Source organism: Peromyscus eremicus, chromosome 8a (genome assembly GCF_949786415.1).
Source record: "Peromyscus eremicus chromosome 8a, PerEre_H2_v1, whole genome shotgun sequence".
NCBI classification, from domain to species: domain Eukaryota; kingdom Metazoa; phylum Chordata; class Mammalia; order Rodentia; family Cricetidae; genus Peromyscus; species Peromyscus eremicus.
This window is the reverse complement of record NC_081423.1, coordinates 1706103-1778191: the sequence shown is the minus strand read 5'-3', so window position 1 is coordinate 1778191 and position 72089 is coordinate 1706103. Positions and strand designations below refer to the sequence as shown.

At 44.0% G+C, this 72089-nt stretch overlaps 1 protein-coding gene across 1 annotated transcript; it reads left to right on the top strand.

The window, feature by feature from the left end:
* The first annotated feature begins 41085 nt into the window (after positions 1-41085).
* On the top strand, positions 41086-69874 carry Ercc4 (ERCC excision repair 4, endonuclease catalytic subunit). The gene is made up of 11 exons (XM_059269967.1): positions 41086-41310; positions 42712-42892; positions 49081-49276; positions 50102-50309; positions 52277-52457; positions 53400-53528; positions 54330-54440; positions 56586-57183; positions 59115-59207; positions 65057-65169; positions 68130-69874. Exons 1-11 carry the CDS (start codon positions 41104-41106, stop codon positions 68861-68863), a joined length of 2751 nt encoding a protein of 916 aa, XP_059125950.1. The 5' UTR covers positions 41086-41103; the 3' UTR covers positions 68864-69874.
* The last annotated feature ends 2215 nt before the right edge of the window (positions 69875-72089 follow it).

Here is a 72089-nt window from a genome sequence, read left to right as displayed (position 1 = left end):
ATACATGAAAGAGCAGTGACCATCTGCATTCACCCCTCTCTGCTTTCTGACTGTAGGTGCAATGTGACCAGCCATCTGACCCTTTGGTTGCCATGGTTACCATGCCTTCCCCACCACAATGAACAGTATCTCTTTTTAAACTGTAAGCCAAAATAAACCTTTCAGTTGCTTTTTTTCAGGCATTTTATCATGGCAAAGAGAAAGGTAAATAATATAGATACAAAAATAAATACTAGCATTGATATTTTTGTTAGCCTTGTTACTAATGGCTAACAATATGAAAGATGAATTCTTAGAGTAGCCACATCCTGTCCTTCCCCTTACATATGGCTGTGACCTTCAACTTGCTTCAACCAGAAGAATGTGGCAAGATGACAGCATGCACATGACTGACTGATGGTTACATTACACAAGACTGTGGCAGTGGTTTTGCTGACATCTGTCTGCCCTTCATTTGCATTTGCTTTGAAGATGAAAAAGATGTACTAGAAATCCTTTGTTGGAAGGAGACGTGAGCGGGTAGAGTGTGAGTCTGGAGCTGAAAACACAGCTCAGCAGTTAAGAGGCCTTGCTACATGAACATGGGGACCAGAGTTCAAACCTCAGCACTCTAGAGCAAGCCCAGAGTCCCACAAACAGCTGCAGGGATCTGACTCCCTCTTCTGGCCACTGCGGGCATGTGCACTCATGTGCACATTCTCACATACTTTTAATTAAAAATAAAAGACTTCTTTTTTTAAGGGAAGAACACAAAAAGGGGACTTGTCCTTACTTCTTTTTGTTTTTTAGACAGAGTCTCCCAGAACTCCACCTGCCCATGCTTCTCACGCCCTCCCCACTTTGTCTTTTATTTTTTATTAAGCATTAGAAATTAGTTGTCCAGCCAAAACCATAGAATAAGCCATTTCCCCATTCTTCAAGGGCGATTCGCCTTCTTGATGTTCCCACCACAAATGCTACTTCCGATTACTAAGGAGAAGTTTTGTCCTAACTAGATCCCAACTAGCAAAGATGGTTGATGAAGAGGCTGCAAAAGAAATCTTGCTCAGTGGATCCTAACCTCAGTGGATCCTAACCTCAGTGGATCCTAATCCCAGTGGATCTGGTGCTAGATCATGAAACCAGCACCAAAGCCTAATTTGCTGAGACCCGAGGGGGTGAGTCTCTGGAAAAATGCAGGAGAGGGAGCGCCCATCTGGCAGCTGCTGCGGAGCCGTGCACAGCCGTAACTGCAGAGATTAATAGCTTCTCACAGCCATAAATACATTTTTTTCTCTTCAGTGAGCCCTGGGGGATGAAGATCTGGTTATAATTGGATGTGTTGCAATATTGCTTTTCATTTACAATTACAGCACCAAGGAAATGAAAAGGAATGGTGTAAGGTTTGAGTGCAGTGGTGATTAGGGACAGTGCGTGTCAATAGGGCAGCTCCTTCCTTGCAGCCTCCCTCTTCTGCTTGGCACCTGCAATGCGGGAAATGGCTACCCAGGAAAGGGTGAGAGCACTGTGACATTGGTACTACGGTCCTTCCTCTGGCAGACTTTCAAAGTAGGGCAGTCATTCAGCTCCTGGCTGGGCTGTTACCCATCTCCAACAGTTTGTGACATAATTACCCACATTCTGGAATGGAGAGGGAAAAGGAAACTGAGGTGCTAGAGCACTTGCCCAGCATGCGCAAAGCCCTGAGTTTGATCCCCAGTGCTGCATAAAACCAGGCATGGTGGTGCATACCTGTAATCCCACACTCAGGAATTAGAGGAAGGGTACTCTGGAGTCATTCTCTACTACTTACGAGCTCTAGCCAGCCAGGCTGGTGGGAGCCTGTCTCAAAACAAAACTTTAACACAAACAAGTGTGGTAGGTAGCACAGGGGTGGTTGAGGCAGGAAACTGGTTTGTTCAATTCCAGCTTGAGCTCCACAGCAAGAACTTGTCTCAATATATGTACTGCACATAAAATTATGTACAGCACATAATGTTTAAAAGATACTGTAGCTTACTGTCCTGCTGGCTTCTGTGTGCTGAGTTCATTTTATGAGGTTCTAATCCTGTGGGCTTATGGGTCACTCTGACTCCTCAGGGCTCAAACTCAAAGCTGACAAGCTAAGGACACTGGCCTGCTGTGTAAAAACCCCAATTAGCTCCTTGATATGAAAGCCACCAGAAGAGAACTGTTTCCGTGTTCACGGTTCTGTCTTTCATGGTCACTGTTGGTCTCCATGCCATCCTTCCTTCCTCCTGTGACTTTACCCTGTTGTTACCAGCTGGAAGTCACAGCTACTGCAATGACAAATTTAACTTAGACTTTCCCTTCATGTTACAATTGTCTTTAGAAGGGAATTCAAAATCAATATATTACATTCTTGTGCTTTATTGGTTAAGACTGAAGTAAATGTATTCATCTGGCTCCTCACTGATTGCATTTTCAAATGTAACATATTTAAATGATAGTTTTATTTTTGCACACAAAATATTTTAAGGCCATAAAGTGTTGTGACAGATAGTAGCTCCTGTAATGGGCCAATGCACCAGACATCCCATGCAAGAACCACTAGAAGCTGACATCAGCAATGTCAGGATGTAGCTTCAGCAACTGACAGAAAGATGCTTTGTCACACTGAGCCAGGTCTCTGGACAGGTGCACACACTTGGACACACACTAAGAGTTCTGGTGAACGAGTGGACTTCCACTTGACATTCTGCTCACATTAAGAAAAACAAAGAAACTAAACCAGGCCTGGAAGCACGTGTTTGCAAACCCCAGCTGCTCAGGAAGCACGTGTTTGCAAACCCCAGCTGCTCAGGGCTGAGGCAGGAGGATCTCAACTTCAGACTAGCCTGGGCAATCATCTCCAAGCAAAAACTAAAGAGGGAGCTGTCTTGGGCTGGGGAGATGGCTTAGCCAGTAAAGCCCTTGCTGTGCATACACGAGAACCAGAGTTCAGATTCCAAGCACCCGTGTTAAAATCTGGCACAGAATTTACCTGTAATACCAGCTTTGAAAGAGGCAGAGACAGTGAGGCCCCAGAGCTAGCTGGCCAGCCAGACTAGTTACAATGAGCTCTGGTTTAGCAAGGAACAGTGCCACAATATTTAATCATTCTCAACCTTGGGCCTCTACACCCTGGGGACAAATGCAAGGAGCCCTGTGCACACATATACATGTGAATATGCATGCACACCCCCCACAACACACACACACATATACATACACAGATATACACACATACACACACATACACACATATACAAACACATATGCACACACATATACACACACATACACATACATACACAGATACACATACACACACACATACACACATACACATATATACACACATACAAACATACAGACACACACATACACACACATACACATACACACACATACACACACACACACACACACACACACACACACACACACATCTCCATGCCATCCTTCCTTCCCTCTGTGACTCCACACTGCTGTCACCAGGACAGAACCTGCTCTACGTCCCATCTAGGTGGTGTGGTCTCTGAACACCTGCAGCTGCCACCAAGACCCTGGGCAGCTGAAAGTGTCATACCTTACCAGGGCGGTGACAGTGTGCAGCTCTCCTTACTGCACACAGCAAACGCCTGGCATTGATATCACAATCCTAATGCTGCTGTTTAATTGGCCCTTGATAAAACCCCCGCAGCTTTCCACATTAATTACAATAGCGATTAGCGACCATTTGCCTACAGTTTAAATGGTCAAAAACAAAGTTTCTGCATTAATTAAGTCTTACACTCAGCAACAAATGACAAATCTCTGAAAGATAACACAGACTTAAATGAACTGGCTGTGTTTCAAGTCTCTCAGCAAGATAGGCCAAGGCAGGTGGGTAAATCCCATCAGTCTGCAGTACTTTCTTAATATACAGCGTCCATCTTCAGTCCCTCCTGATGACAGAATGGCTGCTGGAGACCCGGTGGCACATCCATGTGCCAGGCCGGGTAAAGGGGTGTACTTCTCTCACAAATATAACTCACGTGACTTTAATATTATTTGTGGGTGTTATGTTGACACCATGTTGTTATTTTGGCACAACAGCCAAAGCTATGTTGTGTGTTGTCAAAGTTATGTGTCTCACCATCCCATCACTAATCACACATATGGTCCGTGTGTCTGTCCACTCTGAAACACTCTCTTCCCCTCCTCAGTCCCCCACCACAAAGCAGGCAGGTACTGCACCGTCTCAGTGTTTCTTGAACTGGGTCGGCTGCAGAACACTTGCTATGAGAGAGAAGAGTCTGCACATCCTTCTGGGAGGGATCTCCTTCTAGCTGGGACAGGAAGTCATTAGAGACACCAACTCATTACAAGTAGCAAAATCTTTTATGGCCACCTTCCTCGCTCTCAGTTGGTGTCCTGGGTGGTTATTGTCTACTTGAAACAAACTAGAGTCATCTGGGATGAAGAATGTCAATTGAAAAAAATGCCTCCCTCAGATTACCTATAGGTGAATCTTGATGTGATAGATGTGGGATAGTCCTTCCCACTGTGGTGCCAGTCCTGGGCAGGTGAGGGGTGTATATAGAACAAGCTAAGCAAGCCATGACGAGCCAACCAGTAAGCAGGACCCTCCACGGCTGCTATTTCAGTTCCTGCTGTGGGTTCCTGCCCTGACTTCCCTCAATGACAGAGTGTGACCTGGGAGTTGTAAGCCAAAGTAAACGCTTTCCTCCCCAACTTGCTTTGAGTCATGCTGTTTGTCACAGCAACAGAAACTCTAATGAAGACTCACTCACACTTGCTCCAGTCTCAAATCTGTGTCTAGAATCTTGCCATCTCAGAAGGGGGACAGGTGACATATCTTCTTAAAAGGATTGATGGCCACTCCCAGAATGTGTCTCATCTGCCCCCAATAATAAAGCCCTTTGGCAGTCACTTGGCAATGACAACAAAGACTCCTGGGCACCCACTAATCTTTGCATCCTCTGTCCTCAGCTGAAAGAGCTCCCATCGGGAACTGTGGGGAATGTGCTTGCCATGCATGAGAGTCTGAGTTCGATTCCCAGCACCCATGTGAAACAGCTGGCAACTGTAGTGCATCCTTGTCATTCCAGCGCTATGGGAGGAGACAGGGGATCCCTAGGATCACTGGCCAGCCTAGCCTGTTCAATAACCTCTGGGCCAATGAGAGAGTCAATCTCAGAAGACAAGGCAAACAGTTGCTAAGGAGCAACACCTGAGATTGTCTCAGGCCTTCTCACAAATGTACACAAGCACCAATGAAACACACACACTCATACACACACCCTCAATTTTATTTCATGGTTCTGATTACTGTTCTTGGTTATCAATTGACTACATCTGAAATTAACTAAAACCTAAGTGATGGGTAACCTGTGAGGGTTTTTTTTCTTAATTAAATCATTTGAAGTGGTAATACTCATTTTTAATCCATACCTTTTAAGGTGGGAAGACCCACCTCTAATCTGGACCACACCTTTTGCTGGCAGCGTATATAAAGACATGGAAGAGGAAAGCTCTCTCTCTTTTTCTGCCTGCTTCCTCCTACCCTTGCAAGTCCATTCCTTCACTGGTACTAGAACCTCCTTCTTCAGGATTTCAGCAGATATTGAAGATCAGCTGAGACATCTAGTCTCATGGACTGAACAACTATTAGATTCTTGGACCTTCCATTGGTAGACATCCATTGTCTAGCTGGATCACAGGCTGTAACTGTTTCAAATAAATCCCCATTTTATCAGTTCTGTTCCTCTGGAGAACCTGACTAATGGGGTAACATAACCAGATGAAGAAGCAGTTCTTGGTCACAGTTAACACAGGAGCCAGTCAATGTAGGGGATTTCTGAAGGGAGCCTGACCCAGCTGAGACATGAAATATTTCCTCCTGTTCCTTAGCTTTCTAATTCCTCCCTGGGGAAGACAGTGTGATAGTGAGAGCTCCAGCAGCCACACTGAACCATGAGGCACTGTGGCTCCAAAAGCCTATATTTTAGAAGGAATAAAAGTAAGAAGCCTGAGTCTTTGATGACCATGAAGTGCTTTACCATTTCTTGCTGTGGGATGTTCTGTATGGCAAATGTGTTGCTCTGATTGGTCAATAAACAAAACAATGATTGGCCATTGGCTAGGCAGGAAGTATAGGTGGGACAAGGAGGAGAATAAAGCTGGGAAGTGGAAGGCTGAGTCAGAGAGACACTGCCAGCCGCCATGATGACAAACAGCATGTGAAGATGCCAGTAAGCCATGAGCCGCGTGGCAAGGTATAGATTAATGGAAATGGATTAATTTGAGCTGTAGGAACAGTTAGCAAGAAGCCTGCCACGGCCATACAGTTTGTAACCAATATAAGTCTCTGTGTTTACTTGGTTGGGTCTGAGTGGCTGTGGGACTGGCAGGTTAGAGAGATTTGTTCTGACTGTGGGCCAGGCAGGAAAACTCTAGCTACAATTTCTAAACTCCTATCTTGGACTTCTGTGAGGTTAAAAAAAAGATTAAAACCATTGTTATTTTAGTTTTCTCTTATACAGGACCGAACCTTATCCTAACCAACAGAATAATCCTTAGCTTAGAGATTCAGTTTTGTATACATACGGATTCACCGACTTGGTGGTTCTCAACCCCAGTAGGAAGACATCACCTGGTAGGCTCTCCACAGTGGATGCCTGAAGGACTTCAGGAGTCCTGACAATTCCTTTGCTTGAGGGAACCTCCCTGGGTATCATCTGCATAGCTTTCTTCTTTGAGTCTGAAGCCAAGGAGCCTCCAGGAACTGAGTCATTTCCAGTTTTCTTTTTTATTATTCCAAAAATTCCACTCCCAAACACCTCTAATATGCCTTTTGCCTGATTTTTCTTGTAGTTTCTTGGCAGTGTGCCTCTCCACATCTGCCACCATAAGAGCCCTTGCTAAGTTACTAGTGTAGACTTTGCATCCTGGCAGCAGTCCACGCAGTGAACACAAACCTGCCATGGTGGGCTATTCATCTTGTCCATGTGCGGTTCCCCTTGATCGTCATTGCCAGGGTTTTCTCAGACAAGAGCTCAAAATAGCACTGTGCAGGTTTGCAGGGGTTAAGACTGTGGTTTTTCTGCATTTGAAGGGAGCTCACAGCTTCTCCCCTACACTGTATCATTTGATTCATTATCTCTCCAGAAGATCAGTTCACACTACGGCCAAGTATCAAGATTTTCCCTTCAATTCCAAGCAGTTCATGTATTTTCCTCTTCTAAAAGACACACAGCAATCTAATGTCACTTGGACAGCAGCTGTTCTTACAGCTGCATCTTTTATACTATGATGTTATTACAGTGAAACACCCGAAATCGTACTTGAAAATGACCTCCCTCAGCTCAACCCCTAGTTGTGCATTTCTCCTGTGCTGTTATCAAAAACCAGATTAAAAACAAGTGTGGGGTGATGTGGGGAACTTGAGTGTTGCTGTGTAGAAGTTTCCTCTAAGTTACACATTCCTTCCTGGAGGGAAGATCATTAAGAGGAAGTTCTAAGAAAGGCTTTTTGAGAAGTTTCAGGAAGTATGTTTACTCACAAGTCTCAGGAAGTCACTGAAAGTGATCACATGGGCAAGGCTCCTTCCTCCACAAGGTTATACAAGCAGTCTGCTGAGAAGAGACTGCAACTGCGGAACTGCCTGCAGGTCCTGCAAAGAGTGCTGGGATTGCAATTTTTGTGAGTCGTCACTCATACTGGAGTGACCTTGAATGATGCAGCGATCTCTGAGGTGTCCCTGCTCCTACAAGAAGCCTGTCACCCATGCTCTTGTAAGTAACCATGATGAACTCATGGGTTCTCCAAACCAGACTCTCGTCTGTCGCTGCTTTTCTACTTGGTGTTTATAATGTATCTCCCCAGAGAGTATCATACAGCAAAGAAACAGTCCACGGTGGAGGCAGGCAGGATGTCAGTGGGCTCCAGGGTATTAGGAGTGTGCACTGGCAACTTCACTTTATGTCATGGTGGGACAGGAAGCAGAGAGTGGACAGAAAGTGGAGCCAGAAAAAAAAAGTGCTCAGGCTCACTGGAGACCAAGTGTTCAAACATACGAGCCAACAGAAAACATCACATTCAAACGGTAACACAGCCCTGGTGGCACACATGACCCAGCCACGGCCAACTCAAGCTACGGTTAATCTCCTCTTTGTGGACTGAATGGTGTTTCTCCAGATTTTTAAGTTCTTGAAGTGCTAACCCAGAGGACTTCAGAAAGTGACCACAGAATAATGATTGAAGATTAATTTGAATATAATGTCTTTAAATAATCAATAAATAGGAAGTCATTAGCCAGGACCCTAGTCCAATAACTGGTGTCTTCATTAAAATAGACCAAATCTTGTCATTTTTTCTTGGTCATACCTGTAATCCCAGGACTTGGGGGGCTGGGGCAGGATGGCATAAATTTGAGGCCAGCATGGGCAACAGAATGAGATCAAACAAAAAAAAAATGAAAAGAAAGAGGGTGGGCAAGCCGCAAATACAAGGAATACATGAAGCCACAGGCAGAAGACAGCACCCTTCCAGTTAGAAGTTAGATGTCCAGGTTTCCAGTCTTCACAACTAGAAAACATAAAAGTCTCTTTATTAAGTGTACTCAGTATGGGACTTTTATGTCATGTTGGCCTCAGATGACTAATACAGACTTAAAGCCCATATGGGGCTAGGGATATAAAACTCAGTGGGTAGAGTGCCTGCCTATCATGCACGAAGCCCTGGGTTCAATCCCCAGCACTGCATAAAGCAGGCACAGTAGCACGTGCAGCACTTAAGAGGTAGAAATACAAGTTTCAGAAGTTCAAGGCCATCCTTTGCCACATAGTGAGTTCAAGGCCAGCACAGGCTCCCTGACAGCGAGTCTCAAAGAAGCAAGCCAAAAGAAAATAAATAAATAAAAAGAGCCCATCTGGTCAGTAAGATCTTGGAATGTTTAAGTGTTTACCCTCCAACTCATTTAGGGAATTTTCATGTAGCCCATTAATAAAATAATTCAACGTGGCTTCCTAGTCTGGATCAAATGGGAAGAAGTACAAAAGAATTTGAGTCTTACAGTATTCAAAATAAAAAACTGGCAATTGTTTACTTCTCAAACAGAATCTTATCCTTCTGTAGTCAATATTAGCAATAGCAGCAGCAGACTTGCCTGCTAAACCTCCGGATGTCATTAGGTGCAGCATGGCCAGCTGAGCTGCCATAGGAATACCAAAATATTAGGGGCTTTGTGTAAATGTATGCCTTGTTCTTGTGAAGATTTCTGTGAGGAAGCAGCTTTCCATGGATGCTGCCCTCAGGGCAGTGGCTACTTCCAGCCTCAACTTTTAACAGACTCTTCTCTATAAGTTGGAGACTCAAAGAGAATCACTGAGCTCCTAAGTGCCTCCACCCAGGAGTAACCAGCGGCCCTTCTACTCTCAGCCCATTGGCCTGAACACATAGTTTTATCAACAGAAGATGCTGGGCGTTAAGAGCCTTTCAGGAGCCCAGGGAGAAAGAAGAGTGACTCTCGTGGTGAGACTTCACATAAGAAGAAAGGCCACTGTGATTTTTGTGAGCCAAGGAGTGGAAGGGAACAGAGACGGGTAGCTTACCACCCCGGAGGAGAGGAGACTGCTCGGGTTAACTGACCTTTCAAAGGTCTATGGGGACCTCCTCCTGCCATGTTGGCCATTATCCTGTGCTTGGAAGGTGGAACACCAGAACAACAAAAGGGTCATGGGAGCCAAATGAATAGCATGGCTCCTTGTTCTGAACCTACAAGAACAAATGGCCATTGACAAGAATCAGTGGCCATCTGTATTTGGGGTGTTATACAAAGTCAACTCTTTTATGAGATGATGATCATAATACATGTTAGTTGTCCCACTAAGAATTTGGCAGCCACTTATAATTTTATCAATTTTTAATTATTGTGTTAAACCACTATAGCTAGTGATTTTGCCTGCACTTTGTCTCAGTTATACAAGGGAACTGACTTTTGTGAGTGCCCCCTTTTCAGTGTTGAACATGCTTTCTCATTCCTTTCCCACAATATAAGAATGGATTTGTCTTAGTTTCTTTCCCTATTGTTGTGGTAAAATACACTGACAAAAGAAACTTGAGGAGCATGGGTCTGGCTGACAGTTCCAGGGGACAGTGGCAATCACAGTGGCAGGAGCATGAGGCCGTTGGTCACATTGCACCCACAGTCAGGAAGCAGAGAGCAATGAGTCCATTTTATTACAATCCAGGATCCCCTACCTAGGGAATGGTCCCACCAATAATTAAGATGTATCTCCCATATCAATTAACATAATCAAGGTAGTCTGTACAGGTGTCCCCAAAGGCCAGTCTCCCAGGCGGTTCTACACATTTAGTATTTACCATCGTATGGTGTTGTGCCTTAGCTACAGAGACCCAGAAGAAACTGTCCTGGTTCTAGTGTCTTTTGTCTCACTTCTCACTGCTTTCCTGTATGGAACTCACATCTAAAATGAACCTGTTAAATTTCCCACCCTGACTCCCCCTCACATCCAACCCCAGCTTAACCTCCCTTGACTCTGCTAAGGACCCTCCATCCCACAGGTGTTTGACCTGGACCAGCAGGTCATTCTTTAATAGCAGGCTCTGGAGGGGAAGGGGGTGGACCAGGGGATCAGAAATCATAAAGAGGACATGGAAGTTGGGATCAAGAGTCTGTGTGAGCTGGTGACTCATGCCAGCAAGTTTATTTAGAAGTACATCTTATATATTATTTGCAGGGGACAAATGGGACAGAGTCAAAACAAAACTGCCACAAAATGAGATGACATCAGCAGGAAGCTAATCAAGCAATGTTACACAAAGGGGACCAGGGAATCTCAGCTGTCACAAGAAAGCACACAGCAGCTTTGGGACTGATTGCCATGGCCCCTTCAAGTGAGAAGAGTTGGGTTCTCAGTCTCCTGAATCAAAGCTTCCCCAAGGCCTGGCCTTAGATAAGGATCCATGTTCCTTCTCCATACACTGGGGACTCAGGGAAAGTCTTGGATTGTCCTGGCTCCCAACAGGTGATCAACCCACAAATCTAAGAATTATTCTTAATTCTCTCTTTTCTTTCTCTCTGACTTCACATCCAAAGCTTTCAGTATACCTATGTTCTTCCTGGACAGTTATCAAATTCATTCCTTTCTCAGTACTTACTGGGTTGCCTTCTTCAAGTTCACCATCATTGTCCAGATGCATTATGCATAAGCTTCCCGTTTGGTCTTGGGGTTTCTATGTTTGCCCCTCTAATTCACTGTCTACCTGAAATCAGAATGACTCTTACAATCACAGCCACATGCCGCATAACTGTGCCTCAGTTAACAATGGACTGCATATACCACAGTGGTCCCAGGAGGGGACACAGCTCAAAAATTCCTATCATGCAGTGTTGTAGCTTGTGATGTTCAGACGTAGGGTTTGCAAAGTGATTGGGCCATGAGGGCTCTGACATCATCGACTAATCCACCTATGAATGCGTGATGGGCTACTGGGAGGTGGTGACAGCTGTGGAAGGTAGAGCCCGATTAGAGGAAGCCAGTCACTGAGAGAATGTCCACAGAATGAAATCTCTGAAACCCTGAGCCAAAATCCTCTCTGCTTTGATTTTCTTGGGTGTGATTGTGAATGTAAATTGTCAGTTTGATGAGACCTAGAATCATCTGAGAGACAGAACTCTGGGCAGGCCTGTCTGGGATTACCTCAACTAAATTGGTGATGATGGGAAGATCTGCCCACTGTGGGTAGCACCATTCCCTGGGCTGGGATCCTGGACTGCAAAAAAAGGAGTGAGATCTGAGCATGATAAATCATCACTCTGTGTTTTGACAGTGGATGAGACGTGACCAGCTGACTTCCCCACCATGGTAGACCTCCAACTGTGAGCCCCTTCCTCCCTTAAATTGCATTTGTCAATGTATTTTATTTACAGCAAAAGACAAATAACTAAGACATCGGGTATTTTCATCATAGTGACAGAATGTGACTAACACAAGCAGCACCACAAAGTGTACTATATCCACTTAGCTACTCTAGAACTATTTTTCCAAAAATTCCCTTCCCTGTGTGGTTCTGAACTAGCTTTGACCAAAGGTGAATTTAGCATCAGCTATGGAAGACCAAAGCAAAAAACAGCTATGTTGCATGGAGGTGGTCAGAGCAAGGCCAAGCAATATTACAACTCACCTATGTGTAGGGAGCAGATGAAGTCCTGAGTAAATGTATATTGTAGACATGAGCATGGCTATGTAGAGGACCACAGTGCTTCAGACCTATGTTAATGACAAGACCTTCCTCCAGTCAGACTCAGAGGAATGGCAAGGACTTCCCCTGGTCTAGATATGCATTTTGACAATATGTGCAGAAAATATTGACCACAGCTTCCAGGACGACTTCTCCCTTACAGAGACTCCTTCTGAGATTATCTCACCTTCCTCCTCTTATACGCAGCCATATTTAATACATGGCTGAGTGTAATGCGAATCTTAAAAGGTCTTAGAACAAAAAAAAAAAAAAACAAAAAAACCAGAGCTAGATATTGAGCTGAAAGATCAGAGAAGCAGAACAGCCAGCCACTAGCTTATCTCTATGAAATCCTCAGCCTCAAGAGAGAGAGTTCCTGTTTCCTCATGCCTTATATACCTTTCTGTGTCCTGCCATATTACTTCCTGGGATTAAAAGTATGTATCACCACTGCCTGGTTCTGTTTCTCTCATGTAGCCCAGTGTGACCTTGAACTCACAGAGATCCAGATAGATCTCAGCCTCCCGAGTGATAGGATTAAAGGTATGTGCCACCACTGCCTGACCTCTGTGTCTAATTTAGTGGCTGGCTCTGTCCTCTGATCCCCAGGTAAGCCTTATTGGGGTACACAATATATCACCATAGCTGAGTTTCCCAGATGCTGGTCAATGCTATCAGAGCTGACATAACCTAGAATTGCCTAGAAAGAGACTCTCAATAAGGGATTGTCTACACTGAGTTGGCCTTTGAGCATGTCTTTAGAAGATAGTCTTCATTAAATTAGTTGATATGGAAAGACCCAGACAACTATGCTTGACACCATTCACTAGGCAGGGGATCTTAAACTGTATAAGACTAGAGAGGTCAAGCTGAGCACAAGCAAGTGAGCATGTGTGCATCCATTTCTCTCTGTTGTTGACTATGGGTGGGACTAGCTGCTTGAGTCCTTCCTACAATGATGGACTGTAATCTGGAATTTTAAACTGAATAAGCCACTTTCTCCCTTCAGCTGCTTTCTGTCAGGGTGTTTTTCACAGTAACAGATATGAAACCAGGACAGAAACCAACAGATTCTAGCTCATCCTCATAGATCCCAGGAGGAAACCTTTCCTTTTACAGCCAGGATGGCTGCCTGTCTACCTGCTCTGATGACTGTCAGCCCAGTACCGTACACGGAAGCAACAACCAGAGGCTAGCCATCATCTCGTTCTGGGTGACAACCCCTAAACAAATTTTTGTTCCATGTAGTGCCTAGCATATCTGCTTCTCTGATGAACCCACATCTCAGCATCTGTTTCTGGAGAATCCATCCAAAGGAAGTTACTTAATAGATGCTCTATGATACATTGTGATGGTTAACACTGATTGTCAACTCAACCAAATATGTAATCCTCAAAGAGATAAGACTTGAGCATGACAATCAGGAGTTATCTAGAATGGATTCATTGTGATCAGAAGACACAGTCTAACCATGAGCATCATCATTCCTTGGGCTGGGGTGTCATACTGCAAAAGAAAAAAGAAAGAAAGAAAAAGTAGGGAACTACCTGAGCAGTGGCATTCACAGCTCTCTATTGACCAGCTGCCTCCTGCCATGCGATTTCCCTGCCATGGTGGACTGTATCCCCCGGAACTGTGAGCCACAATAAACTCTCCCTTCCTTAAGAGCTTCTGTCAGGTATTTTATTGCAGTAACAAAAAGAGTAGGTGATATAGCCACCATGGCAGTGCAGATACAATCACTCTTAACTCAGGCACATGAGATTAAAGGTTGCCAGTCATCCAGAGCACACAGTGCCTGTAGGAGGGAATTGACAGAACTCTCCTAAATGTGCAAAGCTGGAGCACCTTGCTGGCACACGGAGACCAAGAGGGAGTCTCCACACAGAGAACATCACAGCAGGCAGTCAGCAGGCAGAAACTGACTAATTCTCAGCACAGGTGTTCTCGCTGGTATTGATACTTGGTCTGAAGTCAAAATATAGTCTCTCTGGCTCCTACACCAGCAGGTGTTTCTCACTCCAGAGCCTGCAATATATGTGTCTTCTAAAACTATAAAAATAGGCATTGCTGGTATTCCTCTATAGGAACACTTAGAAACAAACAGCATTTGGAAAGCTGCATACATCTTTTATAAACTTGTGCTACTTCCCTGGGAGGCTTGCTAGGTCTGGAGTGTGAGCATAGATCCATGTATAGTCATAAATTTCTCGTGATGATGTGCTTGAAATTTGGAGCTTCTGAGAAAGGCAGCAGGACAGGTCAAGTGAAGAAGCATTACCTTTTATTTTAAAAGTAAAATCGATTTCTGAATTGCTTCATGTTGCTAAAATCTTGGAATTATAGATTAGGATTAAAAATATCAAATTCTAAGTAGGATATTGGGAAATGCTCAAATAAACTTAATTTCCTAATTTAAAAAATAAAAAAATAGTTACTACCAAAATAAGACCAAATATTTTCTATCTACTTATGTTTATAACTCCTTTTACACTAGACTTTGTTCCCAGTAGAAGAAAATAAATTCTATATATAATGAGTTATTTTAAAGCTGTTTTTATTCTAAGACTTCAAAACAGACCGAATGTACTTTTCTAGTGCTTTATAACTTGGGATCAATAATCCATTGTGATAAAGAGCCACCGATCTTGCTATTCATAAAGAATATTCTGGTGGAATTGTTAATTAAATGATGCAAAAACTTTTCTTCTGTGAAGTTATGATTCACATCTGAGGCTTATAAAAAGACACTAAACACAAGAAAAGAGAACATTACCCTCCAGACTCAGAGAAAAGCTTCAGTTAGAAGTGATTTTCTAAAAAAATGAACAGATTTCAAACAAGAATGTTGGCAAATACCAAGTAGGTATTTATATTTATATTCCTACCTATATCTGTTCCTATTATAAATGCAGATACAGCTACTTGGTAAATAGCAAATAAGTGTTTATCTAATATCTGTATCTATTCATACCTAGATATAATTAGATGCAGATATAATTGATACAGAAGTTGATAAAATCAAGAGGCCGCGACGAAATACAAGTATCAAACTAGGAGCTGAAGACAGCCTCTCCCTCTTAGTCCACCAGCCTTACCCACTGTACACGGCATCCACCCTCCAGGCCCCAGTGCACTGCACACTGCATCCACCCTCCAGGCCCCAGTGCACTGCACACCGCATCCACCCTCCAGGCCCCAGTGCACTGCACACCGACCCTCCATGCCCCAGTGCACTGCACACCGCATCCACCCTCCAGGCCCCAGTGCACTGCACACCGTATCCACCCTCCAGGCCCCAGTGCACTGCACACCGCATCCACCCTCCAGGCCCCAGTGCACTGCACACCGCATCCACCCTCCAGGTCCCAGTGCACTGCACACCGCATCCACCCTCCAGGCCCCAGTGCACTGCACACCGCATCCACCCTCCAGGCCCCAGTGCACTGCACACTGCATCCACCCTCCAGGCCCCAGTGCACTGCACACTGTATCCACCCTCCAGGCCCCAGTGCACTGCACACTGCATCCACCTCCAGGCCCCAGTGCACTGCACACCACATCCACCCTCCAGGCCCCAGTGCACTGCACACTGCATCCACCCTCCAGGCCCAGCCCAACTGCACAACCTGTGCTTCAGTACAGTCTAGTAAGGCTGTCCTTTTAACTCTACCCCATGTGTATTCACTCCAATCCTCCAATGTTGTGGCTCCCACATGCAGTGCTCTACCTGCACCCTCCCCAATCTCCAGGCTTGGCCCAGGAGGCATATCCTGTGTGTCAGCCAAGCCTGCTGTGTTCACATCAGACACACAGCCAACAAAAGGAATCTATATGCCTAGGTCTCATCCCTAAAACACAAATAATATGAAAGCTCAAAATAGAACCCCCACCCATCAACACATTCAGGGGAAAAAGTGAAAATCCACGTATTCTATCTAACATAGTGGAGAAAGACGAAATCAACAGCAAACAAATCAGCAGCAAGGAAAAAAAACCCACGGAGATCAAACAACTCATTACTCCCTGCATGATGAATGGGTTAAAGATAGAAGTCAGAAAGTTCCTGGACTAAACAGAAACTATAATACAATACAGCACACCCTCTGGGACATGGTGAAAGCTGTCCTATATGAAGGATGTGTAGTCAGCAGCTCCTGTGTTAAAAAGCCAAAAAGAGCACAAATAAAGGACTTAATGATGCAACTCAAGAAAACAGAAAAGCATGATCAAGCCAAACCCCAACCCAGTAGACGGCAAGAAGTAATAAAAATTAGAGCCAAAATGAATGAAATGGAAATAAGGAATCAATGACTACAACAGAGGTTCTTTGAGAGAATAAACCTATACTCCATTAAGTTGGAAAATCTTTGAAAAATGGATGGATTTCTAGATTCATCCAGACCTCCAAATTTAAAGCAAAATGATCAACAACCTAAACAGACTCATAACCAAAAAGTAGATTAAAAGAGCAAAAAAGCTCCTAACAATAAAATAAAAAAGCCCAGGCCTAGAAGACTTTCAAAGCAGATCTACAGCCAATACTTCTTAAATTATTTTTAAAAACAATGAAACAGAAGGAGCTCCTTCAAGTATACTTTAATACCAAAACCAGGTAAAAACACGACAGAGCAATGTCCCTCATGAATATAAATGTAAAAGTTCTCAATAAAGTACTTGCAGACCAAATATAAGCACATATCAAAAAGACCATCCACTATAATCAAATCAGCTTCATCCCAGAGATACAGCAACAGTTCAACATGTGTTAAGTCACTAAATGTAATAACTCATATAAAGGGATTAAAGATAAAAATCACATGATAGTTTCAATAGACTCAGGAAAGGCCTTTGACAAAATCTAGCATGCCTTCATAATAAAAGTTCCAGAGGGAGGAGAACTGAAGAGCACATCCCTCAGCATAATAAAGCTGTATATGACAAGCCACAGCAAACATTCTAAATGGAGAAAAACTCTCAAAACAATCACACTAAAACAAGGAGTGGGACAGGGCTATTCCCTATCTCTCCTCCTTGTCAATACAGTGCTCAGAGTGTAGCTGGAGAAATAGGCAAAAGAAGGAACTCAAAGGGACACGAACAGGGAAGGGAGACGTCAAGTTGTCCCTACGTCAAGTTGTCCCTACTTGCAGAAATGCAGATATATGATATTACACCCTAAATATTCCACTTGAATTGAAGCAAAGTACCAGGACACAAGATCAACTTAGAAAAATCAGTGGATGCCTCTATATGCCAACAAGGAACATACCGAGGAAGAGATCATGGGCACATTCACATTTACAATAGCACCAAAGAAAATGAAATACCTTGGAATAAACCTAACCAATGAGTTAAAGATTTCTACAACGAAAACTTCAAATCTCTGAAGAAAACACTAGAAAATGGAAAGACTTTCCATGTCATGGACTGATAGAATTAATATTGTGAGGGGAAAAAATTCTACCAAAAGTAATTTCCAAATTCAATACAACCCCAATCAAAATCCCAACAATATTTTTTTACAGAAATTTAAAAAAAATACTACAATTCTTATGGAGCCAGAAAAGACTCTAAATAGCATATACAATCTTAAAGAAAAAAAGAACAGTTCTGTAGTGATTATCTTTTCAGATTTAAAGGTACATTACAAAGCTATAGTAATAAAAACAGTATGGTACTGGTACAAAATAGACATGTAGACCAATAGCAAAAAATAGAAGATGCCAACATGAGTACATGTAATGTCAGCTTTCTGATACTTGACAAAGCTGTCAAAAACATACACTAGAGAAAAGAGTACCTTCAACAAATGGTGCTGAGGAAACTAGAGATCCACATGTAGAAGAATGAAACTAGATTCATATCTATCACCAAGTACAAAAAGTAACTCCAAGTGTATCAAAGACCTCAATTTGAAACCTGAAACAATAAAACTAATGGAACAAAACATAGGTAGTACTTACAAGATATAGGTGTAGGAAAGGACTTTCAGAATAGGACTCATTTGCCCAGGAATTAAGGCTAACAATTAACAAGTGACCACATAAAACTAAAAAGCTTCTGTAGAGCTAAGGAAACAATTAATTGAGTAAAGAGGAAGCCCATCGAATAGGAGAGAATCTTTGCTAGCTATACATCTAACAGAGGATTAATGTATGAAATATATAAAGAACTCAAAAACAGTCAAGAAACTAACACAATTTAAAAAATGGACTATGGTAATGAACAGAGAGTTCTCATAAGAAGAAATAAAAATGGCTAAGAAATAACTCAAAATGTTCAGGATCCCTAGCAATTCAGGAAATGCAAATCAAAACAACTTTCAGAATGGCCAAGATCAACAAAACAACAAAAATGCTGGTAAGTACATGGGGGAAAAGAAACTCCAATTCACTGTAGTGGGATTGAAAACTGTTTTAGCCATTTTGGAAATCAGTGTGGAAAACTCTCAAAAAGCTAAAAATAAATCTATCATGTGGCCCACCTCTACCACTCCTTGCCATTTGCCCAAAGGACTCAGCATCCTATTCTATAGATCCTTGCTCAGCAGCATCCATTGCCCCTCTGTTCACAACAGTGAGGAAATGAAAGCATATAAATGTCCTTCAAATAATGGACTGATAACAAAAACATGGTACATGTACATGATGAAATACTTCTCAACTGTAAAGAAAACAGAAATCATTAAATATGCAAGTAAATTAATGGAGCTAGAAAAAAGGTAATCCAGACCCAGAAAGACAAACCACATGGTCTCTCTATTCTGTGGTTCCTAGCTCCAAATCTTGTGAGTTGTAGATGTAACCAACCGTCTTATTAAATAAGAAACACAGAGCCGATTCAGAGAAGAAAGACAAGAGGTCAGAGCTAAGAGCTAATACCTTACCCTTCCTCCTGCAGTGGTCCTACCACTCCGAAAGAGAGCTACTTCCTGTGTTAAAGTCTTTATATAGTCTTTCTGTTCTGCCTTCTCATTGGTTGTAAACCCAAACACATGACTGCCTTGACACTGCCTGTCTGTAGAGACTTCCAGGTTTTCTATGGTTGGGATTGAGATTAAAGGCGTGTGTCTCCAATGCTGGCTGTATCCCTGAACACACAGAGATCTACCTAGCTCTGTCTACCAAGTGCTGGGATTAAAGGCATGTGCCACCACCGCCACGCTCTTGCTATGGCTGTAATAGCTCTGACCCCCAGGGAACTTTATTTATTAACATACAATTAAAATCACATTTCAGTACAAATAAAATACTACCATAGTGAGTACATAATCTGGAGTACCTACAGAAACCAGGAAACCTCAAAGGGACCTGGAGTGGCAGGAGGACCATAGAAAAGAGAATAGCAGGATGCAGGTGATATGAAGGGGGAATGGGAAAACTTGAGAAAGCCTTAGTTGCAGAGGGGAGCAGAAGGGCAATACAAGAGAAGGAAGGAGGGATAAATGACATTAAGAATTCTTGAAAAAGATATAGTGAGTGATTATTTTATATTTACCTAAAACTACATATCAGTGTATGTATATACATGTACATATACACATACACATACAGTTTAAATTAAATTATACTACTTGGGATGACAATACTCCCCACCAGAGGCATAGACTATCTAACAAAAACTTCAGTGCTGGGCATGGGAAACGCCCATTCTAGCTGTTGGTGAGGGGAGTCCAAGACACTCCAAAAACAATATAGGCTATTTTTACTGCCCTTAGTTGCTTTCCAGTGGTTGAAGGTGAGTCCCTATTGTTGAAGATACCACACACCTTGGACATGGGACACAAAAGTTTGACCTAAAACTGGCCTGAAAGCCTCCTCCCTGAAAACTAGGTTTCATGGTACTAGAAAGTGCTAGGCAAGCTGCTGTGGAAGAAAGCAATCAGTAGCCCTACTTCACTGTGATGCTTATGAACCACAACAATGTCCAGCATGGCAAGACATACCCAAATGTGCAATAGTGGTGCTTATATCTTGGCATTAACTAAGCTGTCTAATCGGACTCAAAACCAGCTTGACAGGAGGAAAATCATGCATGGTAGTGGAAGCCTAGCCAACTACACATGGCTAATGAGGCCATGGATCTTAGACACCTTCTAGTGCTACTTTCCTAAACAATTATAATTACTAACTGCATTCTAAATACGTATCCCTATACCCTTTAGATAAGTGCTGCTCTCACCCCTCATCAAAGAAGTTTCTTTTTGCAGCAAATGGAGACCACTACAGAAAGCCCACAACTATTCAAAATGCAATAAACAACTGACCATGGGGTGCCCAGCCACATCTACATCTCTGACACGATTCCTGCACCTACAGATCAGGGAACATTCCAGAAAAAGAAGTGGATAAATTGTAAGAGCCAGAGAAGCAGGGAGTCTTCTGTGAGATTGTGCCATCTAGCTATGGCAGGAAAACTATACCCATAAAATTTCAGAAACATGGCTGCCTAAACAAGACCTGAATAATTCCAACAACAGTTGCCATCCCAACTTGAATGAAGGAAATCTCATGAGGCCCTCCTTGTTAGAGTCCTGGAGAAGTCCCACAAAAGTTCACCATCCACATATGCAATCAGTAAGAGCATTTATTATATGCTGGGGCCGTCCATCCTATACAAAAGCAAAATGGCAACAACCCCGAAAGAAGCTTGCAGGGTCCTTTTCAGCACAGCTAAGGGGAATTCCTAGGGCAGTTAGGTCATCTCAGATGTGATTGGCTTAAGCAAGTGGCAATCATATCAGTATGTTCTAATTGTCTAGGGCTAGCAAGGGCTGGTTAAGGTTGTAGTTTTTCCATTTGGGGGCAGGTCTGGACAAGTCTCAAGCTTTGTCCTTATTTGGTTATCACCTTGAGCTCCTGTGGCTCAGGCCTGGTACATCCTTGCTCTTAGCGGTGTTGAAGATTGATTGTCCTTTGTTTGTAGCTTCCTCAGAAACTGTTTGCTCAGTCTCAGGAAACTGAAATTGAGGTCTGATTTCCGAGAGAAGACTGGGCAACTTGTTATGGTGTCTACTCATCCTCTCACACCCTAGGTGAAGAGCTACAAGCAATCAATAACCAAGAAAGAATTAATCTTCCACAATTGGAAGATTCACAAAATGAACCCCCTGATTGGTTACCCCCTGGCAACACTTAACAGACTCAGCAGGTCGTATCTATTCATTTTTATGTATACATAACAACCATGTTAAAGAAGAGAAGACCATAGCTTTGAAAGGGAGCAGAGCTACAGGAAAGAGGTAGGATGGAGAAGAGGAAAAGGGAAAATGATGTGATTATATTTTAATTAAAATTTTTAAAAAAGAGATAAAATATAAATGCCAGATTAAATAATAAAATAAATCAATAAACACAGACAGAACACCAAACATGTTTATTGTGACAAAAAGTATAAATGGATTAAATTTCCCAGTCAAATGGTTAGGAATTTCAAACAATGTTTTAAAAACTAAAACCATATACTGATATATATATATATATATATATATATATATATATATATATATATATATATATATATATATATATACCAAAATGAAAATTAAACTAATAGACCAAGTATGTCTGTAATCTTAGCACTCTGGAGGTTGAAACAGGAGAGCTGGGAACTCCAGGACAAAATGAGCCACATGGTAACTTCAGGGGTAGCCTGAATGTTGAGAGCCAGTGTTAGTTTTATGTGGGCTGTTTACCATGCAAGGAAAAGTCACAAGGCACAACAAAACCCACTGTAAGAGTTTATTAGGAGAAAGGAGGGACAGGAAAGGGTGTGCTCAGGCCTATTTGAGAGACATGTAAGGAAGACAGGGGAGGGTACATGGGATCAGCCTTTTATGGACTTCCCCTCACATGCACATATGGACCTACTAGTTATGCCATGCATGCACATAGATTATGTGATCGATGCATGGATTATGTAGGATTTAGGGCCCTGGAAATGACTAAGCAAAAATGACTAAGTGTATCACCAGCGCATGCATGGTCATGGGGGTGTGGCTAGAATTCCTGTCATCCTGGACTCTTTGATTTTGACCTACAAAGACTAGATTGTTGAATTCTCCAACATTACATCCATGTGCAGTGCCCTCTGAGCACAATCTGGACATTCCCATTCCTCCTGCGAGAGGTCCACAGCCACATCTCTGAACGTTAACAGACTCTGAGGAGCATTTTCCAAAGAAGCATTCATTCTTTTTTGTTGCTCTTCTCTGAGTTTCTATCTCTGAACCAAAAACTGGAATTCTTAATGGATCCTTTGCTACTGTCTCCTCTCTCTTTACTATCCAGGGTTCTTTTTCTGTCTCACAGGTGAGCAGGACTGACTGAGCAATGTGAGCCCTGCACAGGAGAAAGAGATTCTTCAGAAGTCACCTAAAACTGGGAGGTTCCAGGGCTGCTGGGCTGTGGTTCCCACCACTGGCGCTGACTTTCCCAGACTGCCCTGTGCAGCGACTGCAGCTCGGGGGAGTTTTCAAGTCCCCAATACCCGGTCTGATCATCCTCACCCAGTTCCAGGACCACATGGCTTCCTGTGGGTTTTGTTGTGCCTCATGACTTTTCCTCACAGGGTAAACAACGCCACATAAAACTATCAGCCAGACCCATCCAAGGCTTTCTCAGAGGCCCTGATGAAAAGACAAAAGGTATCGAGTTCTGTATCCTTGCCCAGAGGCAGGTTTGGCAAGGTCCAGTGTGGGGCCAGGGCCTCAAAGGAGTTAGTGTTTCAGTTCCTAGGAACCTGACTTTCTCCCTGAGGAGACTGAAGTTATCAGTCCCAAGGCTGCTGTGTGTTCAGTCTGCAATGTACTTGAGATACTATGTGTTCCCTTTATTCAACATTGACTTTGTCCATTGTATGATAGTTACCGCTGACTTTATCCATTTTTCTCCTGTAAATAGTATATAAGATGCTGCACTTCTGAATAAGCTTGCTTGGCATAAAACATAGCTTGTGTAAGACCCTCTGATCCCATACTTTACTGTCTTCTTATCTTCCAACCTCCTAGTCATCCCCCGCCCCATCACTGGGACCTGTGTCTGAAGAATGACCTGCTGGTCCAGGTCACTTGAGTTACACAGTGATACCTCACTCTCTAAATGAATAAATAAATGGAAAGCATAAGCAAAAAAAGATGAAATATGGCTACTTTATACACATGTATGGAAATGTCATAATAAAACTCTGTTTTATACAATTAATATATGCTGATTTTTAAAGACCATGGCACAAGGACAAGCATGTGCGTTTAGCATATACATGAGTGTTCAGGGTGTACTGTTCACAAGAACTGGCTGTACACACCTCTTCCCAATTCCATGTTTGGTAAGGTCACCTGGTAGCTGGAGACCAGCCACAGGAACACTAAAAAACATCAACATAGCCTACAGAGATTATGAGAGATTTTTCTTCTGTTTGGGAAAGTGCTGTACTTTGAGTCCCCTCAAAGGTCTGAGTAGTAAAAGTTTGCTTACTACTATGATGCTACTTATGCTAAGTTGCTTACTACTATGATGCTAACAGAGGCAGGGCAACCTTTAAAAGGAGTAATGGCTAATTTGAAGTCTTAAGACAATTGAGGGAGTCCTTTATAATGGGACCCAGCCCCTTCTTTCTCCTCTCTTCCATCTTCTAGTAATGAGCTGGGTGTTTTATTCTGCTTCTTCATAGCAAAGGACTAAAACTCTGCGCCAATATAAACTTGTTCTGTTTATAAGTGGATTGTCTCCAGTAAATTACAAATTACAGTAACAAAAGAGAACACAGCATGGGGGAGGGGTTGTTTGACTGGTTGCCTTAACAAAAGGGTGAGCAGCATGGGGGAAGAGTTGTTTGGCTGTAGGTTTGGGTTAGGGTGGGTTTGTTGGTGTGATGCTGGTTTACTGGTGCATTAACATAAACACTTGCCTTCATTCATCTGCTAGACATTTCTCAGTTTTGTTACTACAAACTGTTCTTTAGTTATGATTACTGAAGTGCTCATATTAATTGTCATGCCTCCTAGTTTGCATTCTGTTGCTATGATAAATAACATGACCAATAGCAGCTTGGGGAGGAGAGGGTTTATTTCAGCTTACAGCTTGGTCTGTCACTGAGGGAAGTCAGGGCAGGAACGTAAGGTGGGAACATGGAGGTAGGAACAGAAGCAGAGGTCATAGAGGAACTCTGCGTAATGGCTTGCTCAGCCTGCTTTCTTATACCACCCAGGACCACCTGCTAAGAGATGGCCCCAGTCCCAGTGGTCTGGGTCTTCCCACATCAACTGTTAATCAAGAAAATGCCCTCACACACTTGCCTGCAGGTCAATCTGATGGAGGCATTTACTCAACTGAGGTTCCTTCTCCCTAGATGACTCTAACTGTGTCAAGTTGACAAAAAACTGACCAGCACTGTACTCTTTGTGAGCGTAGGCACCACTAGAAGAAGGTACCAGAGTGCTGGGGCTAGAGTTGTGGGTATTTATGGTCTGCCTGATGTGAGCACTGGGAACTGGGTCCTCTGGAAGGGGTGCTCTTAACAGCTGAGCCATCTCTCCAGCTCCTTCAATCTTTTGTATGCTGAACTTACCAAGGGTAGCCTTGAACTCTCTCTCTAGAACTGTAGTAGTTTGAATGTAATTGGCCCCCATAATCTCATAGGGAGTGGTACTAATAGGGGCTGCGGCTTTGTTGGAGTGGGTGTGGCCTTGTTGGAAGAAGTGTGTCACTGTGGGGGTGGGCTTTGAGGTTTCCTATGCTCAGGATACCACCCAGTTTCTAAATAGACTTCCTGTTGCCTGCAAGATGTAAGACTCTCAGCTATTCCTCCAGCACCACGTCTGCCTGCATGCCACCATGCTCCCTGCCATGATGATAATGGACTGAACCTCTGAAACTGTAAGCAAGCCCCCTCAATTAAATTTTTTTCTTTATAAGAGTTGCCATGGCCATAGTGTCTCTTCACAGCAATAGAAGCCCTAACTAAGACAGTAATCCAGGCAGACTTTGAACTTTTGATCCTCCTCCTTGGCTTCCCAAGTCCGTCCTGGGGTTGCAAGCAGCACTAGCCAGGCCAGTAGTCTTCCTCTCAACTTCACTCACACCTTCTTGAGTCTAGAACCTCCCAGGCTGTGGAATGAACACAGACATCCAATCTGTAGTCATGAGTTGACTTCCTAAATATCTTTTGATAAACAGTAAATAGATATGCATCTTTTGTCTCAGTTTCTCTGGAGAATATCAACTAATGCATTTCTATTACATGCTTTTGCTTTTCTTTAATAGTTTTCTAAATATTTTCATTAATTTGTAGTTATGCTAGTAATAATTTTTAATAAAAGCATTATTAATTTAATTACTTACAACTTTGTTTTCAATCATGAATTCTACATTCATAATATCATTGATTCAATTCAGCTCTTGGCTATCTGGAGCATGATGTATGTGTTAGAGGGACGTATTGAGAATGTCTCTGCTACATATCCGCTTCAACAGCCAAGGAAGTGTGTACTAAAGTATCTTTTGCTCCAGAGTCCAAACACCTTACTCCACTGCCTGATTATCTGATGTTTCTGAGGTGGAAATGCCTAGCTCTTGTTTCCCTTCCCCTTGGAGCCATCTTTCCAGGTGTGCATCACTTCTCGTTTGCCTTAAAATTCAGGTATTTCACCATAATATCCAAATCCATGGATTCAAAGATGAATTTTTTCCCTCGTTGTCCACTCTGAAATCATATAGTACAGTGGTGTGCCACATCAGTGATGTCTCTGTCCTGTCTGGTGACACTTCTGAATAACCACCCTAAGTCCTTCCTAGGCCCGGTGCTATGTGTGGTTTACATTATTTTAAATCTCTTTTCATTAGTTTATTTTTGCCCACACTGGTAAACCATAAACGTAGCACCTAAGCTCTTGTCCATTTAAAAGTACTTACCTTCTATTGTTCCTCTGAACTATTTCTCCGGAGCTACTGCTTCCTTCCTTGAAATTCTCACTCTTGTCCCTCTGTCCGTGTAGCTAGAGTTTTCCTGCCTGTCCCACAGGACAAATCTCTCTCACCTGCCAGTCCCACTGCCACTCAGACCCAACCAAGCAAACACACAGAGACTTACATTGGTTACAAACTGTATGGCCGTGGCAGGCTTCTTGCTAACTGTTCTTACAGCTTAAATTAATCCATTTCCATTAATCTATACCTTGCCACGCGGCTCATGGCTTACTGGCATCTTCACATGCTGTTTGTCATCATGGCGGCTGGCAGTGTCTCTCTGACTCAGCCTTCCACTTCCCAGCTTTATTCTCCTCCTTGTCCTGCCTACACTTCCTGCCTAGCCAATGGCCAATCAGTGTTTTATTTATTGACTAATTAGCAACACATTTGCCATACAGAACATCCCACAGCACTTCCCCCCTTTTATTTTTTCCAAAAAGGAAGGTTTTAACCTTAACAAAGTAAAATTACATATAATTTAGGAATTTGGGCGTAGCTTCTCTTACTACTTCCTGCTGGAGGGGGGCGCTGTATCTTATGGGGAAACAAAGAAAATTTTAGAATTATGGAATAGTCCATGAGGCTGTATCGTCTGAGCCAGTTGCCTTGAAACTGTTCTGGATGTTGGATCATCTGGGCCATGGTGTCACTGGAGACCTTTCAGGGGGTCTTGGCTGGTCAAACCTGATGTATCTTAATCTGGAACAAATCCATAGCCTCTGGCTTTCTGTGGAAACAAAAGAGACTCTTTTCCAAAGCAACATATCCTTATATCCAAATTTTGAAGTCAAGATATCTTTAAAATATGCATATTGGTTTAACTCAACTTCCTTTACAATCAAATATCTCTCTGCAGTTAAGAATCCCAAAGGCAACACAATCCAGATTCTCTGTGTAATATTCATCTTTATGTGGCTTATTTTCTATATTAATTTTACTGTCTCTTTAAAGACTTTATTTTTTAAAACTATGTATTTGTTTCTATAACTGTATATATCACCTTTTTTTCTCTTTCAAGCCTACGTATATTTTACACACATTTAAACTATTACACCTGAATCTGTCTTATTGTGAATCTATTGCTTTAAACTGCAGCAGCTGTGACTGCTGGCTCCTCCCACCTCAGCTTCCCAACATGGTGGTGGTTTACCGCCAGCTCTGGGAGCTAATGTGGGTCTCTATGCTTTTATCCAAGCAGTGTGTAGCCCAAAAACCTCTTTTTTTGTTTTGTATTAGCAAAGGCTAAATCCACCATGCAGCTTAATGTGCCACTTGCAGAGGCCTCATTCCCGCCAAACTGCAGGTCGAGTGCACACGCTAGGAACCCACAAGTAGCTCAAACCGGCAGCTGCCGCTCATTTGAGAGAGACAATTAGGAAGCTGTTTTTAGCTCTGTTTTAGAATCTTTTCTCAGGTTTTAGGTGGAAACTCTTGCCACCACATTGGACACCATTTGTAGCTAGAGTTTTCCTGCCTGGCCCACCTCAGGACAAATCTCTCTCACCTGCCAGTCCCACTGCCACTCAGACCCAACCAAGCAAACACAGAGACTTATATTGCTTACAAACTGTATGGCCGTGGCAGGCTTCTTGCTAACTGTTCTTACAGCTTAAATTAATCCATTTCCATTAATCTATACCTTGCCACATGGCTCGTGGCTTACTGGCATCTTCACATGCTGTTTGTCATCATGGTGGCTGGCAGTGTCTCTCTGACTCAGCCTTCCACTTCCCAGCTTTTTTCTCCTCCTTGTCCCGCCTACACTTCCTGCCTGGCCACTGGCCAATCAGTGATTTATTTATTGACTAATTAGCAACACATTTGCCATACAGAACATCCCACACTGGTAAACCATAAACGTAGCACCTAAGCTCTTGTCCATTTAAAAGTACTTACCTTCTATTGTTCCTCTGAACTATTTCTCCGGAGCTACTGCTTCCTTCCTTGAAATTCTCACTCTTGTCCCTCTGTCCGTACTTCTTTTCTTAAGTTAGCATTTGTGTCTTGGGACTCTTTCTTCCCCTTGGGTTTGGGGAGAGGCTGTGTCATGTTTCCCACTCGGTTTGATTCCGTGTTCTGCAGTGCACTCCTGTACATGAGCAGTGAACATGTCCCCACCAGATTTCAGTTGTCTCATAACTCCTCCCCACACAGTCCTCTCCAGTCTTCACCTTCTTCCCACAAACACTACAAATACAATGCTTACAAGTGCAGTGCTCTACAAAGTGTTAAGATAGAGTCAGCAATATCTGTAAATGTGTTCTCACCTTTCTTGTGACGCTCTGGCTCATAGGGCAGTGCTGGTTTTGAGTGCTGAGTTTCATCCAAATCTTCCATCTTGATGTACTAGTTACTTTACATTGTAGTGCCCAAATTTCTGACAGGCAAAACTGAAGGGGGTAGCAGTTTATTCTGGTGCATAGTTCAGGGGATACAGACCGTCATAATAGGATGACATTACACCATGGCTTATTCCATGTTGGTGAAAGCTTGCGATTTGCTCACATCATAACCAACCAGGAAGCTGGAAGAGGTTCTCATCTCCTCAAGGCCAGCCGTTAGGAGCCCCCTCCACCAACCATGCCTATTACCCAAACGTTTTGCAGCTCCTAAAACATCCCACCATCTGGAGACCAAGCAAAAAAGCACTTGAGCCTGTGGATGAGATTTTACTCCCAAACCACAGTACCTGGTGTTCTTTCATATGTCAGTTGATTCTTCTCACACAAAGAAAGCAGCAACATCAAAGTCATTGCATCTGGAGGTAACTGTCTGTCACCTAAGCATTTTCCACTCCTTTCCTACAGGAGAAACTAGTCCCAGACAATTAAAATATGTAGTTTGACTAGTTAGAGAGCAAACTGTTCAGCACCTCTCCATTCTGCCCTTAACATTTGGTCCTTCCTCCTAGTCACAAATGTTTCCTCTCTCATCTGAGCCCACCTAGTATATCTGGCTTGAATCATTTGTTTCTTCTTGAAGAATTCAGCACATGGATGAACAGCCATTCCCTAGACCACCATCAGTCATTTTCCTACAGAGACAAAGTACACCCCAGAGACACACTCTTGCTTCCACTAAAATGATGTGAGATAATTAAGATGCTATTAACTCATTTGAATCATTTTGGAGACTTTGAAGTTTTTTATCTAATAAGATTAAAGAACCACGCTAATATCATAGGAAAGTAATTTATTTCCTTCATCAAAATAAGTAAGCAATTTCTCATATCCCCATGAGATGGTGGGGTCTATATTTGGGAGCAAGACACACAAAAAAAAAGACAAGACAGTCTTTATGATTTACTGCTGATTACATCAAGGTCAGAATCTGCATTGATGCAAGTCAGTTTGGACAAAAATAACAAAGCACAGCAATTATTGTACATGTACAAAGCTAGGCTGAGCTTTTACAGCTATGTTCACACATGCTCTGTGTGCTGCTCACTGGTAAAGCACAAACTACACTGTGCATATGTGTATGAACTAAAAATGCATCTATATTTAAAGCAAATTGAATCCCTATTCATGTTTCCTTCTGATTTACTGTCAACTCAAAATAAATCCTCTGAACATTTTAACATTCCCACTTCCAGAATTTCCTCCTCTTTTGTTTGCTTCCTGGCTGGAGAAAGAAGTACAGGGAAGTTTCTATCAAATATATTTTGACTTAATTCAATAACATATTTTTTTTTTTTTTGGTTTTTCGAGACAGGGTTTCTCTGTGTATCTTTGCGCCTTTCCTGGAAGTTGCTTTGGAGACCAGGCTGGCCTCGAACTCACAGAGATCCGCCTGGCTCTGCCTCCCGAGTGCTGGGATTAAAGGCGTGCGCCACCACATATTTTAAATTTTAAAGGAGTATTTTTATTTGCCTGTATTTTGTATGCATAGGAGGGCATCAGATCCCCTGAAACTGGAATGAGAGAGAGTTGTGAGCTGCTAGGTGGATGCTGGGAACCAAACCCAGTCCTCTGCAAGAACAGCCAGTGTTCTTACCCACTGAACTGTCTCTCCAACTCCTTAATTATATATTTTAACATGAGCTGGCATAAAGAATAAATAAAAACTAGAGGAAGAAAATGTACTTTCCCAAAGTGTGCATAATTTAATACACAATATAGTTCTTTAAAGCAGCAACTCCACCAAAATTACCTATGTAGTGTTTTTTTAAAACCTATGGTTACAAATTGCTCTGATCTTTCAGGAACCTACTTTATTAAATAATATCTTTGCACTAATACTCTCTGATCTCTGACTATGCCATAGAGAAACTCAGTTAATTATTGAGACATTCTCACAAGATGTCCTCCATTTCTGTATACCCATTTTACAGGGACAAGATAGACACCTGTGTACATGTTCATGGATACAATGAAAAAAGAAACCCAGCCACATAATCTCAGGTTCCAGCAGATCAGGCTGAAATGCCTTGGAATGGAGTTTCATCTTTGGTTACTATGGTTACATCTCACATGTACTTCTATAGGCTTCCAAAAGCACTGTTACCTAATTATCTAAAAGGCATGTGAAAATCAAGTATGGATTATATTAGGACATTCAAAACCCAGCCCATTCCTTATGATAGATCAAAGAGAAGATTCACTTAACCATAGCAATAGATGTTTGAAAATACTTTATAAAATTCAATATCCATTCCCAATTTATATGCCTTAGAAAGGAGAACTGTAGCATATGAAACTATCTCAGAGCAGAAGCATACAAAAATGAAAGTGACCAGTCCTGGAGGCAGAGGAGAAACATGGCCGTCATTAAACTTGGATCTGCAGAAAATGGATGGCCAAGCTCCAGAGTCATGGGAGCCATAGTTAGGCTTGTAGATGACCAGTAGACTCATCTTCACAAGAACAAGAGGAAAATTTAGAGGTGGGAGGCCTAGAGATCCCTCAACAAAACCAAGAGGTCCAGAAGCTCTGTGTATGCACAGAGCTGGCAGGTAAACCTCAGGTACCTTACCCCATCCTTCTCTGTTAACAGTCACTGGTCTCCAGGTGTTAGCCAGCTTCCAACAGGCAAGATGGAAACAAAGAAAAGAAACTTCTAGAAAACAAAAAATGGCTGCTGCTTCTCTTTCCAGACCCCAAAAAAGTCCACTACAAGTTTCCCCTACTCCCTAGCTGCTGGTTTATTCACAGACACTTCCACACAAACTCTTGAATCTGAAGCAAGAGATACTAAGAGGCAAAGGAGAATACATCCTCCACCCAAAGAGCCAAGCTCCTCCTGCAGTCTTGATCTCTATGTCCTTGGTTCCTGCTCTGTCTCTTTCTCTCCTCTGTCTCTCTGTCTCTCCCTCCCTCCTTCCCTCCCCCACACTGTGTGTGTGTGTGTGTGTGTGTGTGTGTGTGTGTGTGTGTGTGTGTGTGGTGTTTGCAGGGTGAGGTACACAAGTGTCTTCACATTGTGTGGAGACCAGAGGGCCATTTTCAGTGTCATTGTTCAGGAGCTAGCTACCTATCCACCTTGTGTTTTGAGACAGGGTTGCTTGACAGCTTGGAGCTCACCAGTTAGACTAGGTGACTGTCCGGCGTCCCAGGGATGCACTCATCTCCACCTCCCCAGTGCTGGGATTACAAATGCACACCACTGCACCCAGCTTTCTGGCACAGGTTCTGGGGATTAAACTCAGATACTCGTACTTGTGTGGCAAGCGCTTGACTGAATAAACCATCTTCCCAGCCTGGTTCCTTTTAAGTAACCTGGTTCTTCATCTTCTTGGAAATTATGTGAATCACACAATAGCTTACCACAAACCCCTGGGCTTTTTAATAAGCCAGAATCCATTTCAGTTGCTAGCCATTCAACATCTGTCTTAACTAAATCCCAAATGTCACTAGACAAAATATAATATATTATTTATGGCATCATTTAAATAAAAATAAAAGCTGCCCTCAAAGCAATGAGTATGGCTGACTTTATTCTCTTTCTCTTACTGTTCTGTACATTCTAATTATTGTGCAGTATGCATGTATATAATAATGATAAAATGTTTAATAATTGATAAATGTATTCACTCACCATCACAGTCTCCCAAAAGCTGATTCTGTGAAACAAGTTTGCATACAGGAAGTCCACTGGGGAATTCTCAACATCCATGAGGAAATAGAGACCAAGAACTGGTCCAGTGGAGGAGCTGAACTGAGATGCAGTCACAAGGACTCCAGGAGGGACTCTAAACTTGAGCTGACCTTTCTGCCACCCTGAATTGGGATGGGAACCACAGCTTAATCCTCACATAAACAGGGCATCATATATGGCCTACCCCAATCGTGAGCAAAGCAGCTTTTTAGCTGAAGGCAAATCTTTCAAAAGAGTTTGGCTAAGAGCTTGTAGCTGCCAAAACCCAAGCAGCTGAGGGAATTATTTGCACTGCCAGAGTGGAGCAATCTGCTCAGTACTGTGCAGTACCCACAACTGTCTACTGCTTCTCCTGCTCGGTTGTGTGCTTAACATAATCAAATCTGGAAATAGCTCGTCCAAGATTCCACTGGGCATCTTTTCTGGGATGAATTTGGAAGAGGACTATAACAATTCCATCCACCAATAAAGCCTCTTTCCTTCTTCTTTCCCTTCCTCTCCCTCTTCCTTCCTCCCCTCTTCCCTTTCTCCCCTTCTTCCTTTCCCTCTTCCTTCTTCTCTTCCTTCCCTCTTTCCTTCTTTTCTTCCTTCTTGCCTTCATTTTCCCACTCTTCCTTCTTTCCTTCCTTCCTTCCTTCCTTCCTTTTTCCCTTCCCTTATTCCTCCCTCCAGAAGCTATTCTTGATTCCCCACCATGGATAGCACATCTGCTTGAGAAGACAGAGACTCCCATCATCAAGAGGTCCAAACACTCTTAGAAGTAGCTGCTGTTCCTGTCCTTTTCCCAGCAAAATTGAGGCAACAACCATCAAAAGACATCCATGGAAATCATTACCTGTGTGTCAACTGCGTTCTCCTCTCCCTTGTATCACATAAGCATAGCACCAGTTATAACTATACTGGTCAAAATGGTGGCCCGGTCCTTGCTCACTCTTTACTCTTAGCACAAGAAGCCTCAAGAGCCCAAGAACATTGTAATGGCGTTTACTGTTCCCTCTAGTGTAAGTACTCCATCTTGAGAATCCAGACCACTAAACCAACAAAATCATTTCTGTGTGGACAGAATGCATAAATTCTTGTGAGTCACTGGACCCACCCCTTGTTTCCAAGACCTGTTCTTCCTATGTATGCGATACACCATAGACTGGTGATTCCCTTAGGGTTGGACTGTGTACTGAATGATGCTAGTCTACAGGCCACGCTCACCTACGTCTCATCTGTCCACAACACTGTCCACAGGCCATGTTTCTATCTGTCAAGCCAGAAGTACCCTGTCCTTATTACTTGGGTCTGATACATGAATCTTCCTTCATCTGTCATAGAAATGGACTTCAAGGTGAGTGACCTGTGTAGTTACATTCAGAAAGGACCTTTGTTCAATTGATTTCTCTGCTGTCACTATCTTAAAAATACCAATAATTTTGTGTGTGTGTGTGTGTGTGTATGTGTGTGTATGCACACGCGAGTGCATGCATGTGATAATGGCCAGAGAACAATCTGTGTTGTTTCATAGGAGCCATTCACCTTGTTTTTTGAGACAGGAGCTCTCGTTGGCCTGGAGCACCCCAAGCAGACTTAGACTGGCTAACCAGTGGAGTCCCGGGGATTCTCTTGTCTCTTCCTGCCCAGTGATGTACCCAGCACTTTTATTGTGGGTTCTGGGAACTGAACTCAGGTCCCCATGTTTACAAGATAGGCACCTTACTGAATGAGCCATCTCCCCAGCCCCTAAATAATTATTTTTAACAGGATGCCCTGCACTTTTCATGTTAAACTGAGCTCCACAGATTGTGTGGCCAGTTCTTCCCTCTGCCTCTTCTCAGAATAAATGCCAAGAAGGACAAAGCAGTAAGAGAAAACGATGTTCCCAAAAAAGGGCAAACACTTCACAAAGCTTACCTGCCTTCACATTAGTTTCTGCACAGAAAAGCTTCCTCAAGGCATCCGGTGAATCTGTACAGGTTAACTCCTAATCTATAAGAACACTACCATGTTCTCAACAGGGGCAGGTGACTGGTGTTCCTGTTCAGCTTTATTCCTGCTTTTCTATCCCCTTTTCTCTTAATGATGAATAGTTTGTCAAAGAGTGTAAAAAAAACATGCTTAATTTAATTAGTCACCAGAAGTTCTTATTTCTGAGAAAAGATGTAATGATTAAATTCCCTCTGCTCTTAGTGGTTAGATACCAAATACAGCATCTCCTATCAGTGGACACAGGTCATTGTGCAAGTGACTTTCTCTACAGAGAATTAACAAGAGTCCTCCATTTTCAGAGAATTAATGTAAATGGTGCACACAGCAGGGGCTCCTGTGGCCCTCCAACCCTGGGCAGAGCTTCAGAGGCATTGCAACTTACTATGGTTCATTTTCTGTCAGCCTGATCAGGCGGAACCTGGCTGGATGTTTAGTGGAATATTATTCTAGGTGTTTCTATGAGGGTGTTTCTTCCCGTTTTATTTACTTTTACATGTGCATACTGTGCTTTAGTCAGAGTTCCCCCACATTACACTGCAATTGTCCCCTACTTCCTGGTCCCCTTCCCAAACAGTCCCCCTTCTACTTTCATTTGTTTTTTCTTCTTAACTTAGATTCTGCATATGACAGAAACGCAATGTTTATCTTTCTAGGTGTTTTCTTTTGCTTAACATGATGATCTCCAACTCTATCCCTTTTCCTATAAATGTCATAATTGCATTTTTCTTTGTAGCTGAATAAAACTCCGTTGTGTATATTTACCACATGATCCTTTTATCCACTGATGGACATCTAGACTGATTCCATAACTTGGCTATTGTAACAGAACCAGAACAAATACAGAGACACACAACACACAACCATTTCTCTAGTCCATTTTAGTCCATTTCTCTGTTAACCATTGTCTGAAAACATAATATGTTAAAAGTATAATCTGTCTAAAGATGGCTACTGGATTACTTTAAACATTTGCAGATGTTGTCAGGTTAACAAGACACAATTTATTTGCAAGTGTTGCTAACTCATATAAAAGTCCTATGACATCACAGTACTGCAGGCATCCCTCAACACTCACATGGCTATAACTCAAGTTCAAGAGGATCAGATGCCTTTTTCTGATGCCCTTGGGTATTACATATATGTGGTGCAGGCAAAATATACATGTAAATAAATCTTTTTTTAAGTCTTGTAAATATTAGTGGATATAAAAATCCAACTCTAGTTATGACACGTTGATCTAAACCCTTCTGACTTTGTGCTAAAGGGATGGAAACAATCTGAGTCTCGAGTTTAAATCTAAAATACAATTGATTTAAGTCAGACATCCAAGGCAGCAGCAAGTGGGAAAGGGTGGATAAAAAGTATGGCAAGCATCCTGGGCTCTGGGCTCCACATTTACCCAGGGAGTCTTAGGAAACCTATTTAATATCTTTGAGTCTTGTTCTCCTCTTTTGACAAGTGAAGAGAATAATACCCCCCACCTTTGCAGAGATATGAGAGAATGTGCTTAGTCTCCTGTCTGATATGTAGTAAGGCTCTCACAGAGCTTTGGTGTCGTATTTGTCCTCATTATTTCCTGCCCATTCCCAACAGAGGAGCCTGATAAACACTTGTCTACCAAGAATCAAGTAATGCCTTATCCCCCAACATTCACCCTGTGCTAATCCCACACCACACCCCAGCTGAGTCCCTAAACTACCACAGCAAGAACTACAAAGCCCCATGGTGACCTGGCCCTAGAATCAGGCAAGCTCAGTAATCACTTGCCTCCTAGTTGATCTCCTTTCTGTCTTAGAGAATTTCTGCTTCTGGTTTCTCTACCCAATACACATTTTTCTCTCCTTGTCCTCTTTAGCAAGGTCTCAAAGTTATGCTCACACAGTACCTCCTTGGACAAGCCATCCTAGACAACCAGACCAGAAGAGCCTTTATGACGCACTCTTGAGACCTCTGAACTTTCTTTCATTGCACCCAGTTATTAATATTGACTTATTTTTGTTGTTTAACTTTGTCAACTTGACACAAACACTACCCTGTGACATTAACTGTTGCCCTCCATAAACATCCCAAATCTAGAATCACCTGAGAAGAGAGTATCAGAGAAGAATTATCTACACTGGGCTGGCCTGTGGGTATCTATGGGAGATTGATCTTAATTAAGTTAATTGATGTGAACAGACCCAGCCCATTTTGGGTGATACCATTCCATAGGCAGGGTTCTGTGAGTAAAGAAATGGAGCTGAGTACAACAAGCAAGCAGGCAGGCAAGCAAATGAGCATGCATTAATTATGCTGCTCCTGACTGTGTGATGTACCTGAGCTCCTGCCTTATCTTCCCCACAGAGGTGGGGTGTGACCTGGAATTGTGAGCTGTAATAAATTCTTTCTCCCTAAGTTAGTTTTTGATGGGATATTTTATCATAGCAACAGAGACAAATGAAAACATTTGGTTAGCACCTTCTTTTTGAGTGACCATCCTGGAAGGGTACAGATTTAATGAGCTTTTTTGATGTCACACCACCCTGTATCTCTAAACTGCACATCCATGCATCCAACCAATCACAGACATGAATGAGTGGCAACTGTATTGGACACGAACAGGCATTTTCTTGTCAGAACAATCTCCCAAGCAATGCACTATAGCGAATGTTTAGCAGCATGTGCATTGTGTTAGGTATTACAAGTCTCCAGTGATGGTCAAAACTGTGCAGCAGGACTGCAGAGGGTCTATGCAAAGACTACGCCATTCCAAGTTAACATTTTTACCTCGTGGCAGAGAACAGAACCCAGGGCTTTGCACATGCTCAGTAAGCACATGGCCTATGTTTCCAGTCCACTGCACCACTTTATATAATGGATTTGAGCATCTGCATATTACAGCAGTGTGGGGGGAGGGAGAATGGAGCCAATCCCCATGGATACCAAGGGATGACTACATATAGTTTGAAAGACTACATGCTGAGAGAGATGTCAGTGGCCTGGCTCTGGCTGCTGAGATGAGACTGGGATGTGTAGGAGAAAAATGATGCTTAATCTCATTGCCAGCCTTATGTCAAAGGCCAATAAGGACCTGCCTATATCCTCATGGGCAAAATAAGAAAGAGATGTGTCTATTCAGAATGAAGAGAGGGAGAGGCAAGAGAAAGGGATGGGGGGAGGAAGGGGAGAAGGGGAGGACAGGAGAAGGAAGAGGAGAGAAAGAGTGGGGAAGGAGGAGGGGAAGCAGGCTAAGAAATAAAGGCTTGGAGAATCATTGTGATAGCAACATGGGAGCAAAACCATTACTCTACTTATGAAGGACTAAAGGTGAACTGTAAATCCAACAGTCGAAATGTACAAAAATCCACCACCTCAGATGCCAGCATGAGACGTTAGCTGTTGCCCACCATGAACATGTTAAATCTAGACTTCACAGGGTGAAATTGTTGGTGCTGATGAAGTGTTTACACAGTAGCTGGGAAGTTTCTCCTTTCATTTTTATCATAAATGCAATGTAAGTACAAGGGAAGGAAGGCAAACAGAACAGAGGGGAATAAACAGAAAGTGTAAAGTTTCAAAGGCGATGCTAACCTCCAGCCTTGACTCCCAAAGGTGGCGGCTTGTGTTGAGAGATTTGGTTTCTTTCCAGCACTTTCTGTGCAGCCCTGTAAAAATATTACTGATATTTTTAGACAAGTGGGACTACGTTATCCATTTTTGCTTTACAATTTATTCTTTCTTCAGCATATATTAGATATTGGCCCCTTTCCACATTCAGATTTTAATAGCTCTCTAACAGTCTGCATGAAAATCTTTCAAGTACTCTCCTATGATTGGACAGTTAAGAACCACAGTTCACATAATGATATGATCAATAGGCTTCTTCATACACTAGTTCCCCAGAAGAATATAAGGCAGAGATTTTGCCTGCTTTGTTCCCTGATAAGACCCTACCGCTTGGTACAGGACCTGCCACATTGTATGCCCAACTAACATTCTTTGGAAGAGTAAATAATAACACATTTATACATCTATATGGCTATTGTGTGTACACATGTGTGGACTCACACATGTGTTCATGTATATGTATTGTGTGCACACATGTGGAGGTCCGAGAACAACTTTCAGGAGTCAATTCTTCTCCGGCATGTGAATCCCTGAGACCAAACTCAAATAGTCAGGCTTAGTGACAAACATCTGGACAACTACCTTGTGTTGGAGACAGGCTGTCTCAGTGGCCTGGATGACAAGGCCCAGGACCTACCTGTCACTACCTCCCAGCAATGGGATCCTCCAGTTCTTTCACATTGGTTTTAGGACCACACACAGGTACCCATTCTTCCACAGAAAGCACTTTCCCTACTAGCTATACTCAGTCACCCTATAGATATGCTTGAACAATTGCTTCCTTATATATTCCTATCTATAGTTTAAAATATATATATATATATATATATATATATATATGTTATGTACACAGTGTTCTGCCTGCATGTATGCCTGCACACCAGAAGAGGGCACCAGATCTCATTACAGATGGTTGTGAGCCACCATGTGGTTGCTGGGAATTGAACTCAGGACCTCTGGAAGAGCAGTAAGTGCTCTTAACCTCCAAGTCATCTCTCCAGCACCCTATCCATACTGTTTGCTGGTTTGTTTTGATAAACTAGGAACCTCATCTTTAAAGTTCAGTGTAATCAAAATAAGAAACTCTTGTGCGTTCATTTCCCAGTATTGCTGTGATAGATTACAGAAGTTAAAGTAACACAAAAGCAGTTTCTCCCAGCTCTAGGCACCTAATGTGCAAAATCGGTTGTGAGAGGCGGCTGTGATATTTCTTGAGGTTCCAGGGGAGAAACCATGTGTTCTCCAGCTTCTAAAGGCTGCGTTCCTTGCCCATCACACCTCATTCTGACCTCAGTTTCCCCTTTATATCTCCTTTGAAGCTAATTCTCCTGCCTCCCCTTTGCCCTTAAACACCTTGATGGCTATATTGGGCACACCTGGATAATTTGACATCATTTCTCCATCTCAAGAGTTTAGCTTAATCACATCTACAAAGTCCCCTTTGCCGTGAAAAATAACATAAAAGGTTCTGGGAATTCAACACAGGCATCTTTTGGGTTGCATTATTCTGCCTGCCACAGTATGGGAGGAATTGGGTGTAAATATCGGCATTATCACCCACGCACCCACCTACCTCTGAATGTGTGTTGAATCCCTGCTTACTATATTCTGAACAAAAGCTAAGAAATACATCACCTGGCTCTGTGGCCTTGCCTGGTTATATAACCTACTTGAAGAACTACAGGAATTACTGCATAGCTCACAGGAAATGCTGCATGTAAAGTGTCTGCAGGCACCCCTTCCACTTGAGAATTCAGGAATATGTGACTAAATGTAAGGAAAACACTGGAGGAAGAGAAACAGATCCTCTTAGAGGCTGCTGACATGAAGGGACTGGTAGACATTTTGGAAGGCAATGTAATAAAGGTAATGAAAACTCAGATAAATGTTTCCTTTCATCCCGTTAATCATCCACTTCCAGGAATGTACCTCGAGGGTCTGGTTGAACTTCTCTACAATGCAGCTAGTGAAACGCTATGTATATAATGCTTGTGGAGGGAGTGGGAGCCCACCGAATGTTCTCAAATAATAATTAGATAAACATATGCATCCACATTACAGAAAACTCCACCACATAAAGGGCTTTAAAAGATTATTACATCAGAGATTTGTGAAATATTAATTGTCACATTAATTAGTGACAAATTCGGGGGTCTACCACTGAGCTATATCCCAGCACTCTATACTTCGTGTTGGAGGGTCCACATCTGTAACTCGGGCTGACTTTGAATTTGCTTCAGCATCTGGAATAGCGAGGATTACAGCCTCTGCCACCTGTATAAACCAAAACTCAGGTTTCAAAACCGGATCATTTATTATTTCATATAGATAAAAAATGTGTGTGTGTGTGTGTGTGTATGCGCGCGCGCGCGCTTCATGATGTTAACCAAGGTTATTCCTGGGTAATGGAACAGTCGAATTTTGGCCTCACTTGTATTTCTTATGGACTAACAATAAAGGGGGGTGGGGGACTTTGAGAGAGACGTCCTCCTAGATTTGCTTACCTAGCATTTCTAGGCAGTTACAAACACGACCCAAGATGTCCCTCTAGTGGAAGGCCGAACGCGGCTGCAGCTGGCACCTGACTGACTTTGAGAAACAGCATATTCAAGATTTTTGCAAACAAGAAGCAGAAATGCGCACCCAGAATCAGCACCTCTTTCCCAGCGTGCGGTTTAGTCTCTACTTTTGTAATTATCTCCTTCAAAAATTTTAAATAAACACAGTACTTTATGCATTTCTGCTTCTTGTTTGCTAACATTCTGAACTGTCGATATTGGAGGGTTATGATATATAGACTTCTCTGTTGGCATTTTGTTAGTTTATGTTCTGGGTCTAGAGAACCAAAACTCGAAGCCACCCGGTTACCGCCTGAACCGGACACCTTTCTGCGCACTAAGGCCTTCAAGGCTTTCAGCGCCTCTCGGCTAAGTTCGGCTGCCTCCAGCCCTCTGGCTCGGCTTCATTCGGGACACATTTGTCCCCGCCTCGATTCTTCGTCGGCTACAATTGGTTGGCTCTTCTCTTGGACTCGGCTCCCTTCGGCTACCTCCGGCCTACTCTCGTCTCAAACTGTTGCAGCGTTCTTTGTCCGGCGATCCTCCGGCCTCGGCGTTCATCCGCGGCGTTCGGCCAGCGCTCGGTTCGGCTCGGCTCGGCTCGGCTCTTTCCGTCCTCATCCGGCCGCGGCCCCGGAAGGGCTCCTATGGAGCGGGGCTTCCTGGCCGTACACAAGGCAATGGCGCCGCTGTTGGAGTATGAGAGGCAGCTGGTGCTGGAACTGCTCGACAGCGACGGGCTGGTGGTGTGCGCCCGCGGGCTCGGCGCCGACCGGCTCCTCTACCATTTCCTGCGGCTGCACTGTCACCCGGCCTGCCTGGTGCTGGTTCTCAACACGCAGCCGGCCGAGGAGGTGCGACTGCGAGATGGGTGCACCCGAGGGCGAGGGGACATCAGGGCCGCTACCCGCGCGGCGTGGGCGCGAAGCTGTGCGTTTGCAGGGGCCCCGAGCCAGCGCAGGTCTCAAACGGCACACGAAAGGGAATGAATGGAGGTCCCTGAGGGAGATTCAGGGCACCCACATAGTTCTAGGGCGCTGCGGAGGGAAGGGAACCCCAGGAAGTCCAGGTGGCTGCCACGACTTGGGAGGGCATTGAGTGCCGGTCCTTGAAGGAGACCCAGGGCTCTGACACTGCGGGAGGACCCTGCAAAGGGGAACGCGTCCCCGGGAAGTCTTGGCTTTCTCGCTTGACAGGGAGGGCACTGAATAGAGCTCTTTGGGAGAGATCCAGGGCCCACAGCTTGAGGACACTAAGAATGCGGCTCCCACACACTCTCTGACATTGAAAAAGAGAGGGTGACTAGGGTACACATTGAGGTAGGGGAGTGGAATGGATTGCGCTGCAAAGGCGGGAAGCTGTCAGAATAATACAGAATAAAGCTGTAAGAATAATGTGTGAGCTTGGAAGTATTAAGGGTATTTCCGGGGACAGAAGAGTGGGGTCCCTAAAAGGACAATGGAAAGTACACTTTAATGCTGCACAAAAGAAGGACTAGGGAAATAACGTTAGGAAGAGAAGAGACTGGAAGCTCTAACGTATTGGGAGACGTTAATCTGGGTTAGGGAGAATAGGTAGGTGATCCTGAGGACAGTGGAATGCAGCACACCTTGCTGGGAAATGTTAAGAGATGGGAACTTAGCCTAGCATGATAAATCTGGTGATCCTCTAGAAAGAGTGGCCAAGAAGAAAGTGTCAGCTGAGAAGAGGCGCTATTGGACTCCCCTGGGTATCGCCAGTGCTTGGCATGGGACTTCATGCAATGCAAGATGCCCAGGAAAGTGGCATTGAACTGAGAGCCTATCAACATGGGACCTGTGGAAATTCTGAAATCTCTCTAGGATGTGTCAATACTGCTGTAACTAATAATGCAGCACTAACAGTCTAAAGCATTGTCTGCAGAGAGGAATCCCCTACCTCACAGAGTATGTTGGCTGAAAAACCTGGCTTTAGTGGGAAGTAGTTTCTAGGTAGTAGAACACCTTTAACCCAAGTTTTTAAAAGGTTGGGTTTGGTGTTGAGTGCAAATAATGACTGAAACACAATTATTTTGTAGTGTGAACTCCAAAGCACAACCAAATCTTAGTTAAAGTAACCCAATAGGCTGATGGGTATAAAGGAATAACTTAGTTTATATATTTACTGTGATGGTCCCGAATCTGAGAATGGAGACGTCGTTTGAAATCTCTGCAGCCTATTTTAAAAGTGTCCTGCCCTGTATTAAACAGCTCGCTAATGAGTTTAATCTTATTTAGGAATACTTTATCAATCAGTTGAAGATAGAAGGAGTTGAACACCTCCCTCGACGCGTGACAAATGAAATCACAAGTAACAGTCGTTATGAAGTGTACACACAAGGTGGTATTATATTCGCAACAAGTCGAATACTTGTGGTTGATTTCTTGACTGATAGAATACCTTCAGATTTAATAACTGGTAAGAATTTGAAATCTTCCTTATATACTAAGTGAGCATTTCTATTTGTGTCTGTCTCCTCTGCTAAATGCTAAACTGGTTCTTATTATTCAGCATTGTAGTTAAACTGTTGGCATAATACCTGACACATTGTAGATATTCAGTCAATATTTATAACATAAATAAGTATGGCTACGTGTCACTTAATGGTCACAGGTTCTCAGGCTGTATGATTTAGTTATTGTATGAAGACCTTAGAGCTTACATACAAGAACCTGCATGGATGATGGCCTAGAGAGATGGGTCAGAGGTTAAGGTTGCACACTGCTCTTGCAGAAGACAGTAGCTCAGTTCCCAGCACCCTTATCAGTGGCTCACAAGTGACCCATAACTCCAGCTCCAGGGGATCCGAGAGTACTGCACTCAACATGCACACTCCCCCACTCCCATCATACATGCACAAACGTACATGCATAATTTTTAAATAAAGATAAATTTTTAAAATTCCTAAATGTTACAACTCAGATGTTGACCTCTCGATGCAACCAAGAGACATAGTAGTAAACATGAGCTTTTGGGCCTGATGCCGCCATTGACACAGCACAGTGTTTTATGGTTGATTTGTTTATATAACTAGAAGGGGACCTCCAAAATAAGGAAGAAAAGCACAGTATAGCAAACTAACCAGACGATCACTTACTATATTACTGAGTTTTATGTATACTGCACATAACTGCGCGTGCTATATGCTTATGTGACTAGTGGCACAGTGGTGTATTTGTTATAGATGTTTTTACTTATTATGTTTAGGGATGTTTTGCCTGTACCACATGCATGTCTGGTACCTGCAGAGGTCAGAAGAGATTATTAGATTCCTGGAACTGGAGTTACAGATGGTTGTGAGCCACCATGTGGGTTCTGGGAATGAAACCTGGATCCTCTGAAAGAATAAGTGCTCTTAACCACTGAGCCCTCTCCAGCCACAGTCTTTGTATCGGCATACAAACCCGTAAAGAGTCATGATCTGACAGAGGTGTACCTACTAAAACATGGGTACTTGTCTTAGGTTGATGACTGCCCCCCAGGCATTACCCATCTCTGAATACTTATTATCATACAGACTCAACCACATGAGCTGTAGAGTTAACTGCTCACAAAGATCCACCTCCCTCTGTCTTTTTGGGATTAAAGACATGTGCCGCCACCACTTGGCTCAGTCTGGGTTGTTTAGGGATTTCCACAGGACATCTTCGGCCAATATCTCAACTGAATGTAATCCAGTCCCACCACTGGAAGCCTTGCCTGTCTACAAAAGATGGCCAGTTCAGACTCTGTATCCTCCATTCCTAGAAGTCCTCACTAGGGTCACCCTTAGAGATTCCAGGAAGTTTCCATTGCACTAGGTTTCCATTTCCACCCCAAAAGCCCCCTACTCCAGCTGTGGAGCCCCCTTCACCCCACCTCTGCCTCCTCCTGACCCCTCTGCTCCCGTCCTTACCCACCCTCAGTCCACCCACAGAATCTATCTATTTCCCCTTCCCAGGGAGACCCATGCCCTACCCCCAGCCCTCCTCTGTACCTAACCTCTCTGGGTCTATGGATTGTAGCTTCATTATTTGCTTAACAGCTAATATCCACTTATAAGTGAATACATACCATATTTGTCTTTCTGGGTCTGGGTTACCTAACCCAGGATAATTCTTTTTAGTTGGATCCTTGCCTGAAAATTTCATGATGTTGTTTTGTTTTTTTAACTGATGAGTAATACTCCATTGTGTAAATGGAGAAAACCATTTTCTTTCCATTCTTCAGTTGAGGGACATCTCAGTTGTTTCCAGTTTCTGGCTATTATGAATAAATCCACAATGAACATTGTTGAGCATGTGTCCTTGTGGTAGGATGGAGCATCCTTTGGGTATATACCCAAAAGTGGTATAGCTGGGTCCTGAGATAGATTGAGTTCCAACTTTCTGAGGAACCGGCATATTGATTTCCATAGTGGCTGTACAAGTTTGCACTCCCACCAGCATTGGAGGAGCGTCCCCCTCTCCAGATGAGCTGTCACTTGTTACTGATCTTAGCCATTCTAACAGGTGTAAGATGGAATCTTTTTTTTTTTTTTTTTGTAAGATAAAATCTTAAAGTAGTTTTGATTTGCATTTCCTTGATGGCTAAAAATGTTGAACGTGTCTTTAAGTGTTTCTCAGTTATTTGAGATTTCTCTATTAAGACTTCTTGGTTTAGATCTGTACCCCATTTTTGATTGGTTTTTTTTTTAATATCTAGTTTCCTGAGTTCTTTATATATTTTGGATATTAGCCATCTATCAGATATGGAGTTGGTAAAAGTCTTTTTCCATTCTGTAGGCCATTTCTTTGATTGGCAATGTCCTTTGCCTTGCAGAAGCTTTTCAGTTTCATGAGGTCCCATTTATTAATTGTTGATCTTAGTGCTTGTGCTATTGGTTTTCTATTCTGGAAGTTGTCTCCAGTACCAGTGTGTTCAAGGCTATTTCTCACTTTCTCTTCTGTCATGTTCAGTGTAACTGGTTTTATGTTGAGGTCTATTAAAGACTTGGACTTGAGTTTTGTGCAGAGTGATAAATGTAGATCTATTGGCATTCTTCTGCATACAGCCATCCAGTTTGACAAGTACCATTTGTTGAAGGTGCTGTCTTTTTTTTCTAGTGTGTATTTCTGGCATCTTTATCATACAAGCAGACAAGACACCCATACACTATGTGCGTGTGTGTGTGTGTGTGTGTGTGTGTGTGTGTGTGTGTGTGTGTGTGTTTAATTAAAAAACAGTGCCTCTTAGAATGAAACCCTAATAAACTGCACCAATAGTCCTTTGTAGATGGAGATATCCATACATCCAAAGCTTGCTTTATGTGTGTAAATATGGATTTTAAGTTGCTAACATGAAAACATTGTCTAGCAACTACCACTAGATGTCAGTATTGCACCAATGTCAGTGGCCCTCACTAGGCCTGCACACTCTGAATCACACCCTCTCCCAGCTCAGCCTACAGGTGAGTTCTTGACTGAAACTTCCAAAGTCAAGGCCATTCTGGTCCATGCTGTCCTGTCTTCTAAGAGACTCCCATAGCACTCTACACACACACTGTGCACTGATGATGCTGGTTTACAAGGACCCCCAGTGGCTTCACTCAGCAGGAAGCATGTGGTAGAGCCTGTCAACCCTCCTTCTGGATGACCTTGGTCAGGTTGCTCCCCCCCCCCCCCCCCCCCCCCGCCGCCGCCGCCGCCGCCGCCGCCCTTTTTTTAATCTTAAAATAATCCCTACATTAAATGAAAACACACAGAACCCCCTGAACACAACTGCAGGAGCAAGCCTTGATTGCACAGTGAGCCTTTGGGGACACTTCATGTCCAAATCATAACATCAGTGGCCCAGGGTGGCCCAGCCTCAGAAAGCTTACCTGAATCCTGTTTTCAAAGCCTGTGCCTGGAGTTAGGGTTAGCTTTCTCCTTTCTTCTGAATTCCAAAACAATGGCAACCTCTTAGGGCACACTGTCCTAATTTAAGGCTCACGTATAGTTCAGAAGTCCAGTTTTATTATTTTCAATTTTATGTGCTATTTCTATTGCATGTGGTATGCACATGTATATGTGTGTAGTTGTGTGCACCTGTGTACTTACATGGGCCAGAGAAGGATATTGAGCATCCTGTTCTATCTGTACCTTACGCCCTTGGGGCAGGGTCTCTCACAGAACTTGGAGGCAGGTTGGCAGCCAGCAAGCCCCAGTGATCCTCCTGTCTGTCTCCTATGGCTCTGGAGCTACTTGTGTGCACAGGGTGGGTGGCCATGCCAGCTCCGTGTAATGTTTCAACACAGGCTAACTACATGTGGCCCGTGGAATCCTTGAGAAAGCCATCTACTTAGTTTAGAATATTTTCTGAACAGTAAATGAGTATGCCATGTGCACCAGTATGATTGGAAGTTCTTTGTCCATAAACTCGTAAATGAATTTTCACACACTTGTTTGTTGATTAGGGAGAGTAAATTTTACTGCCAGCCACCTTATCCAGAATTTCAAAATAAAGTAATAGGATCTGCAGTGAGTTATTGAGTGACAAGAAGGGCACATGGATCACTGTATCATTTTCAGGACCCAGTGAGTGAGGAGAGCAGGCCCCCAACAAGTGCATGTGTGTACATGGACGTATTAATGTATATCAAAAAAGTGCATTGTGTACATAGATGTATTAATGTATATCAAAACAAATGTATGTATGTACATGGACGTATTAATGTATATCAGCTTGATTTAGGTTTAAACGACTGTGAATCATCATAGAATGGTGAGTGTGACCCAGAAATGATACCTGGCCTCTGTTAGATCTACTTCTCTCTAATGTGTCACTAAACATACAACATCAAAATGGTACCAACAGGACCAGCAAGATGGCTCAGTGGGTAAAGGTACTTTGCCTCCAAGCCTGACCTGAGTTCCTCACCAGAATCCCCGTAGTGGAAGGAGAGAACCAATCCCAGAATTTGTCCTCTGACCTCCACCTATGCCATAACACACACACACACACACACACACACACACACACACACACACACACACACAAGAAATAAATGTAATAAGAATGGTAGTGCATTAAAGGTCTCCTGTTTTAGTATCTTATATTTAAATTAAGAAACATTTATAATTATCTTTTATCTTACATGTATGTGTGTGCGCTCACAAGTGTGTAGGTGTACATGTGTGTGGAGGCCCAAAGTTGACATTAGGTGTCTTCCTCAATCTCTCTCTTCTTTATTTGTTAAGGCAGGGTCACTTGCTGAAGCTGGAGCTTTCCAGTCCTTGCTAATTTAGCTAGCAACTTGTTCAGGGGATCCCATGCCTCTGCCTCCCTGGTGCTGGGTACAGGTGGCCCCATACTTGCCTAGCTGTTATGTGGGTTCTAGGGGCACATGGCAAATGCTTTCTTCACTGAGCCATCTCTTCAGCCCTTGTTCTCGTTTTTTAAGATTCAGGGTCATCGTACCACACAGACCACAAAAGTCATGTATTTCCAGGCATGGTGGTGCATACCTGTAATCTCAGTACTCAGGAGGGCTGAAGCAAAAGGATCATGAATTTAATTAAGGCCAGGCTAAGTTAAATATCAAGTTCCTGCCTCTACAAACAAAACAAAATGTTGTATTGAGTTTGCTTGGTCAAGGTTTTTGTTTTAAATAGTGTAATTTACCTCATTGTTGACTGTATCCTCAAAGCTGACTTTATCTAATGGGATGCAGATGCTACCCAGACTTGTAAAATGGAGCTGTTTCATGTGGTCCATCTGTTCACACTGTGTGCCACTCAAGACCTCTGCTCTTTTTCTCTCACTCAGCCTGGTCCCTTTGTGGTCCAGACACTCACAGTCCAAATGGCTCAGGAGACTCACTCCCTCACCTCCTTTCCGCTTGCACACTCATCACTGAATTTAAAACATAGATCACCCCCTGTGCTGGCTAGTTTTATGTCCATATGACACAAGCTGGAGCCATTGGAAAGGAGGGAGCCTCAACTGAGAAAATGCCTCAGTAAGATTGGGCTGTAGGCAAGCCTGTAGGGCATTTTCTTAGTGGTCCATGGAGGAGGAGCATGCGTGGTGCCCATTGTGGGTGGTGCAACTCCTGGGCTGGTGGTCCTGGGTTCTATAAGAAAACAGGCTGAGCAATCTAGGAGGAACAAGCCAGTAAGCAGCTCCCCTCCATGGCCTCTGCATCAGCTCCTGCCTCCAGGTTCCTGCCCTGACTTCAGTGATGAACAGCAATGTGGAAGTGTAAGCCGAATAACCGCTTTCCTCCCCAAGTTGCTTTTTGTCATGGTGTTTCATTGCAGCAACAGAAACCCTAGTTAGAACACCACCCTTGTGCACACTTCCCCCTCTGATTTCTTTTCTCCTTAGCACTTGTAACATTAAACATTTTACCCATGTTAGTTCAAGTTCTGCAAAAGAATAAGGATTTACATCTGCACCCAACCTAGAGCAGGGCCTGCCTGTTTTCAAGTAGGTGTTCCAGAAAAGGGGAATGAGCCAGAGTGAGCGTGGGAGTCACCTGTGTCCACAACCCCTGTCTTCTTTAGGGTTACTGTTGCACTCTGATAAATCCCCTTTCTGTACATAGAGATTCATCTTATATGTTCTGTTACTCTAGAGAAGCCTGACTAATACAACCCCCACAGGCATCCTCGTGTACAGAGCACACAGGATCATCGAGTCCTGCCAAGAAGCCTTCATCCTGCGTCTCTTCCGCCAGAAGAACAAGCGTGGCTTCATCAAAGCTTTCACAGACAACGCTGTTGCTTTTGACACTGGTTTTTGTCATGTGGAAAGAGTGATGAGGAACCTTTTTGTGAAGAAGCTCTACCTGTGGCCGAGGTAACGACATTATGGGACAGCTTTGTGAGCAGAAGAGCCTTAACTTAGCTGCACTTTAGTGCAGTTGATAGAATACATGTGAAACTTGCCATCCTGTCCATAAGGACCTTTTTTTTTAAAATACATTTGTGCGTGTGTGTGTCAATTTTGTGGAGAATACTAGTTGTACAATTATTCTTTTATTTAATTGTTCCTTATTTCAGAAGTAAAACCTGTCTATAAATGACCAGATAGTAAGTATTTTGGTAGTGGAGGCACAGTTAGCTCAGCCTTGCTGTTAGAAGCACAAAAGCAGAGCCAACAAGATGGCTCAGGGGTACAGGAGCTTGCCGCCAAACCCCGAGGACCTGAGTTCAATCCTGAGAACTCACCTAGAAGAAGAGAACTGACTATGGGCTGTCCTCTGAGCTCTGAGTGCTCAGACACACCACAAGTAAATAAAAACATGTAACTTTTAAAAGAATTGGAGTACAGGTGGCAAGATGGCTCAGTGTAAATCCCAGGACCCACATGGTTGTCCTATGATCACCACACATGCATGCACTGTGGCACATACACACAAAATATGTGTGATCACGTTTTTTTTGGTTGTTTTGTTTTGTTTTATAAGAACACAAAGCAGCCATAGATAGCAGGAACCCAGTGGCTGGGGCTGTGCCCCTCACACTGTAGGAAAGCAGGTCCTGAGTTGGGCCAATACTGGTTTTCTGAGCCTGCCTTGCTTGAGTGATGCTCTTACTCAGAAAGGCCTGGTGTGTTCTTAAGCATTGCCATTTTGTTTCCATTTGGTTTGTAGCTGTTAATTTGGAAACTCTGTCTCCTTAGGTTCCATGTAGCAGTCAACTCGTTCTTAGAACAACACAAGCCTGAAGTCGTAGAGATTCACGTGTCCATGACTCCCGCCATGCTTTCCATTCAAACAGCCATACTAGACATCTTAAATGCGTGTCTGAAGGAACTGAAATGCCACAACCCATCACTAGAAGTGGAAGATTTGTCGTTAGAAAACGCTCTTGGGAAGCCATTTGACAAGGTCCGCTTCCTTTTTTTCTTCCTTCTGCAGCACAGCTGGTTAGGTTGTCATTTTAAAGAATGCAAAGCATTTTACTAGTCACCATGTCCTTTGTAGGGACTAAGCTGTAGGTGATTTAAAGTGGGGCTGCTTTACCTACGAGGAACTAGTAATTTGCGTGGCATCTGTGTTTGCCAAGGCTGACTCTTTCAGCTACATGGTGAGTAAATGTCTTGTTGTGAGTGTAATCGATGTTGTCTTGGTTCCAAAACAATGTCAGTGTCTTGGTGTCTGTAGACACAGAGTCTGTATATGAATGCTTCGTAATTATACATCCCTAAACTTACCATCTTTTTTAAATAAAAAGTTGGGTTTTTGGTGGAGGGTAGTTTTGTTTTTGTTTTGAGACAGGGTTTCTCTGTGTAGCCCTGGCTGGCCTAGAACTCACTGTGTAGACCAGGCTGGCCTAGAACTCACTGTATAGACCAGGCTGGCCTAGAATTCACAGAGATCTGCCTGCCTCTGCCTCCCAAATGCTGGGATTAAAGCAGTTCATTACTGAGACCTCTGTTCTGTCTCAAAATTACATTCTGAACTGAGAAAATGCTAAGTCTTCAATTCAAGGAATTTTTCTTGTTTTTTCCACCATAGCTTAATATTAGATATGTAAGTATTCAGTCCTATAGTGAATTGTAGAACTCCAAAATACTACCTTTAAAAAAATTCCAGGTCACATTTTTTTAGAACATGCCACTGTCTTTTAAACTCTGAGTCAGTCTTGGTGTTACTAGGAACAGTGTGTGGTGACCATGAAGAAGGAGAGGCCCACTGCTGTGAGATAATCATAGGCAGGATGGATCCTGTGTGTCCTGTCCTGTCTTCCTTTGTCTTAGAGTGTGTACAGCTTAGAGCATGGGGATGACAAATCTTCATATTGTTCTAATAGAGTAGATATGTCCTAGAAAAGCAGAATCCATTATTCAACACTGACTTCTGTCTGATGTCGCTGGCTGGTAAGAGTCAAGGGTTGTTTTGGACACTCTTGCATTAATCACATCTACATATAGACAGAGCTTGCATCATAAAAACTTGAGGTTCCATGTGTCTTTTAACAAAAGGGGTTTGCTATTGTAGAATGTTTCCTTGTCACATGCATCCTAGTCTGGGGCATGAATTATAAGGTCACCCAGGTGCCACCCAGTGCTCAGTGTGCACTTGTCAGGTGAGAGACCCAGGAGGCTACTATTTCTGTTCATAAGAACAAGTTGATGGCTTTCTGATACACAGCAGGCCTTTTCTGTCTATAGTGTAGAGTTGCATGCATGTTTGTGCATGTCTGCACACATGTGCATGCACAACTGTGTAGTGTGTGTGTGTGTGTGTGTGTGTGTGTGTGTGTGTGTGCTGTATGCATGTGTGTGTGGATGTTGTACATGCTCCTGAATGTGTAGAGGCCAGAGGAGGACATGGAGTGACCTTTCTATCACTTTTTTGCCTCGTTTCCTTGAGAAAAGGGTCTTTCACTGAACCTAGAGCTAAGCTGACAGCTAGAATGCCCCAGAGATCTTTCTGTCTTTGCCCCTCATAGCTCTGGGGTTATAGGCACATGCCTGTGTTTTTATGTAGGTGCTAGGGATTTGAACTCAGGTCCTCCTGCTTGCACAGTGGACACTCTTACCCACCGAGCCATCTGACAGTCAGTTAATAAAAATCAAGGGAGATTAACTCCATCTCGTCATAAAAATTATAGTAATAAGATACTATGTTTTTCAAACATTATTAGGATTTGGTGACCTGAAATTTTTAGCCACTTTCTTGGAAAGAAATATTTAGGGAATCTTATTGTAGTAAAATATAAATAACAAAGCATTTAGCATTTTAAATATGTTTTTACATATCCAGTGAATAACCCTTATTGAAAGTATGGCTGTGTTAAGAAAAGCTATAATGAACATTTTTTAGCAGTAGTAAATTGTGTTCTCTTTCAGACAATCCGCCATTACTTGGACCCTTTATGGCACCAGCTTGGAGCCAAGACTAAATCCTTGGTGCAGGATCTGAAGATGCTGAGAACCTTGCTGCAGTATCTCTCTCAGTATGACTGTGTCACATTCCTGAATCTTCTGGACTCTCTGAGAGCAACAGAGAAGGTGTTTGGTCAGAATTCAGGTGTGAGATAAAAATACTAATATTATTCTAGGAGCTGGTTGGAATAAAGTGTCAATGGGAGGAGTGCTCTATTCAACTGCGTGTTATAAATTGCATCTCATGTTCACTGCACAAGGATGTAAAGCTTTATTGAAAGCTAATGTTCCCGCCTACTTAACTTCTGTTCTGTATAATAAATATTCATATCCATTCCTGGCAGTTTTATTTCCAGAAAAGACTTTGTAGTACAGACAGTCTCCAACTTGGAAATAGGTTATGTTCTGGAAGTTTAGTTGTTAGGAACTTAAAATTAATTTTACTCAAAGAGCCCCCAAGGGATGGGTTTCATCTGCTAGTGTCAAAGACTTAAGAGATTTGTTTAGAGGTATATGCATGTACAGTGACTGTCATGCTAACTACTCAAGACCCTTGAGTCCTAGAGTCAAATTATATGCAATTAATAATTTTTACTGCTTCTTTGGGACATTCTTAAATAACAAAACACAGAAGTGGGGATAGAGCTCCATGCTAGAGCACATATCTAGCACATGTACTATTCCCCAGCATTGTATACATACAAAAGTAATGAACTACAAAGGTACATGAGAAAAGGATTCATTCATTTGTGGCACTTGGTACCACTGCCTTGGGTTATTCAGAGTTACCAGTGGAGTTTCCCACTACCATCCTTGGAAATGTCAACACAATTGTCTTAGAGTTATTATAAGGAAAGTTTTGATATCTCATACCCCATGAAAACCTCTTGGGGAGTCCTAAAGGAGTCCCTGGGCCACACTTTGAAAACCACTGGTCTAGTCAAGTAGAGGCCACAGCAGTAAGAGAAACTGAGGCACAGTTGCTGTGAAAGCAAGATGGCAGCCAGTGGTCTATGTGGGTTTTGTGCCCATTAGAGTGTTTAAAATTACCACTAATTGAAGCCCTTTTTTTCAACCATTGTATTAGGTTGGCTTTTCCTGGATGCTAGCACCTCCATGTTTGTGAATGCTCGTGCACGAGTTTATCATGTTCCAGATGCCAGACTGAACAAAAAGGCCAAAATGTCTGAAAAGGTGTCGAGTGCAGAAGGGCAAGGTCGGGTCTATAACACTTCTCTGTTTACATTGGTATGGAAACAGGTGTCAGCTTAAAGCAAATTTAAAATCTTCTGTTCTGCATATAAATGCATGTAGTGTGTGGGAGGAGTGTACAGTGAAACCAGGATGTGATCCATCGCCAGAGAACACCAATGTCAAAGGCCAGATGTCAGTCAAGAGTGTTCTTATTGCTACATAAGAAACATTTCAACCATTACTATTTGGGGCATGTAAAGTCTTAATGAAGCATTTTAGCATTCTTTGCAACTTTTAAAGATTATAAATACACTAGAGAGAAGTAACTGTAGGTTTTATTCTAGTTTCTACCTAGGAAGAGTCTGAGGCTTGGAATGGGATAGTTAATGCTTGTTTCTGCCTCATCTAAAGATCTATTCAAAACAGTGTTTTCATAATGTTTGAATACTTGAAGAAAAAAATAGTTGTTACCTGTTTTTAGCCATGTTCGGGATTGTAGAAAGCACGGGCATATTAGAAATAATAAATACTGATGGTACCTATTCCTTGCTTTGCGTAGCTGTTTATGTACAGTGTCCCAGGTGGCAACAGAGCACCGGTTCTGTCGGCCATGCACACAGCCCATCCATGCATCCCATCACCTCTGCACATCCCAGCAGACCTGTCAGCAGGCTTTTCCAGGGCAGCAGCTTCTGTGTATATATGGTAGAGGCCCAAGGACATGTCCTTTCCTAGCGGTGCTAGTTTTTTGTTGTGAGAAAGCCTTTGGCATGGTTTTGACTAAACATCACACAGGATGTGGTTATATTTTATTTCTATACAGAAACAAAAAAGGAACTGGTCCTAGAAAGCAACCCAAAGTGGGAGGCGTTAAGTGAAGTCCTAAAAGAAATCGAAGCAGAGAATAAGGAGAGTGAAGCCCTTGGTGGCCCAGGTAAGAACAAAGGGGAGATGGTGACAGTGGCTGAATCTTTGTTTTTGTTTCTGAGACAAGATCTTATTGACCTAGAGTGGCTTTGAGCTTGCTGTGCCTCTGAGGCTAGCCTTGACATTCTAATTTTCCAGGCAGGTGCCACCAGACCCCACATGGCACCCCGAAATTAGATGTCCATCAGCCGGCTCCCAAGGCTGCTCACGAAGCACAGCCTTCACTGCTTGGCTTCTCGGGACCTCTCTTTAGGATTCATTCAGCTAATTCCCATGTGTATACTCACCAGGTTTTAAATCTAGAATCTCCAAGGAATCAACTGGTGGCTTTTCTGTTTTATATCCCCAGCCAAGTGTCTTTCCAAAGAAGCTTAAATGCCTCTATTAACTGAGCCCTAGAAAAACAATTCCAAGTTCTAAGCCTTCTACCTTCAAACAGGAACATGCTAACGGATGAGCACAGTAGACTAAGCCAGAACTGTCAATTCAAAATAAAACTAGAGAAAGAGTAAATCTACATGTTTGAAAACTGACTGAATCTTTGAACTGCCAAGTAATAAAGGCAAGCAGGGTGACATGGAGCGCACGGGAAAGGAGGACAAAGTGTCATGACGCTATGGAGTGCCACAGTGAAACCGGCTAGTTTGTGCACTAACCTAAGTGTTTAGTGTGTCTAAAGTTGCTGAAGGGGCTGGAGAGATGGCTCAGCAGTTACAAGCACTCACTGCTCTTGCAGAGGCTGAAGGTTCAGTCCCAGCATCCACATCAGGCAGCTCACGGCCACTTGTAACTCCAGCTCCAGGGATCTAGTGCCTTCTGGCCTCCAAAGCATCTGTATGTTCACACTCGAATTTGGGCACATGCACAAATAAAAAAGTAAATCTTTTTGAAAAGGCATTCCTTATATTAGTAAATCCTGGTGATAATTACCTAGAACCTACAGCACTGTGGTCTGAGACCCAGGGTCACATGTTCTCTGATAAAGTGAAGACTGATGCCGTGGGGGTGGGGCAAGATTCCCAACCCCAGATGATGCAATGCTGACGTCAGTGTGTTTCCTTCCGGTTTCTTTGACATTTTCTATTTTACATTGTTAAAGTCATTTGGATGTGCCCAGCCCTTGGCCTGCAGCCAAGGCTGGCTAGGCATATGGCCCCCCCAAAGCTTACACTCAAAGCATTAGGAGGGGGCCTTTGCTGCTTAACTGGACAACCTGAGTTCGTTCCCTGGAAATTACATGATGGAGGAAGAGAACAGGGTTTCTGACCTATACACACACATTAAATAAATAAAATGAGTGTAATCAAAACTTTAAAAAACCTGAGGGGTGTTCGTGACATCCTTATAACTTGACTACACAGCTCTCAAGAGGCTAACTGGAAACCTGTCTTGTAACTGAACTTGGAACGGTCCTGCTGCTGCTGCCTCCTAAGTGCAGGGATTGTAGGCTTGTTACGCACTGGTTTTTATATAGTCATTTTCATTTTACTTAGCTAACTAACTGGAAATTCTCCATATTTTTGTATGTCTGTATACATGCTTTACACATACACAGCAACTTTATTAATTTGAGAAGACATCATAAATTTTGTTCTGAATAAGCCCCTGCTCTCAGCTGTCTCTAAACTACAGCAGTTTCACTGCTCCTTCTTAAGATATTGATCCGCTGATTGTGTCTCCAGACTTTCTAATGCTGTTTTTGTTGCTCTAAAAATCAACCTTTAGATGCAGTCTTCTCTGAGAACTATTTTTCTACTTTTAAGACTAGAAAATCACCTCCATCTTGGGGGTGAAGACAGGCCATCCTTTCTTATGATTTAAGATTTGACATTTGAATATATAATCCACTTGGAATGTATTTTGGCATCTAGGAGCCTCTAGAAAACTAGTCCTTAGAAGCTTCGTTAAAGCCTCATTGTACCTTGGCTCTGCTTCCATTAGACTAAACAATTCTGGCTTCGGCGTCATTCCATGAATCAGTCCAGAGGTGACAGTGTGGATTTAGGGCCCAAGCCCCCTTTTGAACAATTTGTAAATTGGGTTCTTTAACAAGGGCAAGATGCCTTCCCATAGAAGGGGACAGGGGACCCAAGGCGACCCAAAGGAGCCGAGAATGGGAGTAAACAAGCAAGCATGCGTTCTCTGATTGCAGGCCAGGTGCTGATCTGTGCGAGCGATGAGCGCACATGCTGCCAGCTGAGGGACTACCTGACCATGGGACCAGAGGCCTTCCTGCTGCGGCTGTACAGGAAAACCTTTGAGAAGGACAGCAAAGCCGAAGAAGTGTGGGTGAATTTTAGGAAGGGGGATGGCCCAAAGAGAACTATGAAATCTGACAAGAGACCCAAAGATACTCAAAATAAAGAGCGCGCCTCCACCAAAAAAGGGCCCCCCAAAAGGAAGAAGCGAGAGCTGACTCTGTCGCAAGTGATGGGGACTGCTGAGGAGCCACCAGAGGACGGGGCTGCGGAGGAAGGCCCGTACAGACACGCTGCCAGTAGCCCAGGAGGCTGCGGGCAAGAGATTGAGCACGAAGCTTTCGATTTAAATTTGTCGTCTGATGCGGCCTATGGCGTCCTGAAAGAGCCCCTGACCATCATCCATCCGCTTCTGGGGTGCAGCGACCCCTATGCCCTGACGCGGGTACTGCACGAGGTGGAGCCCAGATACGTGGTTCTGTACGATGCTGAGCTCACCTTTGTCCGGCAGTTGGAGATCTACAGGGCCAGCAGGCCAGGGAAACCGCTGAGGCAAGTCCTGCTTGGCGGTTCTGCGGGCTTTAGGACAAGAGGTGTTTGGCCTGCGTGGTGGTTTCTTACCTTCAGGCCCTGTGAGGTTGGTTTGACGCTGCTTTGTGGTGAATGGGAGGAAGCGCTCCCTCCGTGAGGAAGTCCGGCCACCCCTGCTAAATTGCAAGTTTCCAGAAACCCTGGCGTTTTTCCTGCCCTGCTCATATTCTTTCTTTATGTCTGAGTGTGTTGCTTACAGGGTACGATATCTGTAAAGTCTGGGAAGTTTATAACGTCCTGTGTAATATCAAAGGTAATATGCTAATGACCTAGCCAAATGTTATTAATCTTCTGAAACACTGTAAAGTTTTAAACATTCTTCATTATGTGTGTGGCTGTGTGCACACCATGACAACTTGCAGGAGTTAGTTAATGCCTTCCCTCCTTTTGTGGGCGCCAGGGATCGCACCCAGACAGGAAGCCCCTGCCTGCTGAGCCACCTCGCCATCTCACAGCTTACAGATGTTAGGAAGTGACTCTAGATTTCATTCTTATAAAACCAAAGTCAGGAATTCCTGTACCAAGTTTTCTTGGGTTTCTAGAAATATCTCTTAAAAATCTACCAATCTTTCAGATGAGAAAGTGATGCCTCCCAAAAAACACAGTGTTCTCACTCTCCAGCTAGCTAAGGGGAAATAAACGTGAAAATTCATATCCTGAACTCAGTCTGAACCAGAAACAGAGCCAAGAGAAACCTTTGTAGCAGGGCAACTAAGGCAGCTTTGCAGAGCAGAGACATGCCTCAGACGGAGCCCGGGGATGAAGGCATTGCTGTTTGGTCTGTTGCTCAGCCTGCTAGCCATCAGCTCCCGGGTAGTGTTTGTGCACCAAACTTCTTACCCAAGAACAGAACACTGTCCTGTTTGAAATCAAATGTCATGAGCAGAAGAGACCTGGGAATTCAGCTGTTTGCTCTGTTAGTGGGAAACTGAGGCCCAGAAATGGAAGTTGATTTGGCTTCATCCACATGACACATTCAATGGGGCAGCTGAAATCTCCTAACTCACGCCCCCCCTCCCCCGTGACCTTTCCCCCTCTGTATGCTTTGAAGTCAGGTAGTCTGGGAAGGTTTGTGCTAAAAGTAAAGCAGGCTTAAAGGGAATATCTCTAATGGAGTAAAGTAGAGGTAGCATGAAGTACTTAACTCAGCCTTAGCCACAAATGAGAAAAAGCAAGCTCTCTGGTTTTTAAACACTATTTTTAATGATGTATGTGTATGTATGCACCAGTCACCAAAGACAGAGGATTGGGGATGGGGAAGGCTGGAGTTACAGGCAGCTATAAACTGCCCAATGTGGGTGCTGAGAACTGAACTCTGGTCCTCTGCAAGAACAGGAAGCACTCTTAACCAACAAGCCATCTCTCTAGCCCCAGAGCAAAGCCCTTTAGAGACAAAATACATCCCCAGAAAAAGAGATTCCTGATACTACCCATGTATTTATATAAAACATTTCTGACTCCACTCTGTTGTGACATGAGTAAAGGGAACTGAGAAAGTACTGTGAGGGTGAAGGTCTTAAATGTTCAGTGTGTTTGCTTGTCACAAGCATTGAATTTCCCTAAGCTTGTTCTGATGATGATTGTCCAACTTTCAAGATATGAAGAAAGAATTCTCCTGTCCTCTAGTTATATTTCAGAATTTACCTGAACTGTGCTCCTCCACTTGGTGAAAAGAAAAAGCAGCTCACTGGGTAACAGCCCTACAGCCCTTAGCAGGTGGGGTTCGTGTAGCTCCATCTGAGCCTTGTGTGCTGAGCGGGGCCTCACTCTTCCTTGGGTTGCTGTTACTTGAGCGTCCAGGGCTCCTGTTCTCAGACAAGTCACTGTGCAGTCCTTCCAAGGATTAAGAATTACAGTTTTGCAACCTAAAAAAGCTCTGTCTTTACCCACAGGGTTTACTTTCTTATATATGGAGGCTCCACGGAAGAACAGCGCTACCTGACGGCTCTGCGAAAAGAAAAGGAGGCATTTGAAAAGCTCATAAGGTGAGGTGGGTGGCCCGCAGGAGCCTTGCTTAGCTTAGCCCTTCCCAGGGCCAGTGGAGGGCCAGTGGCTTCTCCGGCGGGAATATGGGACATCCCCCCAGGAAGAGAGGGCAGGAAAAAGGGGAGGGGAGAAGACTCGTGAGCTGGGGATGGCTGATACCTGGGGTCTGCCTCACACACACTGTCCTCCCTCTCCCTTACCCCTGCAGTGGCTTAATGCGAGTTTAGTGAGTAGACTCTAAGTTGTATCCCTTACCTGAAATCCTTGGAACTAGAAGGATTTCAAATTCTGTAATATTTCCATGTATGTGATAAGATGTGTTAGTGAGGGGATCCAGTCCTGAACATGTGGTAGGCAGAAGGTGACAAGTTGGGCGTGTGTGTAGGTTCCTTCAGCACAGGCTGGACATGAATCTCCCCCGTGCTATTGCATTGATCAGCCAAACACTTTGCACTTCATGACGTTTTCAATTTCAGATTTTTCATATCAGAAATGTGTGAGGGAAACTGCTTTTTACTCATAATGTGCAGCACCAGACGCACCACAAAACACTGGTCTAGAAGGGAAGCTCTCCAACCCTGTACCCTTTGCTCAAGGGGCCTTCTTTTTGAATTACAGGTTTTCCCTCCTTATAAAATCTTGCTTGTTTGCAGGTGGGTAGCTGGGAAGTATTTTATGTCTCACCCCCACACCCACCCCCAGTTCTGACCACTATAACTAGAATCACTCTAAGGTGGTATTTTTTTTTTTAAGGTGTGCTGTTTTTCTCAATGTGTGTATGGTTTTGAGAGTGGGTGTCATATTGCCAATCCTGGTAGAAAATGCTTTTCGGTTTAACAGGAGCTGGTTATGGAACAGTCACAAACTGGCTGTCGACCTCTCACCCCTAAGTACCTGGGGAGATCAGGTGACCTACCAGGAGCCATATCAATAGACTGAAGTGGACTGATGACCCAAGAAGCCAGTTAGACTGGGCATCATAGAACTGAGCCAGAGAAAGCCTAGGCCAGACAAACAATGGCCTACATTTTTCTGTGCCTTGGACATTGGCAGTGTACAGTGTCAGTAAGCCTGACACTGAGCTAGACAGAATCTCAGAGTGGACAGTGTCCTCCAAGGCTGGCTGTGGGTGCTCAGCATCTGTGTACCTAGGGTAGCCCGGCACAGGCATGTCTAGAAATGGGTTTTTATAGGCTGGTGCCTCTGGTCCCGCTGAAGGGCTTTAGCATGGTGTGTAGATAACACCCTTCCCTTTGTTATCTTCTCGAATAGTGGCATTTCCTTGAAGCTGCTAGCCATATAGTTTTGTTACTCGGTCCTCTTAGCCTATGGAAATGCACCATGGGATTGTTTCTGTTATGTATTGTGGGGTGTGTGTATGTGTATGTGTTGAAAAGCTATTTCAGATGTAGTATTACAACAACAGTTATTATACAGACAATCTCTTCTTAGTTACAGTTCACAGAGCCTCCTTTCTGTTCTCTAGACCTTCAGCTACTGAGTCTCCAACAGTGAAGTTACGTATTGAGCATCTAGTCCACGCAAATGCAGTGAGAAAGGGATCACGTTGAGCAGGTGTGTGGGAGAGCCCAGAGGTTCAAAAGGCCTGGAGCCTTAGGACTCTGGCAGTACTACACATTCTCGGTAGCATGAGGCTCTACGAAAAACAACTGGGGAATGCAGTTGTCTGCTGGGAGAAGGTGGCAGCAAAGATAGGTTAATGAAGAGGAGGGGCAGATGTGAGAGATGTTTAGGAGATGGGTCAGAGATGTGGCACCATCAGGTCTGGGCCAGCACCTCCCTAGGGTTCTTTTATTGTTACAAAAATATCCTTTATCTTATTTTTCTCTGATCAAAATAATTGTCACCAAACCACAAATGAACACCTAGAGTTGAAGTATCCTTATTAGATCATTGGTTTTCCTGTGTCAGAGTCCCCAAGGTCACTCTCCAGTCAGTGATCTGCTTAGAAGGACTCACAATTAAGTTTGTCACAGAGAAAGGACACAGGTGAGACTCAGCAGGGAAAAGCCACAGAGTGAAGTTAAGGAAACATGCAGGAAGGTGTCGCCTGGAATCGTGGCGGTGCACTCATCTCTACCACCGTGTGTCTCAGCACATGCAGACATGGCAGCAGGGACACTCATCCAGCCTTGACATCCACAGTTTTCATTGCGGCTCAGTCCCATAGACACAGCACCCACGTGACTGACATTCATCTCTCCAACTGCAGCCTGCCAGAGCAGCATCAGGCATTCACCACCAGTCACAGTTAGCACTTGTACCTGTGACCCAAGGCCCCGGGCACAGCAACACTCACCAAGCACTGTTCCACAGGCTCAGTGCTCATCTCTAGGACCTAGCCATGGCCCAGCTTTGAGCATGCAGACCTTTCGTGGAACTTTGCCAAGCTTTAGCAACTGTACCCTGCTCAGTTAATGCTTCTCCCACACCTTGTTGTCTCCAAGGAGCTGATAGGCTATGAGACTAGAGTCCCCTAGGGGATGGGCTTTGTGCTCCAGACTTGGATCTTGCAGCTGCTGCCTCTTGCCTGGTTCATCAAGGAGCCTAATTGATAAAAGGGTTCTTGGAGTCAATAGTGGCAATGTGTTGTGCACCGCCATGCCTCTCCTGGCTTGTACAAATGATTCTGTTCATCAGGGATGGGGGCATCGCATCGTCAGGGTAGAGGATCTGTTTAGCATGTTTGTGTCCTGAGTTAATTCCCAGCCCACAAGAAAATACACATCCATCTTAATGGCATTTCACCTAAAATTTAGCATCACTTTTTTCCAAACTTAGTATAAATTGTCTTCTACTTTGCACAGCAGTTAAATGGTTACACTCTTCAGCATCTTAGGACTCTTACTTTCCAAGAAGATTGAGAAATTTGAGTGGTGTTTGTTTTTTAAAAACTCAGAGCAGCATTTGGGGTACATTGCCAGCAGGGCATTTGCACTTCGCCTGAACCAGGAGAAAATTTACTGTGACAGGAGGAGAACAGACTCTTGCCAAGACCTCCATGGGGGATGTAAGAACAAAAGCTGGGCTGCTGTTTAAAATGACCAGGGAGGAATGAATCAGGCGGACTGGCAGCGAACAAGGACTGCTTAGCCAGGCGTAGAGTTAAGTAGATTCAATTGCTGGAGAATAAGGGCAAGATGTTGGACAGGTCAGCGGTTCACAGTGAAGGGTCAAGATCACTTGACTTTGCTGAAGAGGGCTTGCCTAGACACCGTCCAGAGACTCCTCGACTCTTCCTTTCCACATTACATCTTTATTAGAGCTATTCACATATCCCTGAAAATCCCAGCACTCTGGGCCAGCCTAGGCTACATAGTAAGAAAAATGTCGTTGAAAATATTAAAGCAACAATAGAAGACGTCAGTACCTGAGGGAAAAGTGGAAAGAGGTCTAGAATTTTAACTCTCTGTCACAGGGCTGCTAGAGTAGTTGTGTTGAGTGATGCCGGTAAGAGACAGGTACTTGTGATTGCAGTAAATGTCTGTTAAACAATTTGTACCTGCTCAGCAAGACTTGCTTTCTTTATGGTTACCAGTTCCTTTCTGGGGTGTAAATTTTCTCAGAAGTGGAAACAGTGCCAACTTCCTTTGAAAGCAGACCTTTAGCTTCTTAGTGTAACCCTGGATAACCGGGAACTACTCCTACTACATTCCATGCATCCTGTAGTCAGCCTTTTCAAGTAGACTATTGGCGTTATCCCCATTTTACAGATTAAAAAAAAAAGATTGAGGCAAGGAGCCACTGAGTTATTCCAGGTCACACTGCCAATAAGCACTAGATCTCTGTCTACCTACATATGGCAGATTCATCAGGAAGCTGGGGTGCGCCCCTCCCCCATATGACCTATAGCTTAACATGTGAAAGTGGTAGAAATAAAAAGGACCTGCGAGTGTTCTTGGCCGTCCTCTCAGGTCCATTGGGTGTGGCCAGGAGATGCTGCTGGGCAAAGGTTTATGTCACAGAGCCCTTGACCTGGCCTACAGGACAGTGAGGAGAACAACCAAGGCCTTGTCCGTCCCTACATGCTGGACTAGCAACAGCTCTGTACTCGTGGGTTGTTCCACACCATGTAGGGTTCCAAATTATACTTTGTGGCACACATGTGCCTGCATAGATCACACACACTCTGTTCTTCGCAGTGTTTAAGTGAAGTCCTGCTCTATTTCATCTCTGGGAAGTGAGTGTTGTTCTGACCCTGGTGCAGACACATCCGTCTTAGCAGCTCATCTGTCTTCCCCAGCCCCAGTCTCTGCTAAGTTGTCAGTTCTGTGGGTTTGTTCATGGTTGCTTTACTTCCTCAGCTCTACTGCAAGCCTCGAGAAAAAAGGTCCAAGTGTGCATGTTCTGTCACATCAGGCATATATCAGACAGTGAGTACATAGTCTCATGAGTTGACTGTCACATGTCCAGTGGTTTCAAAGGTAGAGGACCTCCAGCTCAGTATGGTGAGTTGGGGACTTACTTGACATAATGATGTCTGGTCAAGTCTTGGCAGGTGACACGGTCCTCCTTACCCATGTGTGTGAGATACTGGGTTACTCCGAAGACTGGAAGGATTATATGGTCATCTTTAATTACATTTGTTTATTTGTTTTCATGCATGCCTGTGCCTGTATTCATACATGTGTGCATGGGCACTATGTGGAGGTCAGAGGACAACTTGCAGGAGTCAGTTCTCTTCCACCAAAGTGGGTTCTGGAGCTTGAACTTGGATAGTCAGGCCTAGTGGCGAGCACCTTTACCCACTGAGCCATCTTGACAGCCCTGTGATCATTTTTATATCCTTAGCTCCTAACACAGAACAGGGAGCACTCCATAATGCTTTCAAGCAAACCCACGAGAAGTGGCTGCTGTTCCCGTCTCTTTCCCCAGATGTTGGTTATCTGTTCTGGTCCCTGACAGAAGTCTTATTCTTATATTGACATTGATTCTCCTTTGAAACTGATGGTGTTGATGGGGCCTCCCACCTGGAGGTTTCCAGTCAGAGTCCTATCATGTCTGTTTTCATTTTCTTAATCATTGACTGAACCCTCCCTACTTATGACCCTGAAGGATATCTGACCTTAAATGTTTTGTTTCTCAGTATTGATAATGCCTTAGCCTTGCAGCAGGCTCAGGCAAAACTCAGTCACAAGGTAGAAACCAAAAGAGCTGCTTACTTGAATTCCGGACGGTGAGAAAGGGAAGCCCAGATGAGTGACTTCCTGCTCAATTCTTCCCATTTGCTTATTCATTTCTAATGTATTTCTTGCATTCACTTTTATGATTACAGTCAGTGCCATAGACAATCCTCTTGCCTCAGCCTTCTGAGTGCTAGGATTACAGGTGTGCACCCCTGGTGCCTGCATGTAGATCACCTTAGAGATTAGACTTTTCAAAAGATTCATCTATAGCTGAAGTTTTCCTGTGTCCTGCCAGGTCCTGCAGCCGCTCAGACCCAAGTAAACATACAGAGGCTTATATCAATTATGAATTGCATGGCCATGGCCTATGGCTCAATTTTCTTGCTGGCTATCTCTTATAACTAAACTCAGCCCATTTCTATTAATCTGTATGTCGCCACATGTTCCATGGCTTTACCTGTGTGCCATTACATGCTGTTCCTTGAACGACAGGATGACATCTCCTCTGCCTCTCCTTTCTTCTTCCTGTCTCTCTCCTGGAATCCTTGCCTGGCTATATCCTGACTTGCCATAGACCAGAGCAGCTCCTTTATTAACCAATCATAGCAGCACATATTCATAGCATACAGAAAGACATCCAACAGCATTCATTGAGAATGTTGAGATTAGTCAAGTGATGCTTATGATACTTGTTCCCCCAGGGAAAAGGCTAGCATGGTTGTCCCCGAAGAACGAGAAGGCAGAGATGAAACCAACCTGGACTTAGCAAGAGGCACAGTGTCCACAGATGCTCCCACTGACACTCGAAAAGCTGGTAAGTCCTACCCTGGCCTAGCGCCACTTTTGCCCTTAGAGGAAGCTGTGAAGCCCCGGAGCTACATAGCTGAGTTTTTCTAGATAAACTCTTAAAAACACAGGCCAGGGAGATGGCTCACCTGTGAGGAGCGCTTGACTGTTCTTGCGGAGAACTTGAGTTCAGTTCCCAGCACCCATATCAGGCAGCTCACAACTGCCTGTGACTTCAGCTCCATCCTGTGGCCTCTCGGTGGTGCATAGAACCTCATGCAGGCACATACACTCAAATAAATAAAAATAATAAATATAAAGAAAAGGAAATGATTGAGGAAGATTCCAGATGAATTCTACCAGTGAAGCCTTGGGAGAGATGGGTAAGTTCTATAACCCAGGGAAGCCAGAAGACTCACACAGTAGCTGAAGGGAGCTTTCCCTAACTTCCTCTGCCTGCCCTCTCAGGGTCACACATTGCTAGGAATGCTCTGAAGTATTTTCTGCTTCTTGCTATCTCTCTGGTCCCAGATGTTTGGCATGCTACCAAGGCCTGCTAGATTCCAAGTGTACCTTTATTCACAAGAACTTCCATTTCCCATAGCAGCTGCTGTCAGCCAAGTGACATGAGAGGGTTAAAGCTGATCTAGCCTCTGATGCGGTCAGATGCATTCAGAGTCCAGTGGACTTCAGGTGAATAGCTTTCATGCCCAAGCCTTCCCTGTGACACTCTGCCTGCCACAGGCTCAGAAACCATGGAGCCAGCTGCCTGTGGACAGAAACCCTGAGCCAAAGTAAATTCTTCCTCCCTTACATTGTTCTGTCAGGTGTTTGTCAGGGGCCGGGAGAGAGGGCTGGAGAAATGGCTCAGAGGTAAGTTAGACGTTCTTGCATAATGACCTGATAGTCTGAGTCCGTGTCCCGTCCCACTAGGTAACAGGAAAGAAGAAGCCCCTATTGAGAATTGTCCTCTGATCTCCACACATGTGCTGTGCACTTGTGGCCTGCTGACTTCAAACATAAAAACTCTGCTTCTGTGGGTGGGAGCGTCTAATGGAGAAGGACCTTGGACTGCACACCCCAGGAAGTACTGCTTCAGAACATCTGTGCCCTTTTTTTTTTTTTTTTTTTTTTTTTTTTTTTTGCAGATTCTTAACTCTGCCTACCTTGGTGACCTTTTGGGAAGAACTACATCCCATAAGACAGGGTGAAGGAGGGAGGTCAAGCCATAGGTACTTACCACACATAAAGCGCTTCCTAGAGGTCTGCCGTTTGGAAGCCTCTATCTGAGTTTCCTATTGCTGCTGTAAAACATTACACAAATATGGTGTCTTGAAACACACATTGCCCTCCTTACAGGTCTGCAGGTTAGACAGAATTCCAGCTGGATGTCATTGAGCTAGCATCAGGGTGTTCACAGGGCTGTTTTCTTCCTAGTGGTTCACAGAAGAGCCCTTTCCTTGTGTGTTCCAGTGCCTTAGAGATGACCCCCATTCTTGCTCATGGCCCCTCCCTGTACCTTCAAAACCGCACTGCTGTCTTCTCTGACCCTAGCGCCTCCCCTTCCTCTCCTGTGTGCCTCTGGGTCTACCCAGGTTCTTAGTTCTCCGGTGAACACCTGATGAAGCAGCTTAAGGGGAGGATTGACTGGACTCCTGCTCTCCAGAGGTGTCCGTCCACACTCAGCCATCTTCGTTGTTCCCAGGCCTGTGGTGAGGCAGGCCACCATGGTGGAAGGGTATGCGACTGGAAGCTGTTCATCTGTGGCAGCAAACACAGAAAAGCCAGAGGGTACGTGCAAGACACCCCTCAGTGGCATGCCCCGGTGGTCTGCTTCCTCTGATTAGGCCCTCTTTCCTAGCAGTCCATTCGACTGTGACTTCGTCTGTGCACTAGTCCTCGATGAAGTCAGAGCCCTCTGAGCAAGACTGCAGGAGCAAGCCTTGATTACACACTGAGCCTCTAGGGACACTTCTAATCCAAATCATAGCATCAAGTGGCCCAGGGTGATCCAGCCTCAGAAAACTAACCTGAATCCCATTCACAAAGCCCTCTTACCATGCTAGGTAGCCCTGTGAGCAGTGACTAGGGCAGGCACTTGGGGGGCATAATTCTGCCTATAAAAGCCTTTACCACTTAGAAGTGCCCTTGAAGTAGAGGAGATGCTTCAGTGGGTAGGAATGCTTGCTGTTCAAGTATAAAGACCTGAGTTCAAATTTCCAGCACTGATGTTAAAAGCTGAGTATGGCCAGATGGACTGCACGCCGCCGCTGTGTTATGCAAGGGCAGGAAGATCCCTGGGGGCTTGCTGACTACTGGCCTAGCTCCAGGTTCAGTGACAGACCCTGCCTGCAGAGAATACGATGGATGAAAAGGACAGATTGGACGCTCATCACCTTCCTCTGATCCACAAAGGGATTCACCATAGCTACACACACGCACATACACCACACATACCCACATAAAGTTGTCCGTAAAGCAACAGCGTTATCACCTCTGGAGGTTGTTGGAAATGAAGTTTTGGAGTCTTTAATCTCCTACCTGTTGAATTCAGAATCTAGCCACGGCCCTAGGTACGCACCTCAGTGTGTAAGAAACTCTTCCAAGCCTCTTGCCTTTGCCGTCTCTAGACCCAAAGGTGATGACCGCAGCTCAGAAGGCCACTTAGCCCTTACTGTTCATAAGACCTGGAGATAGAAGACCAGTACAAATGTGGTCAGTGTTCCCGTGAGGGACCAGAGGAACCAGAACAGAGGTGTTTGTGTGCCGCTGTAAGTCATGAACTGCCAGCCCAGGCTAGCTTTCCTATTGGTTCCATTTAATTTGGGGAAAACTACCTCTGTTTTCTCTATAAATGCTATTTTTTGGAATATTAGAAAGTGTTACAGTCATCCATGCGAGTTTAACAACAGAAACGGATTTAAATCTATCAGAGTTCATCTCTGAGCACTCTTCCCTGTGACATGACCTAAATAACCCTTTTCATAGGTGGCCAGGAGCGTAATGGCACACAGCCCAGTATTGTGGTGGACATGCGTGAGTTTCGGAGTGAGCTGCCGTCCCTGATCCATCGGAGGGGCATCGACATCGAGCCAGTGACGCTGGAGGTGGGCGATTACATCCTGACACCCGAGCTGTGCGTGGAACGCAAAAGCGTGAGCGACCTCATTGGCTCGCTGCACAGCGGCCGCCTGTACAGCCAGTGCCTAGCCATGTCACGCTACTACCGGCGGCCGGTGCTGCTCATCGAGTTTGATGCGGGCAAGCCCTTCTCGCTGGTGCCGCGCGGCGCCTTCTTCCAGGATATGAGCAGCAGCGATGTGAGCTCCAAGCTCACACTCCTCACCCTGCACTTCCCGCGCCTGCGGCTGCTCTGGTGCCCCTCGCCTCATGCCACGGCCGAGCTGTTCGAGGAGCTGAAGCAGAACAAGCCTCAGCCCGATGCGGCCATGGCCATGGCCATCACTGCAGACTCGGAAACGCTGCCTGAGTCAGACAAGTATAACCCCGGGCCCCAAGACTTCGTGCTAAAGATGCCTGGGATCAACGCCAAGAACTGTCGCTCCCTGATGAATCAAGTGAAGAACATCGCAGAGTTGGTCTCCCTGTCCCAGGAGCGGCTCACAAGCATCCTGGGGCATGCCGGAAACGCCAAGCAGCTGCACGACTTCCTCCACACTGCCTATGCAGACGTGGTGTCTGGAGGCAGAGTGAGAAAGTGACCGCATTCAAATCGCTGTTCATTAATCACCGCATAGCAGTTCATTCTTCCCCAGGGCTTTTGGGATGGGCACTCCATCCCCCGCGATTTCCCCCGGAGCTCTGGGCTGAGATGTGTCCTTACCTCCCCCTGCTGGTTCTCGCCCCTCTGTGCTAGGCTTGCAGTGTTCCATTTTAAATAAAGTGTGGCGGGATTACGCCACGTGAAGCAAGCGGAGCCGATGTTTGCTGCTCAAGCCGGTAAGAAATACTCCGTCGTGTTCCTAGCACTGTACACACGGTATGGTAGAACTGAGACAAGGCTGCTGTTCCTAACACTCTCTCCAGCCATGTTCAGCTTCTTCACCTCCCACTCACAGGGACAAGCCAGCTCACTGGTCTCCTGGTCATCACATATATGTACATGTACTGTGACTTGGTTGTTTAAACCAGTGCTTTGGCAAAAATTGTTTGTTGACAAGGTTTGACGAGGTCATGAAGGACTCCCCAGAATTCTTGGTTTTCTCAGTGTTTGACCTTCAAATTCCTACTCTAAGCCCAAATCACATCAGAGAGTCTTCAGACCTCCTCCCACCCCACACGTCACTGACGTCATCCACACGTCAGTGATGCCAGCGTCATACCAGAAGCGCACCATCTCTGCCGTGCCCACACTCCTGTGCTGACTGCGTCTCCTGCCTGGATGAGGACCAGACGAGATCAAAGGAGGTCCAGGTGCTTTCTAGATGTGAGTTTTTCTCCTTCACATTAAACGATTGTAGATAAATGGAAGATCAGTGCAGAGAATGCATAAGAATTCAAAAGAAATACATAGATGTTTAAGACCCACAAACCGATCTAAATGGTTGATTTAGATTGGCCTTTCTGTCACCACATCTTCATGCCGTTTGCAGACTGTGATACTTGAGTACTAGCTGTTCGTGTGTTCAGTGACAAGCAGTAAGTTTTCTACCTCAAGAGCTGATGCCAACATGAATTCTAGCCCGATTAAAAAGTGGACCTTGTAGCAAAAATACTGTCTTCTCTGACTTTAACACAAGCACTTTGAACTGAGCTTTCCTGTTGACATCGTGATTTATTGGTACTTAAGAGTACAGTTGTCCCTCAGTGTCTTTCAGGATCCTCTGATGGTGCAAAGTCTGGGTGCTGCTGTCCTTATAACCTCTGCCTCCTGTGAACTTCAGACCACCTCTAGGTGGCTTACAGCAACTGATGCAGGACAGGTGGTGTGTAAGGGGCTCTCCCCCTGTGCTGTCCTGGGGGTAACCGTAAGAGTCTGCATGTTTAGTAGAGATGCATTTGTTTCCTGTATTTCCGATCCTTGGTTGGTTAAATTGGAGGATGTAGAGGACAGCTCAGGAGGATCTGTCGTCCTGTCCAGGGCCCTGAATGAATTGAGAGCTTCAAGACCCAGTCCATTATTGGAGGCTTCTGTTATGTGGTGTGGAAAATAGGGAGGAGATTAGAAAGTAAGCTTAAGGTAGAAAAGGAATCTGAGCTACTTGCTTCGTCCCAGGGATAACAATGCGCTTGCCTTCTGGACGAGGACAGAGCTGCCTGGTGATGCACTCACCTGAGTGTTCACTGTGGCTCCCACCTCCTTGACATGGGTGGGTCACTTCTACTTCCCGTGCACAGCCTCTTCTCTATGTGATTCCACCCCCTTTTCTGTTGTTTGTTCCATAAAACAAAAATCATAACATAGCACATGCTATGATGGGTGTTTCATTCAGAATTAAATTTTCAAAGCCACCATTTTAAACCTAGTGCAACAGTCTTCAACACACTGACTTCCAGTTCCCTTAGCTCCCCATGTCAGCTGTTCACTGTGGCTCATGTGGGAATAAGCAGCCACAGTCTGCAGCGGGCTTGAACGTGGCTGAGGGTTTCTACTGTCCTGGGTGAAGACTCACCACCTTTCCTGATTGTCTCACCTGTCTCTGGTACATCCATCGGTTGTTTGGTTTTCTTGGGATTTTTTTTTTTTTTTACACATTTTTTAGAATCTTTGCTAAAGGAACAGGAAGCTGCAAAGAAAAAGTCCATTGTTTCCCAGCAGTGTTTTGCTGCCTTTGACTTTCTTGTTGTTCAAAATCATAGATACCCAGTTTACTGATGAGCTCCTGGGTAGCTCTTAAAAGACCTTCAAAAGCTAGGTCAGCATCATGGTTACAAGCTGTTTATATAAAGCCTTGCGCCTAAAAATTACAAGGAATTACCCTTGGGTTTACTTGCTTAAATCCTAGCACCTTTCTTGTTTTCTTAAAATAATATGAGCAGATATCCTACTTAATAGTAGCCATCAAGCTACACAGGCACAGGCACAGGCACACAGGCCTAATCCCAGCTCTGGGGAAGCAGAGGCAGGTGGATCTCAAAAAACAAAAAGTGGTGACCATCAATACTGTCCTCAAGTAGTGACTGTCCCTTTGGTGGACAATCACCAGACCGTAGGCCTGCAGATGTCTGAGTGCTTTATGGTGCAATCCTAGTTCACAAGGAACTGGAAATGATCTCATCCAGCCCCATCAGATCTGAGAAGTGTTGAGATGCAGGGACCAGGAGGAAGGAGGCTCAACTCTGGCCTTTCCTTTTGTTTTTCCAGCAGAATTTGATTTCATGTTGCCTTGGAGAACATCTCAAGAGAGGTGTGTGTGTGTGTGTGTGTGTGTGTGTGTGTGTGTGTGTGTGTGTGTGTTTATTCAACATCTTCCTCAGCTTTGTGGGCAAAAAAAAGCTTTTCATTATATAGAATCAATGGTTAAAGTGGGTTTGCTCTGAATTGCTGCTTCTGTCTGGCGCCCAGTAATCCACATTCTAGGTCATCAACACACTATCTTCAGTTGTTCTCGTCTTTACATGCTTCGACATCTTATGAAAGGAGGTGGAGAAGAAAAGCTCTTGTCCTTTGGAAATACCAATTTGTTGAAAACAAGTGTGTGGCATCTGGGGCATCCAAACAAAAAGTCATCTCCTGTATTATTATTCCTTTTAACTCAAAAGTTGGAAGTGAGATTTATGATTTCTTAAACAAGTTTAATTATAGATTGAATTGGGTCATTAGTGTGGTGTCCCGGTTGCTGCCTCTGCTTTGACTGTTCTTGCACAGCCCTTTCTAATGTATGAAGACTGGCTCTCTTTTGATGCTTTACCCTTTGAATAAAGACTGGCAAACTGCGGGACCTTTTCTTCCCAAGACTGTTGTACCCCTGTGGATCGGCCATTCCT

Bases quoted from the DNA above. Each gene is read 5' to 3' on its own strand.
- Ercc4 (XM_059269967.1), top strand. From the start codon at position 41,104: ATGGAGCGGGGCTTCCTGGCCGTACACAAGGCAATGGCGCCGCTGTTG. The intron at 50,310-52,276 runs GTCCGCTTCCTT...GTTCTCTTTCAG, and splicing joins TTGGGAAGCCATTTGACAAG to ACAATCCGCCATTACTTGGA. The intron at 57,184-59,114 runs GCAAGTCCTGCT...CTTTACCCACAG, and splicing joins AGGCCAGGGAAACCGCTGAG to GGTTTACTTTCTTATATATG.